Below are 72,089 nucleotides of genomic sequence, written 5' to 3' on the forward strand. Positions count from 1 at the left end.
AAAAAAATGGTGCTGGTTCAGATGGAGGTCAGCATGCAGAAGAATGTGAATCGATCCATTCTTATCTCCTGGTACTAAGCTCAACTCCAAATGGATCAAGGACCTCTACATAAAACCTGACACACTGAAACTAATAGAAAAGAAACTGGGGAAGGCCCTGGAGGACATGGGCACAGGAAAAAAGTTCTTGAATAGAAAACCAATAGCTTATGCTCTAAGATCAAGAACTGACAAATTGGACCTCATAAAACTACAAAGTTTCTGTAAGGCAAAGAACACTGTCAAAAGGACAAAACGTCAACCAACAGATTGGGAAAGGATCTTCACCAACCCTAAATCCAACAGAGGGCTAATATCTAATATATACAAAGAACTCAAGAAGGTAGAACCCAGAGAACCAAATAACCCCATTAAAAAGTGGGGTACGGAGCTAAACAAAGAATTTTCACATGGAGAATTTCAGAGAGCTGAGAAACACCTTAAGAAATGTTCAACATCATTAAACATTAGGGAAATGCAAATCAAAACAACCCTGAGATTTCACATCACACCAGTCAGAATGGCTAAAGTCAAAAACTCTGGAGACAGCAGGTGTTGGTGAGGATGTGGAGAAAGAGGAACACTCCTCCACTGCTGGAAGGATTGCAAGATGGTGCAACCACTTTGGAAATCAGTCTGGCGGTTCCTCAGAAAACTGGGCATGACACTTCCTCAGGACCCTGTTATAACACTCCTGGGCATTTATCCAGAGGATTCTTCAGCAAGCAATAAGGACACATGCTCTACTATGTTCATAGCAGCCCTATTTGTAGTAGCCAGAAGCTGGAAAGAACCCAGGTGTCCTTCAGCAGAGGAATGGATAAAAAAAATGTGGTATATTTACACAATGGAGTACTATTCAGCCATTAGAAACAATGAATTCATGAAATTCTTAGACAAATGGATGGAGCTGGTGAACATCATACTAAGTGAGGTAACCCAGTCTCAAAAGATCAATCATGGTATGCACTCACGGATAAGTGGATATTAGCCTAGAAACTTTGAATACCCAAGACATAATCCACAAATTAAATGATGTCCAAAAAGAATGGAGTGGCCCCTGGTTCTGGAAAGACTCAGTGCAAGAGTATAGGGGAATTCCAGAACTGGGAAGTGGAAAGGGGTAGATGGAGGAACAGGGGGAGGGAAGAGGGCTTATGGGACTTGAGGGGAGTGGGGACCCAGAAAAGGGGAAATCATTTGAAATGTAAATAAAAAATATATCAATAAAAAAAAAGAATTTTCACCTGAGGAATAGCGAATGGATGAGAAGAACCTAAAGAAATGTTCAACATCCTTAGTCCTTCTGCACAGTGTCCTTTCTTGGAGCCGTCATTCAAATGCCTAAAGTGATTTCAGGAGCTCGACAGGTGTGACCTGCACTCTTCTGCAACAGCAACAACCAGTTTTGTCAGTAATGACTTCTGGTTAGACAACGGTATTGAGGGAGCATTTGCACTTTATCAGGGGAACGGCAGCATGGTGGCTCAGGATTTAAAACACCTGCAATGTATTATACATATTGAAGTGGTAGGTGAGCAATAGGCATCACTGCAGTCTGGAACACTCTACCTGACATCTATGATGTTAATGTTCCTCTTTGAATTTTGTCTAGTTTTTTGGAAACTGTGATTCAATTTAGAGCTGGCCCTAGGCAGAGAACAACTGAGTTTCTTTGGAGAAATGTTTCTGCCTTGAACTGAACAGAACAGATGACTGTGGCCATTGGCAAGGAGAAATCAACCATGATTGTTTCCACATCAGAGAAGGAAAGACAAGGAAGAGTTTCTTTTTCCTTGGTCCAGTCTGTGTTCTGGAAGCACTGAGAAGCCTGTTTCATTGCTCCAACCTGGCAAGATTAGATAAGAGGAGATAGCCCATGATTTTAAAGCTTTATTATGAAAAAGTAGTGGCTTCTTCCTTTCCAATTTGTATCCCTTTGACTTCCTAATGTTGTCTAATTGCTCAAGCTAGAATTTCAAGTATTATATTGAAAAGATATGGAGAGAGATGGCAGCCTTGTCTAGTCCCTGATTTTAGTAGGATTGCTTCAATTTCTCTCCATTTAGTTTGATGTTGGCTACTGGTTTGCTCTATATTGCTTTGAGAATGTTTGGTGATGGGCCTTGAATTCCTGACCTTTCCAAGACTTTTAGCATGAAAGGATGCTCAATTTTGTCAAATGCTTTTGCAGCATCTAATGAAGTGATCTTTTGGGTTTTATTCTTTGAGTTTGTTTAGGGAGTGGATTGCATTGATGGATTTCCTTATATTGAACCATCCCTGCACCCCTGGGATGAATCATAGTGGATGATTGTTTTGATGTTTTCTTGATCTCAGTTAGCAAGACTTTTATTAAGTATTTTTTCATCGATATTCATAAGGAAAATTGGCCTTAAGTTCTCTTTCTTTGTTGGCTCTAGCTCTTAATTTTTCTTCCTGGAGATCCTTGATTAGGAGGTTGTTATTACTGAAGTTTTTATATCCTGGCAGGTGGGACAATGTGAGATTGCCTGATCGATCAAGAATCCTAACTGAAATATTTTGAATCTTACCCCTATTAGCAATTACTTAAGTTTTTGCTGACACAGGTGCAAAACTTGATGAATCTGATAGCTGAATTTCATACCAAACTTCTTAGATAGGACCTTAAAGCCCTCAGAGGTTAGAAACCATTTCTTCTGTAAAATGTTTTGATTTTCTTCTGATCATGTTAGTCTTCAGTAGTATACTCAGGAATGGTTGAGAGTTCAGGGGGTCACAAGGCTATCAGGATGCTGGTGGTGAAAGCTTGGGTGGCCTCTTTTTTGCTTTATTAGCTTGTCTGTTTCCTCAGGCTAATTCACATGATCCTTTTGGATGCCCAGGGTAATGAATTATGGCCACTTAGAATGGAAGTCATAACGCCTACAGCAAAGCAAATATTACTTCCTTATTTTGATGGTCTTTCCTTGAGCAGGCAACAATCAACAATCTTCAATCTTGATGTATGGATCTATGTGCATGAGCCTTGGCAAAGTCATATCTCCTGTCAATACAAATGTTGGCTATAGCCACATCTGCCAACTGCAAAGCCTGAATTAGACCTGTCAACTCAGCCTTTTGGGCTCATGTGCCTGGCAGAAGAGCGGATGCTCATAAAACACAGTCCAAGTCCACCACTCCTAACCCTGTGTACCTGATTCTGTTCTGGATGAAGCTGCTCCCATCTATGAAGTCAATGTGCTCTGCATCTGGCCGGAGTATGCCAATCAAGTCTGGTCTGATGCTCTGGACATGCCCCAAAGCTATAGAGCAATCATGCTGTACATTTGAGGATAGGTCAGGTAGCAGGGGGACTGGGTTAAGGGCAGATAATGGGTTTATCTAATGTGAGGGAATTCAAAAGTAACACCTGGAAGTACATCAATCTGGCATTGGACAGCCATTGGCTAAGTGGATTCTTGAGGGTCCACTCGATAGCATGGGGATTGGGGCATGAAAACAAGTGCCTGTCACATTGTTTTCTTGTCAGGGTCCTTATCTAGCAGGGCAGTAGTAGCTATGGTCCAGAGAAAGGCTGGCAATCTTTGGGTCACCAAGTCAGCTTCTTGTTTTGTTTTGTTTTGTTTTGTTTTGTTTTGTTTTGTTTTGTTTTGTTTTTTGAGTCAGGGTTTCTCTGTGTAGCCCTGGCTATCCTGGAACTCACTCTGTAGACCAGGCTGGCATCAAATTCAGAAATCTGCTTGCCTCTGCCTCACAAATGCTGGGATTAAAGGTGAGTGCCACCGCTGTCAAGCAAGCTCAGGTTCTTAGTTAAAAACAGACTGATTTTCTAGGGACCCAAAGTTTTGGTGAGCACCCCTTTGACTATTCCCTTTCTTTCATCTATATACAGGTGGGAGGACTTGGGCATGTCCATAATGACCAGAGCCTGTGCCTCCAATAAGACTTTTTTATAGGTCTTAAAAGCTACATCTATCTCAGGGGTCTATTCTATCTTCTTGCCCCTGGCAGCCTCATATGGTGGTTTGGCTATTCCAGTGAACCCTGAACCCTAGAGTTAAACCTGATAGACCCCAGAAATTCCCATACATGCCTCCTAGATGATAGAACTGGAATGCTAAGAATGGTTTACATCCAGGCAACTCACAGCATGTTTTGCCCAACTTTGTATATGTACCATAGTTAGGTGACCTCAAATTGACCAAGCTGGGTGTCCTTAGCAGACACTCAGTTGCCTGGCTGACTCATCTCCTGTAGCAGGTCTCATGTGGACAATTCAGGAGTGATATTTGGTAATCCCCATTCTGGCTTCTATGGACATTGGGTTTTGTCTGATTCAGAATGGAGCAGCTTCAGCCTTCAATTGGAGTAGAACTGAGGTCCTAAGATGGGCAAGTCCTATTGGGTCCCTTTTATGCCCAGACTTCAAAGACTTCTTCCAGGAACCTCTGCAGGTAAGGAGAAGCTTAGAGATACAGCTGGTTGAGGAAGCAATGCGTACTCTTCCTCCAGGACCAAGTGAAAACAAGGATTGATCCATTCTTACACAGCACTTCCATGCCCTCAGGGTCAAACTTTATTTGGGTTCCCATCTGATGAGTAAATGTCTTCCCATAAGGAAGTATGGGCTCTAGGGATGAATATGAATGAATGGGTTACCTGTTCCACTCCCAAGTCCATCTTTCTTTGGCTAGTCCATGGACAGGTCTTGCTGTCCATTTTCTCTGTACCAATGTTGTTTTATTTGAAAATGGCCTCAGTGCTTCTTCCAAATGAAATGTTGTACCCCTGTGCCCACAAAAAGTATATGGCTTTGCGCTCCTCCATTAAAGTTACCCACAGTTTTTGTAGGGGGGTTGAACGCCAGGGCTCTCAGTCATATAGTCTTCCTATATGAACTTAAAGGAAGTTGCTTACCAGAAAATCTATCCAGGCATGGAATTTCCTGAATGATGTCAGGGGCAGTTTGTTTAGCAAAAAAACGATGTTTACCACTGGCAATTTTCCCTTGTTTCTGGGTCAAAGAATGTGTAGGTCATACAGGCTTTTAAAAAGTCTTTATAGATATTTTCTACTCTCTCATTATTTCCCTGCATCATCTGGCTTACCTCAAATAAATTTATGGGCCAACTACCTGGAAACTTCTCCGAGAGACCCCCTATTAGAATCTGGTGGTAGCATACAAAATGGATTTCTCTCAATCCTCACACTCTTTATATGTTTTCATGCATTTACATCAGGGATTTCTTCTTTGTCTCCTTAATGAACTCTATCACATTTATACAGATAGTTATAAGGTCTTTCCTCATGCTTCAGACATGTAGGAATTTTCAGGCACTGCTGGGTTAGGATAGCTGGGCTCTAGTGTAGACATAATGCCCTAGGTGCTATTGATTGTGTTGTATATGCTAGCATCTAAGACTCTGGGATTGCAATGGTTAAAGATTTAGATCCTAATTTCTACATTTGTCTGTTTTGTATAGCAGTTCTATTCCTTTTCTTCTGTTCTTCTCTGGAGTTTTGAAGAGTATGATTACTGTATGTTGTATTAGTTAAATGTTTTTTTGGTTTTTTTTTTGCTTGTTTGTTTGTTTGTTTGTTTGTTTGTTTGTTTGTTTTGCTGTGAAGAGACACCATGACCAAAGTAACTCTTATAAAGGCAAACATTTAGTTGGGGCAGCCTGGGCATTTTGAGGTTCAGTCCATTATCCTTATAATGGAAAATATGTCATCATTCATGCAGTCTTGGTGCTAGAAGAGCCAACATCTCTACATCTTGGTAAAAGGCAAATCTAACATACATTCTAGTAGCCCGTTCTGCACACTGCTGCTGCTTGATGGGACTGGAACAGGCCCCCTTGGTTTTGTTACATCTTTCACTGCTTAGGCTTGGCTGGCTTAGAAACTGTTCTATAAACTGACCTTGACATCAAAGACCTGCATGCCTATATTTCCTGAAAGCTGGCATGAAAGCCCTGTATTGCTAGGCCTGGACCTGATCCTCTCTACATTTTTACAAGATATTTATAAACTCTGGATTATAGTTCATCCAAACATAGTCAAGTTGACAGATGAGAAGAGCCATCACTGCGGTCAGGCAGGAACTTTTCATTAAACCTAATAGTTTTGGCTACTGGTGGTTTGATGATCCTGTGTACTGGGAGCTGACACTTAGGAATGGGGGTACATTAGGGCTCTGAAGGGGTTCACAGGAGGGAGGAAATTACACCAGAATCTGATTTTATTGTCTCCTTGGAATTCAAGGAGACATGAAAAGTGGTCAGGATTGGTATAGACTTGTGGTTTAGAAAGGTAGGTGTAGTTCTACAAGAACTGAAGGATTACCAGGCAGTGGTAGTGCATGCCTTAAATTGCAATTCTTGGGAGGCAGGGGCAGGTGTATTTCTGAGTTTGAAGCCAGCTTGGTCTACAGAGTGAGTTCCAGGACAGCCAGGACTATACAGAGAAACCTTGTCTGGGGATTGGGGAGGAAGAACTGAAGGATTGAGGAATATCTGCAGGCATCTTTCATGTGTCCCTGTCAGGATTGGTCAGTGAGGTAACATGGATTTGATGCTGGAGTTAGGGGCTACCATACAGCCTGGAAGTAGTGAGAGGGAACTTAAAAAGGAATTGTCCCTGGGACCCAAAGGAGATGTAGGCAGGCAGAAAAGATAGCTGCAGCTGGTGTAATTATATAACTCTGTAGATCAGATTAGGGGATTGAATTTGGCAAGGAGGGGGAGCTCTGACTTCTTCAGTTTCCATAACTGTTTCCCTGCCCTGTTCTTTTGCTATGCTCTTAGTGAATGCCTGCAGACTGAGATGACGGATAGAGTTGTAGGTAGGAAGATGGGGGATAAGTTCTTTGTGATCCACTTGGTTTGGTGCTTTACAGGACAGAAAAAACACATCAAATTTCCCACTATAGGGCTTGGAATAGGATTGGGGAAATAGTAAGTGGACAGCAAAGGACAAGTTTTGATTCTGCCCTTACCCTTCTGTTACCATGGAAAGAGTGACACTTCTGTTAGCAGGGGTGCAAGCTGGACTTAAAGCCTGGGGCAGAGCATAGAGTTGGGTAGGGAGGCTAGAAGGGAAAGATCTGTGGCATCCACAAGATATAAAAAGAATGGGAAATGAAGACTCCCAAAGGTGGTGCGGTACAGAGGTTAATTGAGATTGTGGAATTAGCTGTGGTAGAACTTTAGTACAAGAAGTTCTGTAAGAAGTCTAGCTGGTATGAAGGCAGGCGTGGCCTGGAGCCATGCTTCTCAAACTGTGGCTCCCTCATCCTCTGTGGTGGAGTATTGACCATTTCATGGGGGTTGAATATAAGATATCCTCTATATCAGACCTTTTTATTGATATATTTATTTACATTTCAAATGATTTCCCCTTTTCTGGACCCCCACTCCCCGAAAGTCCCATCAGTCCCCTTCCCTCCCTCTGTTTTCCCCCCAACCCTTCCCACTTCCCTGTTCTGGTTTTGCCCTATACTGCTTCACTAAGTCTTTCCAGAACAAGGGGCCGCTCCTTCGTTCTTCGTGTACCTCATTTGATGTGTGGATTATGTTTTGGATATTCCAGTTCTAGGTTAATATCCACTTATTAGTGAGTGCATACCATGATTCATCTTTTGAGTCTGGGTTACCTCACTTAGTATGATGTTCTCCAGCTCCATCCATTTGCCTAAGAATTTCATGAATTCATTGTTTCTAATGGCTGAATAGTACTACATTGTGTAGATATACCACATTTTTTGCATCCACTCTTCTGTTGAGGGATACCTGGGTTCTTTCCAACTTCTGGCAATTATAAATAGGGCTGCTATGAACATACTAGAGCATGTATCCTTATTACATGGTGGGGAATCCTCTGGGTATATGCCCAGGAGTGGTATAGCAGGATCTTCTGGAAGTGAGGTGCCCAGTTTTCAGAGGAACCGCCAGTCTGATTTCCAGAGTGATTGTACCAATTTCTAACCCCACCAGCAGTGGAGGAGTGTTCCTCTTTCTCCACATCCTCGCCAACACCTGCTGTCTCCTGAATTTTTAATCTTAGCCATTCTGACTGGTGTAAGGTGAAATCTCAGGGTTGTTTTGATTTGCATTTCCCTAATGACTAATGAAGTTGAGCATTTTTTAAGATGTTTCTCTGCCATCCGAAATTCTTCAGGTGAGAATTCTTTGTTTACCTCTGTACCTCATTTTTTAATAGGGTTGTTTGGTTTTCTGGAGTCTAACTTCTAGAGTTCTTTATATATATTCGATATTAGCCCTCTATCTGATGTAGGATTGGTGAAGATCTTTTCCCAATTTGTTGGCTGCCGATCTGTCCTTTTGATGGTGTCCTTTGCCTTACAGAAACTTTGTAATTGTATGAGGTCCCATTTGTCAATTCTTGATCTTAGAGCATATGCTATTGGTGTTCTGTTCAGAAACTTTCTCCCTGTACCGATGTCCTCAAGGGTCTTCCCCAGTTTCTTTTCTATTAGCTTCAGGATATCTGGCTTTATGTGGAGGTCCTTGATCCATTTGGATTTGAGCTTAGTACAAGGAGACAAGGATAGATCAATTCGCATTCTTCTGCATGCTGACCACCAGTTGAACCAGCACCATTTGTTGAAAAGGCTATCTTTTTTCCATTGGATGTTTTCAGCCCCTTTGTCGAGGATCTAGTGGCCATAGGTGTGTGGGTTCATTTCTGGATATTCAATCTTGTTCCATTGATCCTCCTGCCTGTCACTATACCAATAACATGCAGTTTTTAACACTATTGCTCTGTAGTATTGCTTGAGGTCAGGGATACTGATTTCCCCAGACTTTCTTTTGTTGCTGAGAATAGTTTTATCTATACTGGGTTTTTTGTTATTCCAGATGAATTTGATAATTGCTCTTTCTAATTCTGTGAAGAATTTAGTTGGGATTTTGATGGGTATTGCATTGAATCTGTATATGGCTTTTGGCAAGATGGCCATTTTAACTATATTGATCCTGCTGATCCATTACCATGGGAGGTTTTCCCATTTTTTGAGTTCTTCTTCCATTTCCTTCTTCAGAGTCTTGAAGATCTTGTCATACAGATCTTTCACATGTTTGGTAAGAGTCACCCAAAGATACTTTATACTGTTTGTGGCTATTGTGAAGGGGGTCATTTCCCTAATTTCTTTCTCAGACTGCTTATCCTTTGAGTATAGGAAGGCCACTGATTTGCTTGAGTTGATTTTATAACCTGCCACTTTGCTGAAGTTGTTTATCAGCTGTAGGAGTTCTCTAGTGGAGTTTTTTGGGTCACTTAGGTAGACTATCATGTCATCTGCAAATAATGATAGTTTGACTTCTTCCTTTCTAATTTGTATCCCTTTGACCTCCTTATGTTGTAGAATTGTCCGAGCTAGTACCTCAAGTACAATATTGAAAAGATAAGGAGAAAGGGGGCAGCCCTATCTAGTCCCTGATTTTAGAGGGATTGCTTCAAGTTTCTCTCCATTTAGTTTGATGCTGGCTACTGGTTTGCTATATATTGCTTTAACGATGTTTGGGTATGGGCCTTGTATTCCTGTTCTTTCCAAGACTTTAAGCATGAAAGGAAGCTGAATTTTGTCAAATGCTTTTTCAGCATCCAATGAAATGACCATGTGGTTTTGTTCTTTGAGTTCGTTTATGTAGTGGATTGCATTGATGGATTTCCATATATTGAACCACCCCTGCCACCCTGGGATAAAGCCTACTTGATCATGGTGGATGACCGTTTTGATGGGTTCTTGGATTCGGCTGGCAAGAATTTTATTGAGTATTTTTGCATCGATGTTCATAAGGGAGATTGGTCTGAAGTTTTCTTTCTTTGTTGGATCTTTGTGTGGTTTTGGTATCAGCGTAATTGTAGCTTCGTAGAAGGAATTGGGTAGGGTTCCTTCTGTTTCTATTTTGTGGAATAGTTTGAAGAGTATTGGTGTTAGGTCTTCTTTGAAGGTCTGATAGAATTCTGCACTGAAACCATCTGGTCCTGTGCTTTTTTTTGGTTGGAAGACTTTCTATGACCCCTTCTATTTCTTTAGGGGTTATGGGACTGTTTAGATGATCTATTTGGTCCTGATTTAATTTTGGTATTTGGTATCTGTCTAGGAAATTGTCCATTTCCTCCAGATTCTCCAGTTGTGTTGAGTATAGGCTTTTGTAGTAGGATCTGATGATTTTTTTTGATTTCCTCATTTTCTGTTGTAATATCTCCCTTTTCATTTCGAATTTTGTTGATTTGGATACTTTCTCTGTGCCCTTTGGTCAATCTGGCTAAGGGTTTATCTATCTTGTTGATTTTCTCAAAGAACCAGCTCCTGGACTCGTTGATTCTTTGTATGGTTCTCTTTGTTTCCACGTGATTGATTTCAGCCCTGAGTTTGATGATTTCCTGTCTTCTACTCCTCCTGGGTGAAATCGCTTCTTTTTGTTCCAGGGCTTTCAGTGTCACTAAGCTGCTAGGATATGCTCTCTCCATTTTCTTTTTGGAGGCACTCAGGGCTATGAGTTTTCCTCTGAGCACGGCTTTCATTGTGTCCCAAGGATTTGGGTATGTTGTGCCTTCATTTTCATTAAATTCTAAAAAGTCTCTGATTTCTTTCTTTATTTCTTCTTTGGCCAAGGTGTCATTGAGTAGAGTATTGTTCAGCCTCCATGTGTATATGGGCTTTCTGTTGTTTTTGTTGCTATTGAAAACCACTCTTACACCATAGAGCTCTGATAGGAGGCATGGAATTAGTTCGATCTTCTTGTATTTGTTGAGGTCTTTCTTGCGACCAATTATATGGTCGATTTTGGAGAAGGTACCATGAGGTGCTGAGAAAAAGGTATATTCTTTTGCTTTAGGGTGAAATGTTCTATAAATATCCGTCAAATCCAACTGATCTAAAGCTTCAATTAGTTTTACTGTGTCCCTGTTTAGTTTCTGTTTTCCTGATCGGTCCATTGAGGAGAGTGGAGTGTTGAAGTCCCCCACAATTATTGTGTTAGGTGCAATGTGTGCTTTGAACTTTAGTAAAGTTTCTTTTACGAATGAGGGTGCCCTTGTATTTGGAGCATAGATGTTCAGAATTGAAAGTTCTTCTTGGTGGATTTTTCCTTTGACCAGCAAGAAGTGACCCTCAGTGTCTCTTTTGATGACTTTAGGTTGAAAGTCGATTTTATCTGATATTAGAATGGCTACTCCAGCTCGTTTCCCGAGACCATTGGCTTGTAAAATTGTCTTCCAGCCTTTTACTCTAAGGTAGTTTTTGTCTTTGACATTTAGGTGTGTTTCCTGTATGCAGCAAAATGTAGGGTCCTGTTTCCTTATCCAGTCTGTTAGTTTATGTCTTTTTATTGGCGAATTGAGTCCATTGATGTTAAGAGATATTAAGGAATAGAGATTATTACTTCCTGTCATTTTTTTTTTTTGGTTAAATTTTTTTTTATTTGATATAATTTATTTACATTTCAAATGATTTCCCCTTTTCTAGCCCCCCCCACTCCCCGAAAGTCCCGTAAGCCCCCTTCTCTTCCCCTGTCCTCCCTCCCGCCCCAATAAAAAGACACAGACTACCTGTCATTTTTGATGTTATTTTTATATTTGAGTGATTATCTTCTTTTGGGTTTGATGAAGGAAGGTTACTATCTTACTTTTTCCAGGGTGTAGTTTCCTTCCTTGTATTGGAAAGAGTGACACTTGTGTTAGCAGGGGTGCGAGCTGGACTTAAAGCCTGGGACAGAGCATAGAGTTGGGTAGGGAGGCTAGAAGGGAAAGATCTGTGGCATCCACAAAATATAAAAAAGAATGGTCAGTGAAGACTTCCACAGGTGGTGCGGTACAGAGGTTAATTGAGATTGTGGAATTAGGTGTGGTGGAACTTTAGTACAAGAACTTCTGTAAGAAGTCTAGCTGGTATGAAGGCGGGCATGGCCTGGAGCCATGCTTCTCAAACTGTGGCTCCCTCATCCTCTGTGGTGGAGTATTGACCATTTCATGGGGGATGGATATCAAATATCCTCTATATCAGATCTTTATAGTATACTTCATAACAGGAGCCACACTACAGTAATGAAGTAGCCAACAAGTAATTTAATGGTTCTGGTTGACCACAACAGGAAGAACTGTATTAAGGGGGCACAACATTGAGAAGATGAGAAACAACTGGCCTAGGGAGTATGAATACATAATGAATCAATCTCTTCGAATGTTTTCAAAATACATAAAAGATTTTTGCATGCTTTGACCAACAAACACTTCTCTCCCAGGAGGAATAGACTTCCTCCACATTAGTCTACACTTCTCAGTCACCATAAGAGCATGATGATGGAGCTTTTGGCTAATGCAGATGCCAAGAAAAAGGACAAAGTGTTTGTAATACTGGTAAGATAGTCTCCACAAATATCCACAGCTGAGCAGGGCTGATTGGACTATATGTGACTTCTCTGAACATAAACATCTCTGGAATCCACATACTGATTTCAAATATTTTATTCATATTATAATTTATTGGGTTACGATTTTGTCTACAGAGCTGTTTGTGGCCATGAAGAACAGAGATGGGCCTCAGATCCTCTGGATGACCAGTTACAGGTGGTTGAAAACTCTCCTGGGTATGCTGGGAACTGAACCACAGTTCTCTGACAGAGCAGTAATTCCTTTGGCAGCTGAGTTCCCACAAACTGAGCCTTAAAAAAGTCTTCATTGTCATTTAAGTCTTAGATAAATAAATATTCATGTTTGATTTCTCCCTTTCTTTGGGCCCTGGTCATTTGTTCTGTTTAGATCAGTACATACAGTTTTCCCCAATGAAATTCCTTTGGGCTGTGCTCATGGTCAGCACCTAACTTGAATCCCAGTTTCCATCATGTCAGACAAAAACAAACAGGAACATCAACAGGGCAGATATCATCTAGATTGTCTGAGACTCCTGTTCTGCCATCCACACCTGCAATTTTAACATAGTAGAGCTGTTTTAAATCCTGAGCCACCATGCTGCTTTCATGCAGATGCAGTGTAAATGCTCCAGCAATACTGTACTCTAACCAGAAGTCATTGGTAACTACATTGGGTGCTGCCATTGGAAGACAGGAGTTGGTCATATCTGACCAGCTCCTAAAATCTCTTTATGCCTTTGAGTGAGGGTTCGAAGAAAATACTCTGTGCAGAATCCAGGAAGTGGAAGGCTTCAGCTGCCAAGTAGGGATGAGACTCCAACATTGCCTTCTACCCCAAGGTCTCACAGACTTCATAGGAATGAAGTGCAATGAAATCCAGGGCCTGAGTCTTCAGTCACTGTGTGCTGTGGAGATCGGCCACGATGAGAGTGTCTACAGCTTTCTCCATAAACAGGATCCTGAAGAGGGCATCCTCACACATGACCTTCAAGTCCTCCAGGCCATACTTGTCAGCTGCTGCCAGCACACCAGTGGCCATGGAGTTGCTGTTGAGGTGTTAGGAAAATGAGAAGTTGCTAATGGTTAGCAAAATGAGAATTAGCAAAATGAGAAGTTGCTAATGGTCCACTCATAGCAGATTTTTTAATGCTGATCTGTGTGGAGCCCCGGCCCTTTGCCTCCATGTCCCCTGACGTTTCTGCTGGAGGTAGTTTGAAGGTTAATGTTTTTCCCCTGAGTAGATGAAGCAAATCATCTGGAAGAACTGAGGTTCCAGGTCATGGATCTCAATGAGGTTCTTTAGGCTCTCCTGCATTTCATGTTCAAACATGGCTCTGAAAACTGGAGAGCGAGCTGCTAGGATCACCTTGTGAGCCCTGAATACATGGCCACATACCAATAGGGAACAGTCTGTGAAGAGAGATTTCTCCCACAGCTTTGCTAGGTCATCTGTCAACATCTATCTTGAATCCTTGATTACAGGTGTCATCTTCTGTCCAGGCATGCTAAAGATGGCTTCTACTAGGCTCATGTTGCAGCAGAGGCTGAGCTGGTCTTCAGCGACAAGCCATTGCTGATGGGAGAGGAAGAAACCTCGAAGGATGTACTTTTTGAATCCCCGGTCTTCATATTGCTGAAAGCTTACGACATTGGGGTTTTTCATACTTTGACATTTCTCTCCTTGAGAATTTGTGATCCAGAATTTGAACTTTGCCCAAACTGGGCTCTCTGGACAGCTGAGCAACCCCAGGTAAACTGACAGGTAATCTTTGCTTTCTTCATCAACCCCATTTGTGTTCACTGTCAAACACCATGCCACTTCCTCATTGGCCTCTAATGAGAGCACTAGGCTTGAAATCCTTTTCTGAATTCCCCCCCCTCCCCGTGCAAAATGAGAAGTTGCTAATGGTCCACTCATAGCAGATTTTTTAATGCTGATCTGTGTGGAGGCCCGGCCCTTTGCCTCCATGTCCCCTGACGTTTCTGCTGGAGGTAGTTTGAAGGTTAATGTTGACCTGAAAAGAACACCAGAAGTTATTTACTCTTCATTCTTTTGAACACAATTATAGGTACACTTTACATTTTAGTTTCAATTTCTCTGTGGCGTCCACTTTCGCCAGCAAAGAGGACGCAACACCAAGGAGTTTCTTCCTTTAATGGTTTATTCGGAAAACCTTGAATTAAGCTTATTTCTTCTTTTGGCGGCCCCGGGCTCTCTCCCAGCCTGACCCTATGAAGCCTAGATAGCCTCATCTGCCCAGGGAGATAACCAGCCGTTTTCTCATAGGTGAACTCAGTGAGTTCTTCATTACCATGTAAGTGAGATACGGAATACAGCACACTGCACATGTATTCAAGTGATTTACTACCAGGGAGCTGCATGTGGCCAGCACCATCTTGTAACAGAGAAGAACAAAGGGTGGCTCACTACATATCACCCTTTTTTGTTTTAATAGAAGCCGTCCCAGGTCAGGGCTAATCGGGTCACTGGCATCCTACTGTCCAATGACCCCTGACTTATGTCATCTCTGCCATGACTTAGTCTTACCCATCAAAGGGTTACCCTATCGCCCACCGAGCCCCATGTCTCAGGTTGATCCAAGCGCTGAGAATTTGCCTGTCATTGAGTATCATTGGATTCCAGACAGTATAGTATGTACAGTGTACCCTGGAGAGTAGGCTTCTAAGATTTTAGAGAGGCCAGCCACACAAAGACGTCTTCCTGAGCGTCTATAGCTGCAAGAGCCTGATAAACTATGGCTCTATGAGCTACATGATCTCGTCTAATACGGCAGAAGCACCAAAGGCAGACAAAGGCTGCTAAGCACATAAGGGTGGCTATAGCTAACAATCCAGCCCACTCTTTGATCCAAGAAAAGACACTGGAGAGCCACGAGGTCAGGTCCTCCACGGTGATTGGCTTCAGTCTTGTGGCATTAAGCGAAGCTATCTGAAATACAAGCTGTTTGGTTAATAATTCTCCCTCAAGAGACCAATTTCCTTTAAGGAATTCACTCATATTGTACTGACTTTCTTTTAGAACTGTCATATTTACCTGAAGGGGAGTAATACACAATCCTGGGGTATGTTTAACGCAAGATACCTGCACCATTGTTACAAGTGCATCAATTTCTTCTTGTAGAATATCTACTCTCTGATTCAAAAGTCGTATTCCAGCTTCTAAATGGGAATTATATTGATTTGGGGTCTGTAAGGCTCGTGCAGACCACTCAACTATACTATTCACTACCTCTGCAGTCTGCACTTGAGACGCCATGGCTACTGCAGCAGTAGCAGCGGCTGCTGCAGATATAGTAATGGCTGTAATAATGGCAACAGTAATACCAAAATCTCTCTTGAAATGGAACAATTGTCCTATAGGAAAAGTGTCAGCATCTTCTATAACTGGAATGGGCACAAACATGGGTAGGTGAACTACCAAGGCAGTATCGTTGCCGCCATCCCAACATTCTGATAGATAGCATTGTGTATGGGTACTGTTACAATCTAGGCGATCACTAGACATATCGGTACTAATAAGGAAGAAAAAGGGTGGTTTGAGGCAAACCGGGGCAGAAGAATAATTCATGTTTTGCAAAAGTGAGTTTATGGTTATATTAAGAAGTCTGACTGCCCTTCTGTTAACGTTCCTAACAGCAAATATATTATAAAGAAAAAATTCTCCCTTAATGCGAGCAAGAGGAGTTAGTGGGGTAAAAGCATTTTGATAATTTGACAAGATCCCATCATACCATGGCCATGCATTCTGTGCTCCTGTTTGTTCCTCCTTTTTTATTATTATACACGCTATCAGGTAAGAGTATATAAGGCTGTCAGCCAGGCCTGGGGGAACTGTCCAGCTTTAATAGCTGTGAGTGCCTGTACTATCATTGTGGCCTGTCTCTGTTGGACAAACCTATCCTACAGATACACCACAGGCAAGCAAATGCTATTAAAATCATGAGAACAGCAAGGACTCTAAGTCCCGCCCACTCCTTCAGATGATACACCACTAAGCTGATCCATGATGACAGTCCTTCAGCCAAAGACACATCCACTGGAGTGGAATTCACGGTGATGATAGCCATATGGAGTTGGTCCATCAGGGTGTCAAATTCACCAATGCAATTTCCTAAAAGATACTTAGACATTTGTTTAAACAAATTCGCAGCTCTTTTAAAATTTTCATGCTAAATGTTGGTAATGCATAAACTAGAATATTTCCACTGACATCCCAATTGGGCTAGCTGCCACAAGGTCTCAATTTGTTCTTGTACTAAATCAATTCTTTGGTTTATTACCATTAAGCCTCCTTTCAGTTGACCATAAAGGCTCACTTGCACATCAATTGCATGAGCAACGCTAGATGACAGATTACTCAGAGCATGAGCCCTGTGGCAAATTGTAAAAGGATTAAAAGCATAATCCATAAGTTGATCATGGTCAGCTCTGCTAACTGAGCTGAGTCCATGTGTTTCCACAGCCACCTGTTGATTATAAACAAGATATCTAGCTCTTCCTTCAAAAAAGCCATTCATGAAAATGATGTCCCAAGATGAATCATAGTTATGTGCACATATATTGATTTTTTAAATTAGAAATATGAGTATCAACCATCCTCAGAAGCTAATTAAGTCCTTTAGAATCAACATCATAATGTGCTACATCAAGAACAAATCTTTATAATTTGATGTATACAAAAATGTAAAATTGTTTTTTAAGCCATTACCTTTTTGATGATACGAATAATAAGTGTGCTTATATATCTGAATGTTTCTATATACCCTCTTTGGGATACACACTTTATGTGTCCTGTCCCAAAGGGTCCTGTCTAGGCACCTTTTTAAAGATTAAATTATAGATAAGTATATTGTAGCTGTCTTCAGACACACCAGAAGAGGGCAAATGCTATGCCGTCCTTAGGGGTGTGACCATAGCCAATTCCCCTTTTTGTTTTATTAAGTGTTCTTTTAAGGTGTAGTGGGCATGCTCTATAATGCCCTGACCTTGGGGATTATGAGGAAGGCCATGATTTAACTGTATATTTATTTGTTTGTAGAAAGACTGGAACGACTGAGCAGTATAAGATGGACCATTATCTGTTTTAACTAACAAGGCTGCCCCCAGGCAGCCCATGCTTCAAGGCAATGTCCAATCATATTGCGAGCCTTCTCTCCACTCATGGCAGTAGCATGAATAATGCCAGAGCATATATCCACAGAGACATGAACATACTTTAAGGTTCTAAACTTAAGATATATGAGTCACATCTATCTGTCATAATTTTAGGGGCAATAGGCCCTTTGGATTAACTCCTAGACGCAGGGGATAGTGAAAAAATATACATTGTTGGCACTCCAGCACGATCTGTCGTGCATCTGCATGGGAAAGATGGAATTTTTGTTGTAATGTCCTAGCTGAAACATGAAATTGTTGATGAAATTTCCATGCAGCTTCCAGGGATGAGGCCAGGAGGGCATATTCCATTCTGGTGCATCGATCAACAAGGTCATTGCCCTTATTCAGCGGGCCTGGCAGACCAGAATGGGCTCTAATATGTTGTATAAAAATTTTTGAATCTCTGGACCAGATAATTTTCTGTAATTCCTTCATAAGATGACTTACTGTACTAGTAGGTTTTATGGAGCCAGCTACTTCTAATACCTTAACAGCATTTACCACATAAGATGAATCCGAAAGTAAATTAAATGGAAAGGAACATTTTTTGAAAACTTCTAACACAATTTGTAACTCAACCATCTGTGGGGAGCCAGGCTGATATTGGCACAAAACGGGCTTATTGTGCTCAATCATATAAGCTCCACAGCCTGTTTTAGATCCGTCTGTAAATATATTGGGGGCACCCGGCAAGGGTGCTTGTGCAGTTACTTTTGGAAACACCACAGGATGCTCCTTAAAAAATGAAAGCAAAGGATGTCTGGGAAAATGATTATCTATTAATCTATCAAAACAGCAGCGCAATATGGCCCAGTCATCAATTGTCCCACACAAAACCTGCACCTGAGAAGCAGTATAGGGAACGATCAGTGATGTAAGATTCTTCCCAAAAAATCTGTAGACATTGTTGTATCCCCAGAAGGACCAATTTAGCAATTGCAGTAGAGTAATGATCAATAGGTTTTGTTGGTGAGGCTATAGGATGTACCCACAACAGGGGACATTCCTGCCAAAGCAGGCCTGTAGGCTGCAAAAAGGTAGACAAAATATATAAAGCAATTTTTTCTCTTTGTAGTGAAACAATATTGCGTCTTGTAACCCTTGTTCTATTCTTTTGAGGGCTACTCTAGCCTCCTGTGTTAATATTTGGGGTGAATCCAAGGCCGAATTTTAATGCCTTTATAATTTCTATATAGCCTTATTAATGTTTTATGGATCTAAGTTTAAAACTTTATTTTGAACCACATCTGTATGAATCTGTTAAAAACGTTCTTTTGGCCATAACTCTCTAGGTGAAGATAAGGCCAGCCTTATACACATCAATCTTGCAAGGAGTAGCCTGTAACCAGACCCCACAGTATGAAGGTCAAATAACAAAAGTAACCTGTAATATCAAAGCATAGCTGCAATTTTTTGAAAGCAAAACCCAGTTTAAATAATCTTTTCTCCTTAAAATAATAGCAAACACATTATTTTCATATTGCAAAGTTTGTCTATCAGCTTGTGTGTTTGATTGTATGACAATGTAACTTATTGAAGAGACATTACTTTAAGTCTTATATTTTATAAGTCTGAGTTCTAGGATAAGAATCACATAAAACGTTATGTCAATTTAGAAATACCTTAGAGACCTGTATTTCTTGACTTCTGTCATGCCACATGTTGCTTAAGATAGCTTTAACCCTAAATTGTTAGTTTTAAACTTACCTTTTGTTACCATCATTATATTTTTTAAATCATGTCCAATAACTTATGAGTCAATACTCTATAGTCAAGGCATGTAAAACATTTATACCTTTAAGATCAATTAGAAATAAAATGAAGCAATTACACAAATCTCATTAATTTAAACCAAATACATATATATTTTTCTAGCTGTAATTTTAGGGGAATAAAACACCTTGAACCCAACCATCACCATGGTAGAAATTTTTCCAGGAGAATTAACCATTAAGTTTGAGGCTGTTGGCCTCTTAAAAGTAGCTTTTTTCTCCAGCTATGTTTAACTCATAGTTAAGAATGTGAAGCACCTTTAATCATCTTCTGTGTAAATTATAGACTGGCATGACTGCCAGTAGATAATACCGTTTTTTAACCATTTTATTTTTTTCTTTTTAACACATAACATAAACACAACAATCATTCAGCACTCAAACAATAGACAACATGAATTGACACACATATAGACAAGTTTGGTGCACCAAAGGTAGGCAACAGACAGAAATGGAACTTGATGTCCCAAAAAGATCCAAATACCTTAACCAGAACTACGAATATCTCCATTAGGATTCAGAGAGAAAATAGGACATCTCCCATTTTCTTCTGTTTCTTGGAGAGTTTTGAAATTAGCTTTTAACCATTATTATTATTATTACTATTATTATTAGTAGTAGTATAATTATTATTATACTATTTGATACCATGTCCTGTACATGGAAAAACTGCTTTTTTTGAAACCTGCTTTTTCTCTTGTTTAAGAGTTAACTCCTTGTCTTCTTTTTCTTCTGGGAGTTCTGCCAGGGAAGGAAGGAAAGAAATAGTGCCAACCATTGATAGTTATTGTATAGTGTCTTGCTTTTTTAATCCATATTAAGTTTATAAAAAGAGAAAAAGTTTTAAAAAATGTGAGACACGGTATATTGGCCATGACCATGTAGAGAGAGGTGGGGGGGGGGCGTAGAGGAGAGCCCAGGAATTTCTTTGTCTGGCTGTTTTAACTGTCTCTGACTTATAAAGAATAAATTTTCCTCCAGAAAATTTAGCTCGTGTAGGATTCAGCCTTCCGCGGAAGATTTAAAGTACCTTTTAAATTTTCCTTTTAAATCTCATAGATCCTGTAAGAAGGCTATTAAAGCAAGCTCTTTTTCCCTGCGGAACCCTGGAATGTTTTCACCCGGTGAGAGGTTTTGCTCGGGACTGCCCCTAGAGTTCTGGGCAAAAGGAACGCCCACAAATTGCGGGAGGGGAAGGGGGTAAGGGTGCATTGTAGAAATGCCTTTCTGGTAAGGAGGCAGGGCTGGCATAGGGGAGTGGCACTCTGCTGCCTTGGCCGGAATTTGCTTTTTGTCTTTGAATGTCTTTTTTTCTCTTTAGTACCTCGGCCTCTAACTTGCTCATGAGAGCCTGAATTTCATCTTCGCTGTGGGAATCTTCAGATTCTGTTTGTTCTAAGTCCCTGAGGCTAGGATACAGCGACCCTCTCCTATCTCCTTTTTCACTTTCAGCTTTTTCTGACCTTTCTTCCTTTATCATTTCCAAAGCATTTCGGCCGTTCTCAAGGGCCCTGTAACATCTGTGATCTTCTAGACAGCTCCTCACCAATTTCCAAACGGGCTTCACCCCCGGTTTCAGGGTGCCCTGTTCCCAAGAGAAATCCAAGTCCTTGCCTAATTTATCCCAGCAGGGTACCTTAAGGTTCCCTGAGACTGCAAACCAAGGAGCTACTGTATCACATTCATTCAGGAATCTCTCCAGGGTGGATTTCTTAAGTTTTAAGTTTTTAGAAAATAATAGCTCTTGCAGAGCCAGAAAAATTGGATGAGACTGGGAAGTCCCCATCCTAAATAAATTTCTATTATCACTGCTATCACGTAATTAGAGGCAGAATCTAAACTGCTTCTAATTGACCAGGCAGAGTAACAAGGTGCCTGTCCTTTAAAAACAGGCATGAGAACTTCTTACTTAAAATTCCCATGGTTCTTAACCATGGAGTTCACTGTTAGTTGATTACTATGCAAATCCTCTTTCCTTTTGTTCCACCTCAAACTCCCCACCCTCCCCCCCCCCCCCCGCCTTAATTTGTAGGGCGGAGCGAACTAACCACACTTTCCTCCGTTTGTCCACTTGTACTACAGACCTGAGACTCCCGTGGCCTCTATTACCGATTAATTTTTCTTTTATAATTTAAAACTTGCCCCAAATACTGTTTTTCTGCCTCAAGACTCAGATTAAATTTATCTGTTTTTCGACCAGAAGAATCTGTATTAGAACTGGATCTATATACTTCAACTTAAAAAATTTAGGTGGGGACTGGTGAATCATGCCTTTAATCCCAGCACTTGGGAGGCAGAGGCAGACAAATTTCTGAGTTCAAGGCCACCCTGGACTAAAAAGTGAGTTCCAGGACAGGCAGGTCTACACAGAGAAACCCTGTCTTGAAAAAAACCAAAAAAAAAAAAAAAAAAAAAAAAGGAAGAGGCATGCCTTCCACTTTAGTATGTCCACAATAAGTGCAGACTAGAAGAATAACCATCACCAATATACTTTGCTTACTAGGGACAATCATGCATAAATAAAGAGATCATGTAAATCTCTGCACAGATACTATTTACCCATGCACTGGTCTCACAAATGCCACCATAAACATGATCAGGGAAGGGGTGCTTTCCTTAACTGGTCAGGAGTTTGAGTGTTCACAAAATGTAAGGCATGTGGAAGAGCTCCTGTATGGTGGGCAGGATCAGAGCCCCAAACCTCTGAAGATGGCTCTATACTTTCCTGTGTGTTATTCCATTTAGACTTTGTACTTTCCCTCAGGGTCTTCAGGGCCCCCTTACCTCCTTCCTCTGAAACTATCTGTTTTAGGCATCTCCTACATTCTTCTGATTTTTCCTTGCCAACAGACTTTTTGACGGGTCTGGAGTCTGTTGCTTCTGTCCACTTATCTTTTTTCTCTTTTGTAGTCCTCTTTTATTAAATACTCTCTCTGCCACTATCACTAAATCTCTCAAACACCTTTCCCTAACCTCTAGACCCTCTGCAGGTTTTTTTTTAAATATGCTGCCTAATTAATAAAAGCTAGATCAAAAGCTGTCTTTGCTTCTGCTTTCTGTGGGGGTGTGTTTTAATTACAAAATCCACATTATTCATTGATACAATTTAGCTAACAAGAATAGTTATCCAGCATCAGAAACTTGAACACCAAAAACTAAGACTAGAGAATACAGATATTCCTGATGTATGGTCAGATTTTTGAAATTCAGACTCCATTTTTAAAAATCTGTTCAAATTAATATCCTGGCACCTAGCATTAGTTTCCAAGATGCCCCTCAACAAAACCTGAGCCTAGCTTCACTCTCTAAGCCAATCTCTAATAAGACCAGCATCTTCAATTGGCACCCTCAACAAGACCAGGTTATTCCAACAACACACCTGCAACCCCAGATTACAAAACCACCACCTGCCTAATGACCATCAATGCAGAGAGGAACAGAAGTTAAGTTTATGTTAGCCAGGTGGTGGTGGAGCACGCCTTTAACCACAGCACTTGTGAGAAGGAGGCAAGCAGATTTCTGAGTTCGAGGACAGCCTGGTCTACAAACTGAGTTCCAGGACATCCAGGACTACACAGAGAAACCCTGTCTGGAGGAACAGGGAGAGAGAAGAAGGCTTATGGGGCTTGCAGGGAGTGGGGACCCAGAAAAGGGGAAATCATTTGAAATGTAAATAAAGAATACATCGAATAAAAAAAAGAAAGAAAAAAATAAGTGCCCAAAAGATCAACTCTGAAGCTAAAATCAGAGGTGTCCTTCTGAAAATAATATTCAAGAGACAGAGGCAGAAGAACCTAAACTGAAGTGGTACCCTAGGATACACACTAGGGCTGTTCTGGGAAAATAAGTTTATTTTAATTGATGTCATTCTTCATAACTAAGTTAATATCTAAAACAAACACAAAAACATTAAATGAAAAAAAATGACACAGGTTGAGCTATTATTAAAAAAAAAAAAAAACAGTTGAGCTATCTGTACCATGGAGCTGGGGATGCTCCACAGCCATCTGTGCACAGGTCCCACCAGAAGAGAGCTGGGCTCCCGGGAGTGCTGGCACAGGCTTACAGGCACACAGGAAGTACAAGCTCCAGGTAGGAACACAGAAACAACAGAACCATGTAACACCAAAAATAACAAGATGGTGAAAGTCAAGCCCAAGAACCCTACCAACAAAAACCAAGGCTACTTAGCATCATCAGAAGCCAGTTCTCCCAGCACAGCAAGTTCTGGATAACCAAATATACCATAGATCAAGATTTGAATTTAAAATCACATTGCATGATGCTGATAGAGGACTTCAAGACCAACTCACTGATAAGTGTATATTAGCCTAGAAGCTCAGAATACCCAAAATACAATTCACAGACCACATGAAGCTCAAGAAGAAAGAAGACCAAAGTGTTGCTACATTGATTCTTCTTAGAAGGGGTACAAAATACCCATGGGAAGAAATACAAAGTGTGGAGCAGAGAGTAAAAGAATGGATATCCATAGACTTCCCCACCTGTGGCGGGGGCATCCCATATGCAGTTAACAAACCCAGACACTATTGTGGATGCCAATAAGTGCTTGCTGACAGGAGCCAGATATAACTCTCTCCTGAGAGGCTTTGCCAGTGCCTGACAAATACAGAGGGGGATGCACACACATCCCAACATTGAAATGAGCAAAGGGTTTCAATAGAGGAACTAGCTAAAGGACCCAAGGTGTTGAAAGTGTTTGCAACCCCATAGGATGAACAAAAATACGAACCAACCAGTAAGCCCAGAGTTCTCAGGGACTTAAGCACAAATGAGAGAGTACACATGGAAGAAACGATGACTCCAGACACATGGGCAACAGAGGACAGCCTGAACAGACATCAATGAGAGGAGAGACCCTTGGACACTTGAAGGCTCATTGCCTCAGGGTACCCCTACCAGGTCAGGAAGGCTGGAGTAGGTGGGTTAGTGAGCAGAGGGAGGGGATGGAATAGAAGTTTTCAGAGGGGCATTGAGCAAAGAGGACATTTGAAATGTAAATAAAGAAGATATTTAAGTAAAATTGAAAAAAAAATAAATAATGTCAAAAAAGCCAGAACACAAAACCTGGGCTCACTCACTCTGCTGCAATCCACGCTGGAAGCCAATGTTTTGAGAGGATTCACCTGACAATCTACTCCATCTACCAGCTTCTGGAGGTCATGGAGGAGCCACTCCTATGATGTTTCAGAAAGCAGAATCCTTGAACCAGAACATTGATTACTTGCAGTGAAAATTTGCATGTAATGCTGTTTGGGCAGAACACACACACACACACACACACACACACATGCTACTAATGCTATGTTTTCCATGCAGACAGGAGGCTAGCATGGCTGTCCTCTCAGAGGCTCTACCAACAGCTAACTGAAATGCAGTTACAGCTAAGCATTGGATTGTAGTAGGGAAACCCTATGGATGAGTTAGGCAAAGGATTAAAGGAACTAAAGGAGATGGCAACTCTAAAAAAAAATGACCAGTATCACGTAATCTGGACTTTCGGGGGCCACCAGAGACTAAGCCACCAACCAGTGAGCATACATGAACTTGTCTGATGCCCCAAGCACAAATGAAGGACAGGCATACCTTGTCTGGCCTCAGTGGAAGAGGATGTGCCTAATCCTATAGAGACTTAATGCCCCAGGGAGGGGGAATGCATGGGGAGCACCCTCTCAGAGGCAAAGGAGATGGGGGAGGGCTGAAAAACTGTGAGGGGAGCGCTGCAGTGAGGCAGAATTTCAGATGAAAATTAATAAAATAAAAATTGAAAAAAGGAGAATCCAGCCAGGCAGTGGTGCCACACACCTTTAATCCCAGCACTTGGGAGGCAGAGACAGGCAGATTTCAGAGTTTGAGGCCAGCCTGGTCTACAAAGTGAGTTCCAGGACAGCCAGGGCTACACAGAGAAACCCTGTCTCAAAAAACCAGATAAACACACACACACACACACACACAGAGAGAGAGAGAGAGAGAGAGAGAGAGAGAGAGAGAGAGAGAGAGAGAGACAGAGACAGAGAGACAGAGAGGCAGAGAGACAGACAGAGAGACAGAGAGACAGAGAGACAGAGAGAAACAGAAAGAAATGCATTTAGGATATTCCAGAACCATTGTTCTAATTGGCTCTGAAGAAGGATTTCCTCGGAGGGAAGTACAAGACTACCACCGACATAATTGGGAGGAGTGATCACAAGGTCTGTGCTTCTGATTGGAATAACACACAGGAAAGAAGAAAGCCATCTTCAGAGTTTTGGGGCTCTGATTCCTGACCACCATACAGGAGCTCTTCTACATGCCCTCCATTTGGTGAACACTCAGACTCTTGACCAGTTAAGGAAAACATCCCTTCCCTGATCAGGTTTATGGCAGAAATCAGTGTAAAAACCAGCACAGGAGTAAATAATAGCTTTGCAGATATTGACATGATACCTTCATTTATGGAAGTCTGAAGTCTCAGTAAGCAAAGTACCCTGGTGATGGCTCTTCTTGTCTAGACTACCTATGGACTCATGTAACATATAAAATGGAGGGATCATCTTAAAAGCTTGTTTTGCTTAAATTGAAATAGATAGATCCAGTTCAAACACAGATTCTTAGGGTTGAAAATCACACACCTTTTTTTTTTTTTGTCTTTTTTTTTTTATTCGATATAATTTATTTACATTTCAAATGATTTCCCCTTTTCTAGCCCCCCCCACTCCCCGAAAGTCCCGTAAGCCCCCTTCTCTTCCCCTGTCCTCCCTCCCACCCCTTCCCAGTTCCCCGTTCTGGTTTTGCCAAATACTGTTTCACTGAGTCTTTCCAGAACCAGGGACCACTCCTGCTTTCTTCTTGTATCTCATTTGATGAAATCACACACCTTTAATCTGAGTCTTCAGGCAGTAAAACAAACACCTTTAATCCAGAAGCTTAGACTTGAAGACACATCCTTAATAGGGCCACGCCTTCTACTGGAGGCCTATATAAGCATATGAAGAAGGAGACTTTGTGTCTTTGCCTGCCTGCTCTCATCTTACTAGCAAGCCCATTTCTTCACTGGCATTAGACTCTACTTCAGAACACCAGCATATACTGAAGAAAACCTGAGACTTCAAACCTCGTGGACTAAGTAAGTACTGACTGTAGTCATTGTTATATTAGTTGAATTTATGTTATTCTCATATATCCTCTTTCTATTTATATAAAGGAATTAATTCTGTATGTTCAATAAACACACACAGATATACACTCAGAGAGAGAGAGAGAAAGAGAGAGAGAAGACAGAGAGGGGGGAAGAGAGACACAGAGAACCAGAGACAGTTACACAGAGACAGAGAGAGGAAAACAGCAGAGAGAAAGAATTTAGGAGAAATCTAAAATAAAATCTAAAGGGGATATATAATTGTATGTATCAGGATGAAGAATCAATAAATGCTAGTTCTTCTTTTCAGATCTATGTTAACCTCCAAACTACTGCCAACAGAAATGTCAGGGGACATGGAAGCCAAGAGCTGGGGCTCCACACAGATCAGTGTAAAAAACATCTGCTATGAGTGGACCATTAGCAACTTCTCATTTTGCATGGATGGAATTCAGAAAGAGATTAGAAGCCTAGAGTTCTCATTAGACGACAATGAGGAAGTGGCATGGTGTTTGAGAGTATACCCAAATGGAGTTGATAAAGAAAGCAAAGATTACCTGTCAGTTGACCTGGGATTGCTCAGCTGTCCCGTGTGCCCAGTTTGGGCAAAGATTGAGTTCTGGATCATAAATTCCCAAGGAGAGAAATGTCAAAGTAGGAAGAACCCCAGTGTTGTAAGCTTTTGGCAATACCAACACAGGGGATTCAAAGAGTTCATCCTTCGAGATTTCCTCCTCTCCCATCAGCATTTACTTCTCCCTGAAGACCAGCTCACCATCTGCTGCAAGGTGAGCATAGCGGGAGCCATCTTCAGCATGCCTGGACAGAACATGACACCTGCAATCAAGGATCCAAGGCATGTGTTGGCAGATGACCTAGGGAAGCTTTGGGAGAATTCCACCTTCACAGACTGCTCCCTATTGGTAGGTGGCCATGAATTCAGGGCTCACAAGGCCATCCTAGCAGCTCGCTCTCCAGTTTTCAGAGCCATGTTTGAACATGAAATGCAGGAGAGACTAAAAAACCTCGTTGAGATTCATGACTTGGATCCCCAAGTCTTCCAGGAGATGATGGGCTTCATCTACACATGGAAGGCACCAAACCTCAAGAGCTACTCCATGGCCTCTGGTCTGCTGGCAGCTGCTGACAGGTATGGCCTGGAGGGTTTAAAGGCCATGTGTGAGGATGCCCTCTGCAGGATCCTCTCTGTGGAGAATGCTGAAAACACTCTCATCCTGGCTGACCTCCACAGCACACAGTGGCTGAAGACTCAGGCCCTGGATTTCATCACAGATTTTGCCTATGAGGTCTCTAAGACCTCAGGGTGGAAGTCATTGGTGGAGTCACATCCCCCCTTGGTGGCTGAAGCCTTCTGCTCCCTGGCTTCTGCACAGTGTCCTTCTTTGGAGCCATGATTTAAATGCCTAAAGTGATCTCAGAAGATAGACAGCTGTGACCTGCACCTCTTCTGCAACAGCAACAACCAGCTTTTTTACCAATGACTTCTGCTTAGACAATGGTATTGAGGGAGCATTTGCACTTTATCAGAGGAATGGCAGCATGGTGGCTCAGGATTTAAAACACCTGCAATATATTATACATACTGAAATGGTAGGTGTGCAATAGGCAGCACTGCAGTCTGGGACACTCTACATGACATCTATGATGTTAATGTTCCTGTTTGAATTTGTCTGATTTTTGGAAACTGAGATTCAATTTAGAGCTGGCCCTAGGCAGAGAACAACTGTGTTTCTTTGGAGAAACACCTCTGCCTTGGACTGAACAGAAGAGATGACTGTGGCCATTGGCAAGGAGAAATCAATCATGATTGCTTCCTCATCAGAGAAGGAAAGACAATGAAGAGTTTCTGTTTAAACATTCAAGGTTCAGGGAACTCAGCTGCAAAAGCAATTACTGCTCTCTCAGAGAACTCTAGCTAAGTTCGCAGCACACATACGAGAGTTTTCCACCACCTGAAACTGGTGAATCAGAGGATCTGAGGCCCTCCTCTTGTCTCCATGGCCACAAAGAACTCTGTAGACAAAACCTTAACCAAATAAAATACAAGATGAATAAAACTTTTGAAATCAGTCTGTGTTTTCCAGAGATGTTTATTTCAGAGAAGTGACATGTAATCCAAGCAGCCTAGCTCAGCTGTGGATGTTTGAACAGAGCCCTCACTCTCCTACCAATATTAGAAACCCTTGGTCTTTTTCCTTGGAATTTAATGTTGGAAAATGAGAACTCCACCCTCATGCTCTTTTTTTGTTTTTCATGTACTTCTTCAATTTTACCAGAAAATATAACTCCACTTTCAATCAACATAGAAATATTTTTTATTCGAAATATTTTTTATTTACATTTCAAATGATTTCCTCTTTTCTAGCCCCCCACTCCCTGAAAGTCCCATAAGCCCCCTTCTCTCCCCCTGTCCTCCCACCCACCCCTTCCCACTTCCCCGGTCTGGTTTTGCCAAATAGTGCTTCAATGAGTCTTTCCAGACCAAGGGGCCACTCCTCCTTTATTCTTGTACCTCATTTGATGTGTGGATTATGTTTTGGGTATTCCAATTTTCTAGGTTAATATCCACTTATTACTGAGTGCATACCATGATTCACCTTTTGAGTCTGGGTTACCTCACTTAGTATGATGTTCTCTAGCTCCATCCAGGAATGGGCATGATATTGAGATGTGAGCAGGAAGCTAAAGAAAAAACCTTTCTTCTTCTTAATGCTTATTGTCGGGCTCCAGTAGAAGGTGTGGCCTAGTTAAGGGAGTGTCTTCTAGTCTGAAGATCTGGATTAAGGGTATGTGTTTTTCTGCCTCAAGACTCAGACTAAAGGTATATGTTTTTCTCAGATTAAATGTATATGTTTTTCGACCAGAAGAATCTGTATTAGAACTGGATCTATATACTTCAACTTAAGAAAAAAATTTAGCTGGGCACTGCTGGCACATGCCTTTAATCCCAGCACTTAGGAGGCAGAGGCAGGCAGATTTCTGAGTTCGAGGCCAGCCTGGACTACAAAGTGAGTTCCAGGACAGCCAGGGCTACACAGAGAAAACCTGTCTTGAAAAAAACCAAAAAAAAAAAAAAAAAAAAAGGAAAAGGCATGCCTTCTACTTTTGGATGTCCACAATAAGTGCAGACTAGAAGAATAACCATCACCAAATAATATACTTTGCTTATTTGGGACAATCTTGCATAAATAAAGAGATGATGTAAATCTCTGCATAGATACGATTTACACATGCACTGGTCTTACAAATGCTACCATAAACATGATCAGGGAAGGGGTGCTTTCCTTAACTGCTCAGGAGTCTGAGTGTTCACAAAATGTAAGGCATGTGGAAGAGCTCCTGTATGGTGGGTAGGATCAGAGCCCCAAACCTCTGAAGATGGCTCTATACTTTCCTGTGTTTTATTCAATTTAGACTTTGTACTTCTCCTCGGGGTCTTCAGGGCCCCCTTACCTCCTTCCTCTGAAGCTATCTGTTTTAGGCACCTCCTGCAGTCTTCTGGTTTTTCCTTGACTGCCAACAGAATTTTTGATGGGTCTGGAGTCTGTTGCTTCTGGCCACTTAACTTTTTTTTCTGTTTTGTAGTCCTCCTTTATTAAATACTCTCTCTGCCACTATCACTAAATCTCTCAAACACCTTTCCCTAACCTCTAAACCCTCTGCAGGTTTTTTTTAAATATGCTGCCTAATTAATAAAAGCTAGATCAACAACTGTCTTTGCTTCTGCTTTCTGTGGGGTGTGTATTAATTACAAAATCCACATTATTCATTGATACAATTTAGCTAACAAGAATAGTTATCCAGGATCAGAAACTTGAACACCAAAAAGTAAGACTAGAGAATGCAGATAATCCTGGTGTATGGTCAAATCTTTGAAGTTCAGACTCCATTTTTAAAAATCTGTTCAAATTAACATCCTGGCACCTAGCATTAGTTTGCAAGTTGCCCCTCAACAAAACCTGAGCCTAGCTTCACTCTCTAAGCCAATCTCCAATAAGACCAGCATCTTCAATTTACACCTTTAACAAGACCAGGTTATTCCACCAACACACCTGTACCCCCCAGATTACAAAACCACCCCCTGCCTAATGACCACCAATGCAGAGGGGAACAGAAGTTAAGTTTATGTTAGCCAGGTGGTGGTGGAGCACGCCTTTAATCCCAGCACTTGTGAGGAGGAGGCAAGCAGATTTCTGAGTTCGAGGCCAGCCTGGTCTACAAAGTGAGTTCCAGGACATCCAGGAATACACATAGAAACCCTGTCTTGGAGGAACAGGGAGAGGGAATATGGCTTATAAGACTTGCGGGGAGTGGGAACCCTGAAAACGGGAAATAATTTGAAATGTAAATAAAGAATACATCAAATAAAAAAAGAAAGAAAAAAATAACTCCCCAAAAGATCAACTCTGAAGCTAAAGAGGTGGCCTGAAAATGATATTCAAGAGACAGAGGCAGAAGAACCTAAACTGAAGTGGTACCCTAGGATACACAGTAGGGCTGTTCTGGGAAAATAAGTTTATTTGAATTAATGTCATTCTTCATAAATAAATTAATATCTAAAACAACCACACAAGCATTAAATGAAAGAAAAAAAAAACAATGACAGAGGTTGAGCAATTATTAAAAAAAAAAAAACATTGAGCTATCTGTACCATGGAGCTGGGGCTGCTCCACAGCCCTCTGTGCACAGGTCCCACCAGAAGAGAGCTGGGCTCCCGGGAGTTCTGGCACAGGCTTATAGGACCACAGGAGGTACAAGCTCCAGGCAGAAACACAGAAACAACAGAAATATGAAACACCAAAAGTAACAAGATGGCAAAAGGCAAGCACAAGAAACCTACCAACAAAAACCAAGGCTACTTGGCATCATCAGAAGCCAGTTCTCCAAGCACAGCAAGTTCTGGATAACCGAATATATCACAGAGCAAGATTTGAATTTAAAATCACATTGCATGGTGCTGATAGAGGACTTCCAGACCAACTCACTGATAAGTGGATATTAGCCTAGAAGTTCAGAATACCCAAGATACAATTCACAGACCACATGAAGCTCAAGAAGAAAGAAGACGAAAGTGTGGATACTTTGATGCTTCTTACAAGGGGTACAAAATACCCATGGGAAGAAATACAAAGTGTGGAGCAGAGAGTAAAAGAATGGATATCCATAGACTGCCCCACCTGTGGATCCATCCCACATGCAGTTAACAAACCCAGGCACTATTGTGGATGCCAATAAGTGCTTGCTGACAGGAGCCAGATATAACTCTCTCTTGAGAGGCTTTGCCAGTGCCTGACAAATACAGAGGGGGATGCACACAGCCAACCATTGAACTGAGCAAAGGGTTTCAATGGAGGAACTAGAGAAAGGACCCAAGGAGCTGAAGGTGTTTGCAACCCCATAGGATGAGCAACAATATGAACCAAACAGCAAGCCCAGAGTTCTCAGGGATTTAAGCACAAATGAGAGAGTACACATGGAAGAAACAATGACTCCAGCCACATGGGTAACAGAGGACAGCCTGAACAGACATCAATGAGAGGAGAGACCCTTGGACCCTTGAAGGCTCATTTCCTCAGGGTACCCCTACCAGGTCAGGGAAGCTGGAGTGGGTGGGTTAGTGAGCAGAGGGAGGGGATGGGATAGAGCTTTGCAGAGGGGAAATGAGCAAAGGGGACCTTTCAAACGAAAATCAAGAAAATATTTAATTAAAATTGAAAAATAAATAAATAATGGCAAAAAAGCCAGAAAACAAAACCTGGGCTTACTCACTATGTTGCAATCCACACTGGAAGCCAATGTTTTGAGATGGTTCACCTGACAATCTACTCCATCTACCAGCTTCTGGAAGTAATGGAGGAGCCACTCCTATAATGTTTCAGAAAGCAGAATCCTTGAACCAGAACATTGACTACTTGCAGTAAATATTTACATGTAATGCAGTTTGGGCAGAACACACACACACACACACACACACATGCTACTAATGCACTACTTTCCATGCAGACAGGAGGCTAGCATGGCTGTCCTCTCAGAGGCTCTACCTACCAACAGCTAACTGAAATGCAGTTACAGCTAAGCATTGGATTGTAGTAGGGGAACCGTATGGACAAGTAAGGCGAAGGATTAAAGGAACTAAAGGAGATGGCAACTCTAAAAAGATGACCAGTATCACATAATCTGGACCTTGGGAGGCCACCAAAGACTAAGCCACCAACCAGAGAGCATACATGAACTTGTCTGATGCCCCAAGCACAAATGAAGGACAGGCATATCTTGTCTGGCCTCAGTGGAAGAGGATGTGCCTAATCCTATATAGACTTATTGTCCCAGGGAGGGGGAATGCATGGGGAGCACCCTCTCAGAGGCAAAGGAGATGGGGGACGGCTGAAAAACTGTGAGGGGAGCACTGCAGTGAGGCAGAATTTCAGATGAAAATTAATAATATAAAAATTGAAAAAAGGAGAATCCAGCCAGGCAGTGGTGCCACACACCTTTAATCCCAGCACTTGGGAGGCAGAGACAGGCAGATTTCAGAGTTTGAGGCCAGCCTGGTCTACAAAGTGAGTTCCAGGACAGCCAGGGCTACACAGAGAAACCCTGTCTCAAAAAACCAGAAAGACACACACACACACACACACACACACACACACACACACGCACACAAACAGAGAGAGAGAGAGAGAGAGAGAGAGAGAGAGAGAGAGAGAGAGAGAGAGAGAGAGAGAGAGAAGCATTTATGATATTCCAGAACCATTGGTCTAATTGGTTCTGAAGAAGGATTTCCTTGGAGGGAAGTACAAGACTACCACCAAACAAATTGGGAGGAGTGATCACAAGGTCTGTGCTTCTGATTGGAATAACACACAGGAAAGAAGAAAGCCATCTTCAGAGTTTTGGGGCTCTGATTCCTGACCACCATACAGGAGCTATTCCACATGCCCTCCATTTGGTGAATACTCAGACTCCTGACCAGTTAAGGAAAACATCCCTTCCCTGATCAGGTTTATGGCAGAAATCAGTGTAAAACCAGCACAGGAGTAAATAATAGCTTTGCAGAGATTGACATGATACCTTCATTTATGGAAGTCTCAAGTCTCAGTAAGCAAAGTACCCTGGTGATGGCTCTTCTTGTCTAGACTACCTGTGGACTCATGTAACATATAAAATGGAGGGCTCGTCTTTTAAAAGCTTGTTTTGATTAAATTGAAATAGATAAATCCAGTTCAAACGCAGATTCTTAGGGTAGAAAATCACACACGTTTAATCTGAGTCTTCAGGCAGGAAAACAAACACCTTTAATCCAGAAGTTGAGACTTGAAGACACACCCTTAATAGGGCCATGCCTTCTACTGGAGGCCTATATAAGCATATGAAGAAGGAGACTGTGTCTTTGCCTGCCTGCTCTCATCTTACTAGCAAGCCCATTTCTTCACTGGCATTAGACTCTACTTCAGAATACCAGCATATACTGAAGAAAACCTGAGACTTCAAACCTCGTGGACTAAGTAAGTACTGACTGTAGTCATTGTTATATTAGTTGAATTTATGTTATTCTCATATATCCTCTTTCTATTTATATAAAGGAATTAATTCTGTATGTTCAATAAACACACGCACATATACACTCAGAGAGAGAGAGAAAGAGAGAGAGAAGACAGAGAGTGGGCAAGAGAGACACAGAGAAACAGAGACAGTTACACAGAGACAGAGAGAGAAAAACAGCACAGAGTAAGAATTTAGGAGAAATCTAAAATAAAATCTAAAGAGTATATATAATTGTATGCATCAGGATGAAGAGTCAATAAATGCTAGTTCTTCTTTTCAGATCAACGTTAACCTCCAAACAACCTCCAACAGAAATGTCAGGGGACATGGAAGCCAAGAGCTGGGGCTCCACACAGATCAGTGTAAAAAACATCTGCTATGAGTGGACCATTAGCAACTTCTCATTTTGCATGGATGGAATTCAGAAAGAGATTAGAAGCCCAGAGTTCTCATTAGAGGCCAATGAGGAAGCGACATGGTGTTTGACAGTATACCCAAATGGAGTTGATAAAGAAAGCCAAGATTACCTGTCAGTTGGCCTGGGATTGCTCAGCTGTCCCGTGTGCCCAGTTTGGGCAAAGTTTGAGTTCTGGGTCATAAATTCCCAAGGAGAGAAATGTCAAAGTAGGAAGAACCCCAGTGTTGTAAGCTTTTGGCAATACCAACACAAGGGATTCAAAGACTTCATCCTTCGAGATTTCCTCCTCTCCCATCAGCATTTACTTCTCCCTGAAGACCAGCTCACCATCTGCTGCAAGGTGAGCATAGCGGGAGCCATCTTTAGCGTGCCTGGACAGAACATGACACCTGCAATCAAGGATCCAAGACATGTTTTGGCAGATGACCTAGGGAAGCTTTGGGAGAATTCCGTCTTCACAGACTGCTCCCTATTGGTAGGTGGCCATGAATTCCGGGCTCACAAGTCCATCCTAGCAGCTCGCTCTCCAGTTTTCAGAGCCATGTTTGAACATGAAATGCAGGAGAGACTAAAAAACCTCGTTGAGATTCATGACTTGGATCCCCAAGTCTTCCAGGAGATGATGGGTTTCATCTACACAGGGAAGGCACCAAACCTCAAAAGCTACTCCATGGCCGCTGGTGTGCTGGCAGCTGCTGACAGGTATGGCCTGGAGGGCTTGAAGGCCATGTGTGAGGATGCCCTCTGCAGGATCCTCTCTGTGGAGAATGCTGCATACACTCTCATCCTGGCTGACCTCCACAGCACACAGTGGCTGAAGACTCAGGCCCTGGATTTCATTACAGATTTTGCCTATGAGGTCTCTAAGACCTCAGGTTGGAAGTCATTGGTGGAGTCACATCCCCCCTTGGTGGCTGAAGCCTTCTGCTCCCTGGCTTCTGCACAGTGTCCTTCTTTGGAGCCATGACTTAAATGCCTAAAGTGATCTCAGAAGATGGACAGCTGTGACCTGTACCTCTTCTGCAACAGCAACAACCAGCTTTTTTACCAATGACTTCTGCTTAGACAATGGTATTGAGGGAGCATTTGCACTTTATCAGGGGAATGGCAGCATGGTGGCTCAGGATTTAAAACACCTGCAATATATTATACATACTGAAATGGTAGGTGTGCAATAGGCAGCACTGCAGTCTGGGACACTCTACATGACATCTATGATGTTAATGTTCCTGTTTGAATTTGTCTGATTTTTGGAAACTGAGATTCAATTTAGAGTGGGTCCTAGGCAGAGAACAACTGTGTTTCTTTGGAGAAACACTTCTGCCTTGGACTAAACAGAAGAGATGACTGTGGCCATTGGCAAGGAGAAATCAATCATGATTGCTTCCTCATCAGAGAAGGAAAGACAATGAAGAGTTTCTGTTTAAACATTCAAGGTTCAGGGAACTCGGCTTCAAAAGCAATTACTGCTCTCTCAGAGAACTCTAGCTAAGTTCGCAGCACACATAGGAGAGTTTTCCACAACCTGAAACTGGTGAATCAGAGGATCTGAGGCCCTCCTCTTGTCTCCATGGCCACAAAGAACTCTGTAGACAAAACTTTAACCAAATAAAATACAAGATGAAAAAAACTTTTGAAATCAGTCTGTGGTTTCCAGAGATGTTTATTTCAGAGAAGTAACATGTAGTCCAAGCAACCTAGCTCAGCTGTGGATGTTTGAACAGAGCCCTCACTCTCCTACCAATATTAGAAACCCTTGGTCTTTTTCCTTGGAATTTAATGTTGGAAAATGAGAACTCCACCCTCATGCTCTTTTTTTTGTTTTTCATGTACTTCTTCAATTTTACCAGAAAATATAACTCCACTTTCAATCAACATAGAAATATTTTTTATTCGAAATATTTTTTATTTACATTTCAAATGATTTCCTCTTTTCTATCCCCCCACTCCTTGAAAGTCCCATAAGCCCCCTTCTCTTCCCCCTGTCCTCCCACCCACCCCTTCCCACTTCCCCGGTCTGGTTTTGCCAAATAGTGCTTCATTGAGTCTTTCCAAACCAAGGGGCCACTCCTCCTTTATTCTTGTACCTCATTTGATGTGTGGATTATGTTTTGGGTATTCCAATTTTCTAGGTTAATATCCACTTATTAGTGAGTGCATACCATGATTCACCTTTTGAGTCTGGGTTACCTCACTTAGTATGATGTTCTCTAGCTCCATCCAGGAATGGGCATGCTATTGAGATGTGAGCAGGAAGCTAAAGAAAAAAAGCTTCCTTCTTCTTAATGCTTATTGTGGGGCTCCAGTAGAAGGTGTGGCCTAGTTAAGGGAGTGTCTTCTAGTCTGAAGATCTGGATTAAGGGTATGTGTTTTTCTGCCTCAAGACTCAGACTAAAGGTATATGTTTTTCTCAGATTAAATGTATATGTTTTTCGACCAGAAGAATCTGTATTAGAACTGGATCTATATATTTCAACTTAAGAAAAAAAATTAGCTGGGCACTGCTGGCACATGCCTTTAATCCCAGCACTTAGGAGGCAGAGGCAGGCAGATTTCTGAGTTCGAGGCCAGCCTGGTTTACAAAGTGAGTTCCAGGACAGCCAGGGCTACACAGAGAAACCCTGTCTTGAAAAAAGCCAAAAAAAAAAAAAAAAAAAAAGGAAAAGGCATGCCTTCTACTTTTGGATGTCCACAATAAGTGCAGACTAGAAGAATAACCATCACCAAATAATATACTTTGCTTATTTGGGACAATCTTGCATAAATAAAGAGATCATGTAAATCTCTGCACAGATACTATTTACACATGCACTGGTCTTACAGATTGCTACCATAAACATGATCAGGGAAGGGGTGCTTTCCTTAACTGCTCAGGAGTCTGAGTGTTCACAAAATGTAAGGCATTTGGAAGAGCTCCTGTATGGTGGGCAGGATCAGAGCCCCAAACCTCTGAAGATGGCTCTATACTTTCCTGTGTTTTATTCCATTTAGACTTTGTACTTCCCCTCAGGGTCTTCAGGGCCCCCTTACCTCCTTCCTCTGAAACTATCTGTTTTAGGCACCTCCTGCAGTCTTCTGGTTTTTCCTTGACTGCCAACAGACTTTTTGATGAGTCTGGAGTCTGTTGCTTCTGGCCACTTAACTTTTTTCTCTTTTGTAGTCTTCTTTTATTAAATACTCTCTCTGCCACTATCACTAAATCTCTCAAACACATTTCCCTAACCTCTAAACCCTCTGCAGGTTTGTTTTTAATATGCTGCCTAATTAATAAAAGCTAGATCAACAGCTGTCTTTGCTTCTGCTTTCTGTGGGGTGTGTATTAATTACAAAATCCACATTATTCATTGATACAATTTAGCTAACAAGAATAGTTATCCAGGATCAGAAACTTGAACACCAAAAAGTAAGACTAGAGAATGCAGATAATCCTGGTGTATGGTCAAATCTTTGAAGTTCAGACTCCATTTTTAAAAATCTGTTCAAATTAACATCCTGGCATCTAGCATTAGTTTCCAAGTTGCCCCTCAACAAAACCTAAGCCTAGCTTCACTCTCTAAGCCAATCTCCAATAAGACCAGCATCTTCAATTTACACCCTCAACAAGACCAGGTTATTCCACCAACACACCTGTACCCCCAGATTACAAAACCACCCCCTGCCTAATGACCACCAATGCAGAGGGGAACAGAAGTTAAGTTTATGTTAGCCAGGTGGTGGTGGAGCACGCCTTTAATCCCAGCACTTGTGAGGAGGAGGCAAGCGGATTTCTGAGTTTGAGGCCAGCCTGGTCTACAAAGTGAGTTCCAGGACATCCAGGACTACGCAGAGAAACCCTGTCTTGGAGGAACAGGGAGAGGGAATAGGGCTTATAAGACTTGCGGGGAGTGTGGACCCAGAAAAGGGGAAATAATTTGAAATGTAAATAAAGAATACATCAAATAAAAAAAGAAAGAAAAAATAACTCCCCAAAAGATCAACTCTGAAGCTAAAGAGGTGCCCTGAAAATGATATTCAAGAGACAGAGGCAGAAGAACCTAAACTGAAGTGGTACCCTAGGATACACAGTGGGGCTGTTCTGGGAAAATAAGTTTATTTGAATTGATGTCATTCTTCATAAATAAATTAATATCTAAAACAAACAAACAAACACACAAACATTAAATGAAAGAAAAAACAATGACAGAGGTTGAGCAATTATTTAAAAAAAAAAAACAGTTGAGCTATCTGTACCATGGAGCTGGGGCTGCTCCACAGCCCTCTGTGCACAGGTCCCACCAGAAGAGAGCTGGGCTCCCGGAGTTCTGACACAGGCTTACAGGACCACAGGAGGTACAAGCTCCAGTCAGAAACACAGAAACAACAGAACTATGTAACACCAAAAGTAACAAGATGGTGAAAGGCAAGCACAAGAACCCTACCAACAAAAACCAAGGCTACTTAGCATCATCAGAAGCCAGTTCTCCCACCACAGCAAGTTCTGGATAACTGAATATACCACAGAGCAAGATTTGAATTTAAAATCACATTGCGTGAGGCTGATAGAGGACTTCAAGACCAACTCACTGATAAGTGGATATTAGCCTAGAAGCTCAGAATACCCAAGATACAATTCACAGACCACATGAAGCTCAAGAAGAAAGAAGACCAAAGTGTAGATACTTTGATTCTTCTTAGAAGGGGTACAAAATACCCATGGGAAGAAATACAAAGTGTGGAGCAGAGAGTAAAAGAATAGATATCCATAGACTGCCCCACCTGTGGATCCATCCCATATGCAGTTAACAAACCCAGGCACTATTGTGGATGCCAATAAGTGCTTGCTGACAGGAGCCAGATATAACTCTCTTCTGAGAGGCTTTGCCAGTGCCTGACAAATACAGAGGGGGATGCACACAGCTAACCATTGAACTGAGCAAAGGGTTTCAATGGAGGAACTAGAGAAAGGACCCAAGGAGCTGAAGGTGTTTGCAACCCCATAGGATGAGCAACAATATGAACCAACCAGTAAGCCCAGAGTTCTCAGGGACTTAAGCACAAATGAGAGAGTACACATGGAAGAAACGATGACTCCAGACACATGGGTAACAGAGGACAGCCTGAACAGACATCAATGAGAGGAGAGACCCTTGGACCCTTGAAGGCTCATTGCCTCAGGGTACACCTACCAGGTCAGGAAGGCTGGAGTGGGTGGGTTAGTGAGCAGAGGGAGGTGATGGAATAGAGGTTTTCAGAGGGGCATTGAGCAAAGAGGACATTTGAAATGTAAATAAAGAAGATATTTAAGTAAAATTGAAAAAAAAATAAATAATGGCAAAAAGCCAGAACACAAAACCTGGCTCACTCACTCTGTTGCAATCCACGCTGGAAGCCAATGTTTTGAGAGGGTTCACCTGACAATCTACTCCATCTACCAGCTTCTGGAGGTCATGGAGGAGCCACTCCTATGATGTTTCAGAAAGCAGAATCCTTGAACCAGAACATTGATTACTTGCAGTGAAAATTTGCATGTAATGCTGTTTGGGCCGAACACACACACACACACACACACACACACACATACGCTACTAATGCTATGTTTTCCATGCAGACAGGAGACTAGCATGGCTGTCCTCTCAGAGGCTCTACCTACCAACAGCTAACTGAAATGCAGTTACAGCTAAGCATTGGATTGTAGTAGGGGAACCCTATGGATGAGTTAGGCGAAGGATTAAAGGAACTAAAGGAGATGGCAACTCTAAAAAAAATGACCAGTATCACCTAATCTGGACTTTCAGGGGCCACCAGAGACTAAGCCACTAACCAGTGAGCATACATGAACTTGTCTGATGCCCCAAGCACAAATGAAGTACAGGCATACCTTGTCTGGCCTCAGTGGAAGAGGATGTGCCTAATCCTATAGAGACTTAATGCCCCAGGGAGGGGGAATGCATGGGGAGCACCCTCTCAGAGGCAAAGGAGATGGGGGACGGCTGAAAAACTGTGAGGGGAGCACTGCAGTGAGGCAGAATTTCAGATGAAAATTAATAAAATAAAAATTGAAAAAAGGATAATCCAGCCAGGCAGTGGTGCCACACACCTTTAATCCCAGCATTTGGGAGGCAGAGACAGGCAGATTTCAGAGTTTGAGGCCAGCCTGGTCTACAAAGTGAGTTCCAGGACAGCCAGGGCTACACAGAGAAACCCTGTCTCAAAAAACCAGAAAGACACACACACACACAGAGAGAGAGAGAGAGAGAGAGAGAGAGAGAGAGAGAGAGAGAGAGACAGAGAGAGAGACAGAGAGACAGGGAGACAGAGAGACAGAGAGACAGAGAGACAGAGAGACAGAGAGAAACAGAAAGAGAAGCATTTATGATATTCCAGAACCATTGTTCTAATTGGCTCTGAAGAAGGATTTCCTAGGAGGGAAGTACAAGACTACCACCGACCAAATTGGGAGGAGTGATCACAAGGTCTGTGCTTCTGATTGGAATAACACACAGGAAAGAAGAAAGCCATCTTCAGAGTTTTGGGGCTCTGATTCCTGACCACCATACAGGAGCTCTTCTACATGCCCTCCATTTGGTGAACACTCAGACTCTTGACCAGTTAAGGAAAACATCCCTTCCCTGATCAGGTTTATGGCAGAAATCAGTGTAAAAGCCAGCACAGGAGTAAATAATAGCTTTGCAGATATTGACATTATACCTTCATTTATGGAAGTCTGAAGTATCAGTAAGCAAAGTACACTGGTGATGGCTCTTCTTGTCTAGACTACCTGTGGACTCATGTAACATATAAAATGGAGGGATCATCATGGTGGCTCAGGATTTTAAACACCTGCAATATTATACATATTGAAATGGTAGGTGTGCAATAGGCAGCACTGCAGTCTGGGACACTCTACATGACATCTATGATGTTAATGTTCCTGTTTGAATTTGTCTGATTTTTGGAAACTGAGATTCAATTTAGAGCTGGCCCTAGGCAGAGAGCAACTGTGTTTCTTTGGAGAAACACTTCTGCCTTGGACTGAACAGAAGAGATGACTGTGGCCATTGGCAAGGAGAAATCAACCATGATTGCTTCCTCATCAGTGAAGGAAAGACAATGAAGTTTCTTTTTAAACATTCAAGGTTCAGGGAACTCGGCTTCAAAAGCAATTACTGCTCTCTCAGAGATCTCTTGCTAAGTTCGCTACACACATAGGAGAGTTTTTCACCACCTGAAACTGTTGAATCAGAGATCTGAGGCCCTCCTCTTGTCTCCATGGCCACAAAGAACTCTGTAGACAAAACCTTAACCAAATAATATACAAGATGAATACAACTTTTGAAATCAGTCTGTGCTTTCCAGAGATGTTTATTTCAGAGAAGTAACATGTAGTCCAAGCAGCCTAGCTCAGCTGTGGATGTTTGAACAGAGCCGTCACTCTCCTACCAATATTAGAAACCCTTGGTCTTTTTCCTTGGAATTTAATGTTGGAAAATGAGAACTCCACCCTCATGCTCTTATGACGACGGAGAAGTCTATGCCATAGTAGAGGGAGTCTAATCCTTCTGGGAGAGATGTGTTTGTGGATCAAGGCATGCAAAATCTATTAAATGTTTTGAAAACATCCAAAGGGATTTATTCATTACAGATTTGCAGGCCTGTATACCTGTTGAGGGAGAACCGGCTGGGGAGGGAGCAGAGGTACGAGTCCTTGGTCCAGTCTGTGGTCTGGAAGCACTGAGAGGCCTGTTACATTGCTCCAACATAGCAGGATTAGATAAGAGGAGATAGCCCATGATTGTAAAGCATTATTACAGAAAAGGAGGTGCCAAGAAAAGAGATCAAAAGGTAAAAAGAGAAAGAGATAGAGAGGTGAGATCCACCCGTGGCCACTTAGAAAAAGAATGGGGGGGGGGTAAGGGGGATAAGAGCGTAAGAGAAAAAAGAGGACAAGAGAGCATGGGCAAGAGAGGAAGGAGGAGCCAAGCAGCCCTCTCTATAGTGGGTCAGGGTACCTGGCTGTTGCCAGGTAACTGCGGGGTGGGGCAAACCTGGCTGTACCTAGGTGACTGTGGGTGGGGAATCTAGGCCGTGGTGTGGCCCAGATATAAAATTAATTCAAACAAATCAGTAGCCTTCCTATACTCAAAGGATAAACAGGCAGAGAAAGAACTTAGGGAAGAAGAAATAGAAGAAGACCTCAGAAGATGGAAATATCTCCCATGCTTGTGGATTACCAGGATTAATATAGTAAAAATGGCCATCTTGTCAAAAGCAATCTACAGATTCAATGCAATCCCCATTAAATTCCAACTCAAGTCTTCAAAGAGTGAGAAAGTGCAATTCTCAATCTTATCTGGAATTACAAAAAACCCATGGTGCTTTTTCACAGCTAAAGAACACCAACTAAAACAAACCAGATGATAGATGACCCAGTGACTTGGAGTAAAACACCAGTAAAATACTACTGGTCTTCTTTAAAAGGGGTAAAATATCTTCTAATAATCCTTTAATCTTAATAATCTCCTTAATTAATAGCTTATTCACTCATCAGAGAAGCTTCCTCCTGCAGCAGATTGGAACAAATACAGAGATTAACACCCAGACATTATGCAGAGAGAGGCAGAGACATTGGAGAGACAGAGACAGAGAAAGATCTTCATACACACAACTGTAAATGAGATGTTTCCCTTAAATCCATGCCCTCATAGTTCAGAGAGCCCTAAGGAAGACGATCAGAAGCAGGGAGGGAGACACAGGGAATGGAGGTTCTCAGGAAGACAACGCCCTTTGAATCCCCTTTAACTCAAAGACACTGAGGCAGCAGTCCCATGGCCTCCATGGATCTGTACCAGCTGTCGTTTTCTGATGACAGACAGAAATGTAGAGGATCCATGTGGGAAAGGACGTGGGAAAGAACAAGAAGAATTGAGGGAAACACTACTCACTCAGATTATACAGTATTAATAAAGAATTCATGCTTAATTAAAGAAGGAGGAGGAGGAGCAGATGCCTGGGGAGAAAATATAGTAGTTTTCCAAAACTTTCAGAATGAGGTAAGAAGTGTTTCTAATTAGAGCTCCTCTGGTTATGTTTTAGTGCAATGCCATTAGGGACATTAAATTCAGTGGTAACCAAATATCAGGAAGAGAGAATAAAATAAAATACATAAATGCACCCTTTTTGCTCATATTCTTGGTGTCTTAGTCAGGGTTTCTATTCCTGCACAAACATTATGACCAAGAAGCAAGTTTGGAAGGAAAGGGTTTATTCAGCTTACGCTGCTGCATTGCTGTTCATCACAAAAGGAAGTCAGGACTGGAACTCAAACAGGTCAGGAAGCAGGAGCTGATGCAGAGGCCATGAATAGATGTTCCTTACTGGCTTGCTCCCCCTGGCTTGCTCAGCCTGCTCTCTTATTGAACCCAAGAATACCAGCCCAGTGGTGGTACCACCCACAAGGGGCCCTCCCCACTTGATCACTAATTGAGAAAATGCCCCACAGCTGGATCTCATGGAGGCACTTCCCCAACTGAAGCTCCTTTCTCTGTGATAACTCCAGTCTGTGTCAAGTTGACACACAAAACCAGCCAGTACACTTGGCTGGTTCTTCCAATTCTGAGAAAAACCTTATCTACCTCCTGTGGATCTCTATTGCCTCAATCAATGTTTTAGAAAAATGGCTTACTTCATGTTTAGAGTGTTGTTTCTGCATGCCTATCTGCATGTGTGCTACCCACAGAATCCAGAGGAGGGCACTAGATCCCATGAAACTGACAGCTAGACTTTTGTGAGTTGCCCATTGCTACTAGGAATGAAACCTGGTTCTATTGACTGGCAGCCAGAGCACCAAGTGCTCAGTCATCTCCTCAGGCCCTGTCCCATTTGATTCTGATTACACACCTGTGGTTGTCCTCAGCATGAGGTCGAGTTGAAGGGAAACTTGACAAGTGAATTCTGAGGAATCTGGGATACAGAGCTAACAGAGCACAATCTCTTCTTTCAGGTTCATCCTCTCAGCATCAGTCTTTGGAATGAGGAATTCAGCCTCTGTCCCTATAGTTTCTCCATCTTCCCACACAATTGTGTCCACGCCATTCCCTGACTATTACTAATATTGAGAAGTTTGGGAGTCCATGAAAATATTTTATTGTCTCCTCTATTGGAAATTTTTGCAGGTTTTTGTATCTGCTGACTAGCTCTATCTTGTGTTATTGGAATTAAGAAAAAATACCATTCTGGCATAATAAATTACATTATACTGTGTAATTTATAAACCATGGAATTTATTCCCACAGTGTGAAGGTCAGGAAGGATCAACACACGCATTTCTTCATAAATGATACCTGCTCTAGGGATATAATGGTAGAAGAGCCAATTGGCAAGGACCTACTCACTTCCTTTATACTCTTTTACTCTTATTATGGTAGAAGCTCAACAGTCAAGGCAGGCCTCAAAGCCATGGTTAAGCAGGACTTTCTCAATCTCCAAATCCTTGCTCGATCAGAAACATGTAGGGATTCCTGGATTGAATTTTTGTATGAGAGTACTTTCCTATTCCTAAGGATTAGCATATGACCAAATCACCTTACAGAGGCCCTGCTTTTCTTTCCTTTTTATTGAAAATGATTTTTCCACACAAAATATTCAGATTACAATTTGCCTTTCCCCATCTCCTTCCAGTCCCTCCCCATCTCGCTACTCACTGTACTGCTCAGGTCTCACTCCTTCCAGTTAGATGACAAGCAGAAAAACAAAACCAGGATGAAAAACAAAGAAAACACACATGAAACATACATGCACTTACACACAAATGCATAAAGTCAATAAAACACAAAATCATGAACCAAAACATAAAAGCAAAAGTGTAGAAAAATGACTAAACAAAGCATATGAGAGAAATTAAAAAGTACAATTCAGCATTTGTGTAGGCCATCAACTCCTTGAGAGTTGGCCTACTCTTAAATATTCTTTGTATAACCAGGGTAAATCTGCTGGAAAAATAATTTTTCATTTCCAGGCAGTTATGAGTTAGAGAGAACATCTCAGTCAGGGATAGGAGATAGTGTAAAATTCCCCGATTCAGCTCTGGCACCTCCTCTAGACCCATGCAGAGACATATATCTACCCTAATGTTAATACAAATAACAATATTTGACTTCTTCCTTTCTAATTTGTATACCCTTGATCTGCTTCAGTGGTCTTATTGATCAAAGACATCAAGTGCCCTATTTAATAGGTATATATACAGAGGAGATCACCTTACCTTGTCTGGATTTTAGTGGACTTTTTCAAGTTTCTCTCCATTTAAGTTGATGTTGGTTGGCTATGGGCTTGCTCTAAACTGCCTTTTTTATATTCAGTTACATCCATGTCTCTTGGGACTTTTGTCAAGAAGGATGTTGGATTTTGTCAAAGGCTTTTTCTGCATCTAATGTGATGATTGTGAGGCTGCTGTCTCTCAGTTTGTTCACCTGGTAGATTGAAGATCTAGTGCAGAAGTTCCTGTGCCAGCTGTGCCAGCTACTCCTATACAAAGCAGAGTGGAGAACACCACAACAGGTGCAGCAACCCTTTTCACCTGGTGATCTACAGAGTCTAATTCATTGGGAATGCTTTCCCTGTGTGGGAGGTTATTGGGGTAACTACTGTGCCAGGATACAAATATCAGATGATGCATTTACAACTAGGGAATGTCTGCAAGAGGTAAGTCCTGATGCACAAGCCCACCTATCATCCGCTGGAAGCAAGAGGCACTCATATTCTTAATTGGTAGGAGTTACAATGGAATTGCAGAGATGTGAACGTTCTGAGGGTATCTGATTCCCATTACAATGGCTTTCTTCTGTTACTCAAGGGTCAGCTTACCTCACTCTGGATACTGCCATGTGCACTGAGTACTCTCGGTAGTCTGTGAATAGTTTCCAGGAAGAGCTGTTCTATCATAGTAGGTGGGTTAGTCATTTAAGCATAACCAACAGTCCTATGTCAAATCAGGACAGGAGGAGTCAATTATCTGGAACAAGCTTTCATAAATGTTTGTGGAGTGGGTTGTTGAGACAGGAAGCCAGTAAACTTAGTGACACTTATGTTAGGGTAGGTGTGGTCATAGGCAGAGGCTAGGGCCTGAAGTCCAGCCTTGCAAGGACTTAATTGGGCCCAATAGCCAGCCCAGAACCTGTCTAACAACTTGTTGGATAGAGAAGAGAGTATTTCTATTGATTACCCCTGGAATCTGTATGCATACGTAACTCCTTTTTTTGTACATGCTCTGCATCCCCAAATATAGCCTGAATCCCATCCAGTGGCCTGTTTTCTTCTTTCGGTGAAGCTGAGTGTCAGGTGGCTATAAGGTGAATATGCATGAGAGAAGCATGGAGGTTTTTCTTCTTTTTTTCTTTTCTTTCGTTGGATATTTTCTTTACTTACATTTCAAATGTTATCCACTTTCCAGTCTCCCCTCCAAAAACCCCCTATTCCATTCCCCTCCCCCTACCTCTATGAGAGTGCTCCCCTACCCATGCACCTACTCCTGCCTTCCTGACCAGGCATTCCCCTCTACTGGAGCATAAAACCCCCACAAGACCAAGAGCCACTTCTCCCAATGATTTCCAACAAGGCCATTCTAAGCTACATATGCAGCCAGAGCCATGGGTCCCTCCATTTGTATTCTTTTGTTGGTAGCCCAACTAGCTTGATGAAATCAGATTTTAGTGAGAGTCCCAGTAGAACCTGTGCTTTCATAACCCCACTGTGCACAGTAGTAGTCCGAAGCTCCTTCACAGACTCTCTGATGGACCTGATGCTCTGGGTGCATGTAAAAATATTGTTTTGACAGGTATTTTCTCACAGAGGGGTCTAACTGGTGATACAACAAATCTTCCAGGTCAAACTATAAAAATGGGAAGCAAGTTTCAGGTGGGGGCCATGTGGCTGGCCTGATGGATGAGATTGTTTGGTCAATGTTAACAATTATCCAAGTGAACATAAGAGCCTGATGAAGACGGTCTGTGATGGTTGTAAGATGTCAGCATAAAGGGAGCAGAATTAGGAATATTGAAGTAACAACTTCAGCAGATCAGCTGAGCGTGGCATGACTTTCCATTGTTCTAGTGCTAATTCCTTGGGAACTTCCTCTCACTCCAGGCAGGCTGAACATGGGAACAGTGTATCCATGCCTGGATTCTATTCACTTTAACAGCTGAACAGCTATAGGAAGATGGGTGAGAAGGTCTTGTGATCCACTTGTTTGGTGCTTTACAGGACAGAAAAAAAAAACACATCAAATTTCCCACTATAAATCTTGGAATAGGATTGGGGAAATAGTAAGTGGGAAAGCAAAGGACAAGTTTTAATTCTGCCCTTACCCTTCTGTTACCATGGAAAGAGTGACACTTGTGTTAGCAGGGGTGCAAGCTGTACTTAAAGCCTGGGGCAGAGCATAGAGTTGCGTAGGGAGGCTAGAAGGGAAAGATCTGTGGCATCCACAAGATATAAAAAGAATGGTCAGTGAAGACTCCCACAGGTGGTGCAGTACAGAGGTTAATTGAGATTGTGGAATTAGGTGTGGTAGAACTTTAGTACAAGAAGTTCTGTAAGAAGTCTAGCTGGTATGAAGGCAGGCATGGCCTGGAGCCATGCTTCTCAAACTGTGGCTCCCTCATCCTCTGTGGTGGAGTATTGACCATTTCATGGGGGTTGGATATCAGATATCCTCTATATCAGATCTTTATAGTATAATTCATACGGGAGCCACACTACAGTAATGAAGTAGCCAACAAGTTATTTAATGGTTCTGGTTGACCACAACAGGAAGAACGGTATTAAGGGGGCACAACACTGAGAAGATGAGAAACTACTGGCCTAGGGAATATGAATACATAATGAATAAATCTCTTTGAATGTTTTCAAAATTAATAAAAGATTTTTGCATGCTTTGACCAACAAACACTTCTCTCCCAGGAGGAGGAGACTTCCTCCACACTGGTCTACACTTCTTAGTCATCATAAGAGCATGATGATGGAGCTTTTAGCTAATGTAGATGCCAAGAAAAGACAATGGGTTTGTAATTCTGGTAATATAGTCTCCACGAATATCCACACCTGATCAGGGCTGATTGGACTATATGTGACTTCTCTGAACCTAAACATCTCTGGAATCCACAGACTGATTTCAAATGTTTTATTCATATTATATTTTATTGGGTTACGATTTTGTTTACAGAGTTGTTTGTGGCCATGAAGACCAGAGAAGGGCCTCAGATCCTCTGAATGACCAGTTACAGTTGGTTGAAAACTCTCCTGGGTGTGCTGGAAACTGAACCACAGTTCTCTGACAGAGCAGTAATTCCTTTTGCAGCTGAGTTCCCACAAACTGAACCTTTAAAAAGTCTTCATTGTCATTTAAGTCTCAGATAAATAAATATTCATGTTTGATATCTCCCTTTCTTTGGGCCCTGGTCATTTGTTCTGTTTGGATCAGTCCATACAGTTTCCCCCAATGAAATTCCTTTGGGCTGTGCTTATTTATGGTCAGCACCTACCTTGAATCCCAGTTTCCATCATGTCAGACAAAAACAAACAAGAACTTCAACAGGGCAGATATCATCTAGATTGTGTGAGACTCCTGTTCTGCCATTCACACCTGCAATTTTAACATAGTAGAGCTGTTTTAAATTCTGAGCCACCATGCTGCTTTCTTGAAGATGCAGTGTAAATGCTCCAGCAATACTGTACTCTAACCAGAAGTAATTGGTAACTATATTGGGTGCTGCCATTGGAAGACAGGTGATGGTCATATCTGACTAGCTCCTAAAATCTCTTTATGCCTTTGAGTGAGGGCTCAAAGAAAACATTCTGTGCAGAATCCAGGGAGTGGAAGGCTTCAGCCGCCAAATAGGGATGTGACTCCAACATTGCCTTCCACTCTGAGTTCTCAGAGACTTCAGAGAAATGAAGTGCAATGAAATCCAGGGCCTGAGTCTTCAGCCACTGTGTGCTGTGGAGGTCAGCCAGGATGAGAGTGTCTGCAGCTTTCTCCACAGAGAGTATCCTGAAGAGGGCATCCTCACACATGACCTTCAAGTCCTCCAGGCCATACTTGTCAGCAGCTGCCAGCACACCAGTGGCCATGGAGTTGCTGTTGAGGTGTGGTGTTTTTCCCCTGAGTAGATGAAGTACATCATCTGGAAGACCTGAGGGTCCAGTCATGGATCTCAACAATGTTCTTTAGGCTCTCCTGCATTTCATGTTCAAACATGGCTCTGAAAACTGGAGAACAAGCTGCTAGGATGGCGTGGTGAGCCCTGAATACATGGCCACCTACCAATAGGGTTCAGTCTTTGAAGAGAGATTTCTCCCACAGCTTTGCTAGGTCATCTCTCAACATCTGTCTTGGCTCCTTGATTGCAGGTGTCATGATCTGTCCAGGCATGCAAAGATGGCTCCTATTATGCTCACCTTGCAGCAGAGGCTGAGCTGGTCTTCAGGGACAAGCCATTGCTGATGGGAGAGGAGGAAACCTAGAAGGATGAACTTTTTGAATCCCCACTTTTTGTATTGCTGAAAGCTTACGACATTGGGGTTCTTCATACTTTGGCATTTCTCTCCTTGGGAATTTATGATCCAGAATTTGAACTTTGCCCAAACTGGGCTCTCTGGACAGCTGAGCAACCCCAGGTAAACTGACAGGTAATCTTTGCTTTCTTCATCAACCCCGTTTGGGTGTACTCTCAAACACCATGCTATTTCTTCATTGGCCTCTAATGAGAACACTGGGCTTGAAATCCTTTTCTGAATTCCCCGCATGCAAAATGAGAAGTTGCTTATAGTCCACTCATAGCAGATTTTTTTTTTACACTGATCTGTGTGGAGCCCCAGCTCTTTGTCTCCATGTCCCCTGACATTTCTGCGGGAGGTAGTTTGAAGGTTAATCTTGACCTGAGAGAACACCAGAGGTTATTTACTCTTCATCCTATTGAACACGATTATAGGTATACTTTGGATTTTAGTTTCAATTTCCCTAAGTTCTCTCTCTCTCTCTCTCTCTCTCTCTCTCTCTCTCTCTCTCTCTCTCTCTCTCTCCCTCTCTCTGTCTATCTCTCTGTCTCTCTCTGTCTCTCTCTCCCTCTCCGTCTCCCTCTCCGTCTCCCTTTTCCTCTCTCTCCCTCTCTCTCTCCGTCTCTCCCTCTCTTTTCCTCTCTCTCTCCCTTTCCCTTTACCTCCCTCTCTCTCCCTCTCTCTCCCTCTCTTTGCCTATCTCCCTCCTCCTCTCCCTCTCCCTCCATCTCTCCCTCTTTCCCTCTTCCCCCCCTCTCTCTTTCCCCCAAACACTGGAATTTCTATGTGTGTGTATGTGTTTGAGTTTCGTGACTCTTAGGTCAGTGGCCACTAGTTGGGCTATTCTATCCACCTCTGGATAGGAAAGTCTGTAAAACTTTATATATCCTCATCTCAAGTGTGTTGTATTTTCAGGGTCCTATAGAGAATGTACAGAATGAATTCCTTTATGTAAATAGACAGAGAATATAGAAGAATAACATACAGGCTGAGGTCTAGCTAATATAACAATGACTACAGTCAGTATTTACTTATTCCACAAGGTGTGAAGTCTCAGGTGTTCTTCAGTATATACTGGAATTCTTAAGAAGAAGGGTCTAATGCCAGTGAAGGAATGGGCTTGCTATTTAGATGAGAGCAGGAAGCCAAAGAAAAAAGCTTCCTTCTTCTTTATGCTTATTGTGGGCCTCCAGTAGAAGGTGTGGCCTAGTTAAGGGAGTGTCTTCTAGTCTGAAGATCTGGATTAAAGGTGTGTGTTTTTCTGCCTCAAGACTCAGATTAAAGGTGTATGTTTTTCTCAGATTAAATGTGTATGTTTTTTCTGACAAGAAGAATCTGCATTTGAACTGAATCTACCTACTTCAACTTAAGAAAAAAAAATTCGCAGGGCACTGGGGGCACACGCCTTTAATCCCAATATTTGGGAGGCAGAGGCAGGCAGATTTCTGAGTTCAAGGCCAGGCTTGTCTACAAAGTGAGTTCCAGGACAGCCATGGCTACACAGAGAAACACTGTCTTGAAAAAAAGCAAAAGAAAAAAAATTTAAAAGGCATGCCTTCCACTTTAGTATGTCCACAAGTAGTGCAGACTAGAACAATAACCATCAACAATATACTTTGCTTACTAGGGACAATCTTGCATAAATAAAGAGATGATGTAAATCTCTGCACAGATACGATTTACCCATGCACTGGTCTTACAAATGCTATCATAAACATGATCAGGGAAGGGGTGCTTTCCTTAACTGCTCAGGAGTCTGAGTGTTCACAAAATGTAAAGCATGTGGAAGAGCTCCTGTATGGTGGGCAGGATCAGAGCCCCAAACCTCTGAAGATGGCTCTATTCTTTCCTGTGTTTTATTCCATTTACACTTTGTACTTCCCCTCAGGGTCTTCAGGGCCCCCTTACCTCCTTCCTCTGAAACTATCTGTTTTAGGCATCTCCTACATTCTTCTGATTTTTCCTTGACTGCCAACAGACTTTTTGATGGGTCTGGAGTCTGTTGCTTCTGGCCACTTAACTTTTTTCTCTTTTGTAGTCCTCTTTTATTAAATACTCTCTCTGCCACTATCACTAAATCTCTCAAACACCTTTCCCTAACCTCTAGACCCTCTGCAGGTTTTTTTAAATATGCTGCCTAATTAATAAAAGCTAGATCAAAAGCTGTCTTTGCTTCTGCTTTCTGTGGGGGTGTGTTTTAATTACAAATTCCACATTATTCATTGATACAATTTAGCTAACAAGAATAGTTATCCAGCATCAGAAACTTGAACACCAAAAACTAAGACTAGAGAACACAGATATTCCTGATGTATGGTCAGATTTTTGAAATTCAGACTCCATTTTTAAAAAATCTGTTCAAATTAATATCCTGGCACCTAGCATTAGTTTCCAAGATGCCCCTCAACAAAACCTGAGCCTAGCTTCACTCTCTAAGCCAATCTCTAATAAGACCAGCATCTTCAATTGGCACCCTCAACAAGACCAGGTTATTCCAACAACACACCTGCAACCCCAGATTACAAAACCACCACCTGCCTAATGACCATCAATGCAGAGGGGAACAGAAGTTAAGTTTATGTTAGCCAGGTGGTGGTGGAGCATGCCTTTAACCACAGCATTTGTGAGAAGGAGACAAGCAGATTTCTGAGTTCGAGGCCAGCCTGGTCTACAAACTGAGTTCCAGGACATCCAGGACTACACAGAGAAACCCTGTCTGGAGGAACAGGGAGAGAGAAGAAGGCTTATGGGGCTTGCAGGGAGTGGGGACCCAGAAAAGGGGAAATCATTTGAAATGTAAATAAAGAATACATCGAATAAAAAAAAGAAAGAAAAAAATAAGTGCCCAAAAGATCAACTCTGAAGCTAAAGTCAGAGGTGTCCTTCTGAAAATGATATTCAAGAGACAGAAGCAGAAGAACCTAAACTGAAGTGGTACCCTAGGATACACACTAGGGCTGTTCTGGGAAAATAAGTTTATTTTAATTGATGTCATTCTTCATAACTAAGTTAATATCTAAAACAAACACAAAAACATTAAATGAAAAAAATGACACAGGTTGAGCTATTATTAAAAAAAAAAAAAAAAAAAAAAAAAAAACAGTTGAGCTATCTGTACCATGGAGCTGGGGATGCTCCACAGCCATCTGTGCACAGGTCCCACCAGAAGAGAGCTGGGCTCCCGGGAGTGCTGGCACAGGCTTACAGGCCCACAGGAAGTACAAGCTCCAGGTAGGAACACAGAAACAACAGAACCATGTAACACCAAAAATAACAAGATGGTGAAAGTCAAGCCCAAGAACCCTACCAACAAAAACCAAGGCTACTTAGCATCATCAGAAGCCAGTTCTCCCAGCACAGCAAGTTCTGGATAACCAAATATACCACAGATCAAGATTTGAATTTAAAATCACATTGCATGATGCTGATAGAGGACTTCAAGACCAACTCACTGATAAGTGGATATTAGCCTAGAAGCTCAGAATACCCAAAATACAATTCAAAGACCACATGAAGCTCAAGAAGAAAGAAGACCAAAGTGTTGCTACATTGATTCTTCTTAGAAGGGGTACAAAATACCCATGGGAAGAAATACAAAGTGTGGAGCAGAGAGTAAAAGAATGGATATCCATAGACTTCCCCACCTGTGGCAGGGGCATCCCATATGCAGTTAACAAACCCAGACACTATTGTGGATGCCAATAAGTGCTTGCTGACAGGAGCCAGATATAACTCTCTTCTGAGAGGCTTTGCCAGTGCCTGACAAATACAGAGGGGGATGCACACACATCCCAACATTGAAATGAGCAAAGGGTTTCAATGGAGGAACTAGCTAAAGGACCCAAGGTGTTGAAAGTGTTTGCAACCCCATAGGATGAACAAAAATACGAACCAACCAGTAATCCCAGAGTTCTCAGGGACTTAAGCACAAATGAGAGAGTACACATGGAAGAAACGATGACTCCAGACACATGGGTAACAGAGGATAGCCTGAACAGACATCAATGAGAGGAGAGACCCTTGGACCCTTGAAGGCTCATTGCCTCAGAGTACCCCTACCAGGTCAGGGAAGCTGGAGTGGGTGGGTTAGTGAGCAGAGGGAGGGGATGGGATAGAGGTTTTCAGAGGGGCATTGAGCAAAGAGGACATTTGAAATGTAAATAAAGAAGATATTTAAGTAAAATTGAAGAAAAAATAATGGCAAAAAAGCCAGAACACAAAACCTGGGCTCACTCACTCTGCTGCAATCCACGCTGGAAGCCAATGTTTTGACATGGTTCACCTGACAATCTACTCCATCTACCAGCTTCTGGAGGTCATGGAGGAGCCACTCCTATGATGTTTCAGAAAGCAGAATCCTTGAACCAGAACATTGATTACTTGCAGTGAAAATTTGCATGTAATGCTGTTTGGGCAGAACACACACACACAGACACACATACGCTACTAATGCTATGTTTTCCATGCAGACAGGAGGCTAGCATGGCTGTCCTCTCAGAGGCTCTACCAACAGCTAACTGAAATGCAGTTACAGCTAAGCATTGGATTGTAGTAGGGGAACCCTATGGATGAGTTAGGCGAAGGATTAAAGGAACTAAAGGAGATGGCAACTCTAAAAAAAATGACCAGTATCACCTAATCTGGACTTTCAGGGGCCACCAGAGACTAAGCCACCAACCAGTGAGCATACATGAACTTGTCTGATGCCCCAAGAACAAATGAAGTACAGGCATACATTGTCTGGCCTCAGTGGAAGAGGATGTGCCTAATCCTATAGAGACTTAATGCCCCAGGGAGGGGGAATGCATGGGGAGCACCCTCTCAGAGGCCAAGGAGATGGGGGAGGGCTGAAAAACTGTGAGGGGAGCACTGCAGTGAGGTAGAATTTCAGATGAAAATTAATAAAATAAAAATTGAAAAAAGGATAATCCAGCCAGGCAGTGGTGCCACACACCTTTAATCCCAGCATTTGGGAGGCAGAGACAGGCAGATTTCAGAGTTTGAGGCCAGCCTGGTCTACAAAGTGAGTTCCAGGACAGCCAGGGCTACACAGAGAAACCCTGTCTCAAAAAACCAGATAAACACACACACACACACACACACAGAGAGAGAGAGAGAGAGAGAGAGAGAGAGAGAGAGAGAGAGAGAGAGAGAGAGAGACAGAGACAGAGACAGAGAGACAGAGACAGAGAGACAGAGAGACAGAGAGAAACAGAAAGAGAAGCATTTAGGATATTCCAGAACCATTGTTCTAATTGGCTCTGAAGAAGGATTTCCTCGGAGGGAAGTACAAGACTACCACCGACATAATTGGGAGGAGTGATCACAAGGTCTGTGCTTCTGATTGGAATAACACACAGGAAAGAAGAAAGCCATCTTCAGAGTTTTGGGGCTCTGATTCCTGACCACCATACAGGAGCTCTTCTACATGCCCTCCATTTGGTGAACACTCAGACTCTTGACCAGTTAAGGAAAACATCCCTTCCCTGATCAGGTTTATGGCAGAAATCAGTGTAAAAACCAGCACAGGAGTAAATAATAGCTTTGCAGATATTGACATGATACCTTCATTTATGGAAGTCTGAAGTATCAGTAAGCAAAGTACCCTGGTGATGGCTCTTCTTGTCTAGACTACCTGTGGACTCATGTAACATATAAAATGGAGGGATCATCTTTTAAAAGCTTGTTTTGCTTAAATTGAAATAGATAGATCCAGTTCAAACACAGATTCTTAGGGTTGAAAATCACACACCTTTAATCTGAGTCTTCAGGCAGTAAAACAAACACCTTTAATCCAGAAGCTGAGACGTGAAGACACATCCTTAATAGGGCCACGCCTTCTACTGGAGGCCTATATAAGCATATGAAGAAGTAGACTGTGTCTTTGCCTGCCTGCTCTCATCTTACTAGCAAGCCCATTTCTTCACTGGCATTAGACTCTACTTCAGAATACCAGCATATACTGAAGAAAACCTGAGACTTCAAACCTCGTGGACTAAGTAAGTACTGACTGTAGTCATTGTTATATTAGTTGAATTTATGTTGTTCTCATATATCCTCTTTCTATTTATATAAAGGAATTAATTCTGTATGTTCAATAAACACACACAGATATATACTCAGAGAGAGAGAGAAAGAGAGAGAGAAGACAGAGAGGGGGGAAGAGAGACACAGAGAACCAGAGACAGTTACACAGAGACAGAGAGAAAAACAGCAGAGAGAAAGAATTTAGGAGAAATCTAAAATAAAATCTAAAGAGTATATATAATTGTATGTATCAGGATGAAGAATCAATAAATGCTAGTTCTTCTTTTCAGATCAATGTTAACCTCCAAACTACCGCCAACAGAAATGTCAGGGGACATGGAAGCCAAGGGCTCCACACAGATCAGTGTAAAAAACATCTGCTATGAGTGGACCATTAGCAACTTCTCATTTTGCATGGATGGAATTCAGAAAGAGATTAGAAGCCCAGAGTTCTCATTAGAGGACAATGAGGAAGTGGCATGGTGTTTGAGAGTATACCCAAATGGAGTTGATAAAGAAAGCAAAGATTACCTGTCAGTTGACCCGGGATTGCTCAGCTGTCCCGTGTGCCCAGTTTGGGCAAAGTTTGAGTTCTGGATCATAAATTCCCAAGGAGAGAAATGTCAAAGTAGGAAGAACCCCAGTGTTGTAAGCTTTTGGCAATACCAACACAGGGGATTCAAAGAGTTCATCCTTCGAGATTTCCTCCTCTCCCATCAGCATTTACTTCTCCCTGAAGACCAGCTCACCATCTGCTGCAAGGTGAGCATAGCGGGAGCCATCTTCAGCATGCCTGGACAGAACATGACACCTGCAATCAAGGATCCAAGGCATGTGTTGGCAGATGACCTAGGGAAGCTTTGGGAGACTTCCATCTTCACAGACTGCTCCCTATTGGTGGGTGGCCATGAATTCAGGGCTCACAAGGCCATCCTAGCAGCTCGCTCTCCAGTTTTCAGAGCCATGTTTGAACATGAAATGCAGGAGAGACTAAAAAACCTCGTTGAGATTCATGACTTGGATCCCCAAGTCTTCCAGGAGATGATGGGCTTCATCTACACATGGAAGGCACCAAACCTCAAGAGCTACTCCATGGCCTCTGGTCTGCTGGCAGCTGCTGACAGGTATGGCCTGGACGGCTTGAAGGCCATGTGTGAGGATGCCCTCTGCAGGATCCTCTCTGTGGAGAATGCTGCAAACACTCTCATCCTGGCTGACCTCCACAGCACACAGTGGCTGAAGACTCAGGCCCTGGATTTCATTACAGATTTTGCCTATGAGGTCTCTAAGACCTCAGGGTGGAAGTCATTGGTGGAGTCACATCCCCCCTTGGTGGCTGAAGCCTTCTGCTCCCTGGCTTCTGCACAGTGTCCTTCTTTGGAGCCATGATTTAAATGCCTAAAGTGATCTCAGAAGATGGACAGCTGTGACCTGCACCTCTTCTGCAACAGCAGCAACCAGCTTTTTTACCAATGACTTCTGCTTAGACAATGGTATTGAGGGAGCATTTTCACTTTATCAGAGGAATGGCAGCATGGTGGCTCAGGATTTAAAACACCTGCAATATATTATACATACTGAAATGGTAGGTGAGCAATAGGCAGCACTGCAGTCTGGGACACTCTACATGACATCTATGATGTTAATGTTCCTGTTTGAATTTGTCTGATTGTTTGAAAACTGATTCAATTTAGAGCTGGCCCTAGGCAGAGAACAACTGTGTTTCTTTGGAGAAACACTTCTGCCTTGGACTGAACAGAAGAGATGACTGTGGCCATTGGCAAGGAGAAATCAACCATGATTGCTTCCTCATCAGTGAAGGAAAGACAATGAAGAGTTTCTTTTTAAACATTCAAGGTTCAGGGAACTCGGCTTCAAAAGCAATTACTGCTCTCTCAGAGATCTCTTGCTAAGTTCGCTACACACACAGGAGAGTTTTTCACCACCTGAAACTGGTGAATCAGAGATCTGAGGCCCTCCTCTTGTCTCCATGGCCACAAAGAACTCTGTAGACAAAACCTTAACCAAATAAAATACAAGATGAATAAAACTTTTGAAATCAGTCTGTTGTTTCCAGAGATGTTTATTTCAGAGAAGTAACATGTAGACCAAGCAGCCTAGCTCAGCTGTGGATGTTTGAACAGAGCCCTCACTCTCCTACCAATATTAGAAACCCTTGGTCTTTTTCCTTGGAATTTAATGTTGGAAAATGAGAACTCCACCCTCATGCTCTTATGACGACTGAGAAGACTATGCCATAGTAGAGGGAGTCTAATCCTTCTGGGAGAGATGTGTTTGTGGATTAAGGCATGCAAAATCTATTAAATGTTTTGAAAACATCCAAAGGGATTTATTCATTACAGATTTGCAGGCCTGTATACCTGTTGAGGGAGAACCGGCTGGGGAAGGAGCAGAGGTACAAGTCCTTGGTCCAGAACACCAACTAAAACAAACCAGATGATAGATAACCCAGTGAACTGGAGTAAAACACCTGTAAAATACTACTGGTCTTCTTTAAAAAGGGCAAAATATCTTCCAATAATCCTTTAATCTTAATAATCTCCTTAATTAATACCTTATTCACTCATCAGAGAAGCTTCCTCCTGCAGCAGACTGGAACAAATACAGAGATTAACACCCAGACATTATGCAGAGAGAGACAGAGACAGAGACATTGGAGAGACAGAGACAAAGAAAGATCTTCATACACACAACTGTAAATGAGATGTTTCCCTTAAATCCATGCCCTCATAGTTCAGAGAGCCCTAAGGAAGATGATCAGAAGCAGGGAGGGAGACAGGGAATGGAGATTCTCGGGAAGACAATGCCCTTTGAATCCCCTTTAACTCACAGACACTGAGGCAGCAGTCCCATGGCCTCCATGGATCTGTACCAGCTGTCCTTTTCTGATGACAGACAGAAATGTAGACGATCCATATGGGAAAGGACGTGGGAAAGAACTAGAAGAATTGAGGGAAACACTGCTCACTCAGATTATACAGTATTAATAAAGAATTCATGCTTAATTAAAGAAGGAGGAGGAGGAGCAGATGCCTGGGGAGAAAAAATAGTAGTTTTCCAAAACTTTCAGAATGAGATAAGAAGTGTTTCTAAGTAGATCCCCTCTGGTTATGTTTTAGTGCAATGCCATTAGGGACATTAAATTAAGTGGTAACCAAATATCAGGAAGAGAGAATAAAATAAAATACATAAACGTACCCTTTTTGCTCATATTCTTGGTGTCTTAGTCAGGGTTTCTATTCCTGCACAAACATTATGACCAAGAAGCAAGCTTGGAAGGAAAGGGTTTATTCAGCTTACACTGCTGCATTGCTGTTCATCACAAAAGGAAGTCAGGACTGGAACTCAAACAGGTTAGGAAGCAGGAGCTGATGCAGAGGCCCTGAATAGATGTTCCTTACTGGCTTGCTCCCCCTGGCTTGCGCAGCCTGCTCTCTTATTGAACCCAAGAATACCAGCCCAGTGGTGGTACCACCCAAAAGGGGCCCTCCCCACTTGATCACTAATTGAGAAAATGCCCCACAGCTGGATCTCATGGAGGCACTTCCCCAACTGAAGCTCCTTTCTCTGTGATAACTCCAGTCTGTGTCAAGTTGACACACAAAACCAGCCAGTACACTTGGCTGGTTCTCCCAATTCTGAGCAAAACCTTATCTCCCTCCTGTGGATCTCTATTGCCTCAATCAATGTTTTAGAAAAATGGTTTACTTCATGTTTAGAGTGTTGTTTCTGCATGCCTATCTGCATGTGTGCTACCCACAGAATCCAGAGGAAGGCACTAGATCCCATGAGACTGACAGCTAGACTTTTGTGAGTTGCCCATTGCTACTAGGAATGAAACCTGGTTCTATTGACTGGCAGCCAGAGCACCAAGTGCTCAGTCATCTCCTCAGGCCCTGTCCCATTTGATTCTGATTACACACCTGTGGTTGTCCTCAGCATGAGGTCGAGTTGAAGGGAAACTTGACAAGTGAATTCTGAGGAATCTGGGATACAGAGCTAACAGACCACAATCTCTTCTTTCAGGTTCATCCTCTCAGCATCAGTCTTTGGAATGAGGAATTCAGCCTCTGTCCCTATAGTTTCTCCATCTTCCCACACAGTTGTGTCCACACCATTCCCTGACTATTACTAATATTGAGAAGTTTGGGAGTCCATGAAAATATTTTATTGTCTCCTCTATTGGAAATTTTTGCAGGTTTTTGTATCTGCTGACTAGCTCTATCTTGTGTTATTGGAATTAAGAAAAAATACCATTCTGGCATAATAAATTACATTATACTGTGTAATTTGAAACCATGGAATTTATTCCTACAGTGTGAAGGTCAGGAAGGATCAACACATGCATTTCTTCATAAATGATACCTGCTCTAGGGATATAATGGTAGAAGAGCCAATTGGCAAGGACCTCCTCACTTCCTTTATACTCTTTTACTCTTTATATGGTAGAAGCTCGACAGTCAAGGCAGGCCTCAAAGCCATGGTTAAGCAGGACTTTCTCAATCTCCAAATCCTTGCTCGATCAGAAACATGTTGGGATTCCTGGATTGAATTTTTGTATGAGAGTACTTTCCTATACCTAAGGATTAGCATATGACAAAATCACCTTACAGAGGCCCTGCTTTTCTTTCTTTTTTATTGAAAATGAGTTTTCCACACAAAATATTCAGATTACAATTTGCCTTTCCCCATCTCCTTCCAGTCCCTCCCCATCTCACTACTCACTGTACTGCTCAGGTCTCACTGCTTTCAGTTAGATGACAAGCAGAAAAACAAAACCAGGATGAAAAACAAAGAAAACACACATGAAACTTACATGCACTTACACACAAATGCATAAAGTCAATAAAACACAAAATCATGAACCAAAACATAAAAGCAAAAGTGTAGAAAAATGACTAAACAAAGCATATGAGAGAAATTAAAAAGTACAATTCAGCATTTGTGTAGGCCATCAACTCCTTGAGAGTTGGCCTACTCTTAAATATTCTTTGTATAACCAGGGTAAATCTGCTGGAAAAATAATTTTTCATTTCCAGGCAGTTATGAGTTAGAGAGAACATCTCAGTCAGGGATAGGAGATAGTATAAAATTCCCCGATTCAGCTCCGGCACCTCCTCTAGACCCATGCAGAGACATATGTCTACCCTCATGTTAATACAAATAACAATATTTGACTTCTTCCTTTCTAATTTGTATACCCTTGATCTGCTTCAGTGGTCTTATTGCTCAAAGACATCAAGTGCCCTGTTTAATAGGTATATATACAGAGGAGACCACCTTACCTTGTCTGGATTTTAGTGGAATTTTTCAAGTTTCTCTCCATTTAAGTTGATGTTGGTTGGCTATGGGCTTGCTCTAAACTGCCTTTTTTATATTCAGTTACATCCCTGTCTCTTGGGACTTTTGTCAAGAAGGATGTTGGATTTTGTCAAAGGCTTTTTCTGCATCTAATGTGATGATTGTGAGGCTGCTGTCTCTCAGTTTGTTCACCTGGTAGATTGAAGATCTAGTGCAGAAGTTCCTGTGCCAGCTGTACCAGCTACTCCTATACCAAGCAAGGTGGAGAACACCACAACAGGTGCAGCAACCCTTTTCACCTGGTGACCTACAGAGTCTAATTCATTGGGAATGCTTTCCCCTGTGTGGGAGGTTATTGGGGTAACTACTGTGCCAGGATACAAATATCAGATGATACATTTACAACTAGGGAATGTCTGCAAGGGGTAAGTCCTGATGCACAAGCCCACCTATCATCCTCTGGAAGCAAGAGGCACTCATATTCTTAATTGGTAGGAGTTACAATGAAATTGCAGAGATGTGAACGTTCTGAGGATAACTGATTCCCAATACAGAGGCTTTCTTCTGTTACTGAAGGGTGAGCTTACCTCTCTCTGAATGCTGCCATGTACACTGAGTACTTTCTGTAGTCTGTGAATAGTTTCCAGGGAGAGCTGTTCTATCATAGTAGGTGGGCTAGGCATTTAAGCATAACCAACAGTCCTATGTCAAATCAGGACAGGAGGAGTCAATTATCTGGAACAAGCTTTCATAAATGCAGGGGTCATGATTGTGGAGTGGGTTGTTGAGACAGGAAGCGAGTAAACTTAGTGACACTTATGTTAGGGTAGGTGTGGTCATAGGCAGAGGCTAGGGCCTGAAGTCCAGCCTTGCAAGGACTTTATTGGGCCCAATAGCCAGCCAGAACCTGTCTAACAACTTGTTGGATAGAGAAGAGAGTATTTCTATTGCTTACCCTGGAATCTGTATGCATACGTAACTCCTTTTTTTGTACATGCTCTACATCCCCAAATATAGCCTGAATCCCATCCAGTGGCCTGTTTTCTTCTTTCAGTGAAGCTGAGTGTCAGGTGGCTATAAGGTGAATATGCATGAGAGAAGCGTGAAGGTTTTTCTTCTTTTTTTCTTTTCTTTCATTGGATATTTTCTTTACTTACATTTCAAATGTTATCCACTTTCCAGTCTCCCCTCCGAAAAACCCCTATTCCATTCCCCTCCCCCTACCTCTATGAGAGTGCTCCCCTACCCATGCACCTACTCCTGCCTTCCTGACCAGGCATTCCCCTCTACTGGAGCATAAAACCCCCACAAGACCAAGAGCCACTTCTCCCAATGATTTCCAACAAGGCCATTCTAAGCTACATATGCAGCCAGAGCCATGGGTCCCTCCATTTGTATTCTTTTGTTGGTAGCCCAACTAGCTTGATGAAATCAGATTTTAGTGAGAGTCCCAGTAGAACCTGTGCTTTCATAACCCCACTGTGCACAGTAGTAGTCCGAAGCTCCTTCACAGACTCTCTGATGGACCTGATGCTCTGGGTGCATGTAAAAATATTGTTTTGACAGGTATTTTCTCACAGAGGGGTCTAACTGGTGATACAACAAATCTTCCAGGTCAAACTATAAAAATGGGAAGCAAGTTTCAGGTGGGGGCCATGTGGCTGGCCTGATGGATGAGATTGTTTGGTCAATGTTAACAATTATCCAAGTGAACATAAGAGCCTGATGAAGACGGTCTGTGATGGTTGTAAGATGTCAGCATAAAGGGAGCAGAATTAGGAATATTGAAGTAACAACTTCAGCAGATCAGCTGAGCGTGGCATGACTTTCCATTGTTCTAGTGCTAATTCCTTGGGAACTTCCTCTCACTCCAGGCAGGCTGAACAGGGGAACAGTGTATCCATGCCTGGATTCTATTCACTTTAACAGCTGAACAGCTATAGGAAGATGGGTGAGAAGGTCTTGTGATCCACTTGTTTGGTGCTTTACAGGACAGAAAAAAAAAACACATCAAATTTCCCACTATAAATCTTGGAATAGGATTGGGGAAATAGTAAGTGGGAAAGCAAAGGACAAGTTTTAATTCTGCCCTTACCCTTCTGTTACCATGGAAAGAGTGACACTTGTGTTAGCAGGGGTGCAAGCTGTACTTAAAGCCTGGGGCAGAGCATAGAGTTGGGTAGGGAGGCTAGAAGGGAAAGATCTGTGGCATCCACAAGATATAAAAAGAATGGTCAGTGAAGACTCCCACAGGTGGTGCAGTACAGAGGTTAATTGAGATTGTGGAATTAGGTGTGGTAGAACTTTAGTACAAGAAGTTCTGTAAGAAGTCTAGCTGGTATGAAGGCAGGCATGGCCTGGAGCCATGCTTCTCAAACTGTGGCTCCCTCATCCTCTGTGGTGGAGTATTGACCATTTCATGGGGGTTGGATATCAGATATCCTCTATATCAGATCTTTATAGTATAATTCATACGGGAGCCACACTACAGTAATGAAGTAGCCAACAAGTTATTTAATGGTTCTGGTTGACCACAACAGGAAGAACGGTATTAAGGGGGCACAACACTGAGAAGATGAGAAACTACTGGCCTAGGGAATATGAATACATAATGAATAAATCTCTTTGAATGTTTTCAAAATTAATAAAAGATTTTTGCATGCTTTGACCAACAAACACTTCTCTCCCAGGAGGAGGAGACTTCCTCCACACTGGTCTACACTTCTTAGTCATCATAAGAGCATGATGATGGAGCTTTTAGCTAATGTAGATGCCAAGAAAAGACAATGGGTTTGTAATTCTGGTAATATAGTCTCCACGAATATCCACACCTGATCAGGGCTGATTGGACTATATGTGACTTCTCTGAACCTAAACATCTCTGGAATCCACAGACTGATTTCAAATGTTTTATTCATATTATATTTTATTGGGTTACGATTTTGTTTACAGAGTTGTTTGTGGCCATGAAGACCAGAGAAGGGCCTCAGATCCTCTGAATGACCAGTTACAGTTGGTTGAAAACTCTCCTGGGTGTGCTGGGAACTGAACCACAGTTCTCTGACAGAGCAGAAATTCCTTTTGCAGCTGAGTTCCCACAAACTGAACCTTTAAAAAGTCTTCATTGTCATTTAAGTCTCAGATAAATAAATATTCATGTTTGATATCTCCCTTTCTTTGGGCCCTGGTCATTTGTTCTGTTTGGATCAGTCCATACAGTTTCCCCCAATGAAATTCCTTTGGGCTGTGCTTATTTATGGTCAGCACCTACCTTGAATCCCAGTTTCCATCATGTCAGACAAAAACAAACAAGAACTTCAACAGGGCAGATATCATCTAGATTGTGTGAGACTCCTGTTCTGCCATTCACACCTGCAATTTTAACATAGTAGAGCTGTTTTAAATCCTGAGCCACCATGCTGCTTTCTTGAAGATGCAGTGTAAATGCTCCAGCAATACTGTACTCTAACCAGAAGTAATTGGTAACTATATTGGGTGCTGCCATTGGAAGACAGGTGATGGTCATATCTGACTAGCTCCTAAAATCTCTTTATGCCTTTGAGTGAGGGCTCAAAGAAAACATTCTGTGCAGAATCCAGGGAGTGGAAGGCTTCAGCCGCCAAATAGGGATGTGACTCCAACATTGCCTTCCACTCTGAGTTCTCAGAGACTTCAGAGAAATGAAGTGCAATGAAATCCAGGGCCTGAGTCTTCAGCCACTGTGTGCTGTGGAGGTCAGCCAGGATGAGAGTGTCTGCAGCTTTCTCCACAGAGAGTATCCTGAAGAGGGCATCCTCACACATGACCTTCAAGTCCTCCAGGCCATACTTGTCAGCAGCTGCCAGCACACCAGTGGCCATGGAGTTGCTGTTGAGGTGTGGTGTTTTTCCCCTGAGTAGATGAAGTACATCATCTGGAAGACCTGAGGGTCCAGTCATGGATCTCAACAATGTTCTTTAGGCTCTCCTGCATTTCATGTTCAAACATGGCTCTGAAAACTGGAGAATAAGCTGCTAGGATGGCGTGGTGAGCCCTGAATACATGGCCACCTACCAATAGGGTTCAGTCTTTGAAGAGAGATTTCTCCCACAGCTTTGCTAGGTCATCTCTCAACATCTGTCTTGGCTCCTTGATTGCAGGTGTCATGATCTGTCCAGGCATGCAAAGATGGCTCCTATTATGCTCACCTTGCAGCAGAGGCTGAGCTGGTCTTCAGGGACAAGCCATTGCTGATGGGAGAGGAGGAAACCTAGAAGGATGAACTTTTTGAATCCCCACTTTTTGTATTGCTGAAAGCTTACGACATTGGGGTTCTTCATACTTTGGCATTTCTCTCCTTGGGAATTTATGATCCAGAATTTGAACTTTGCCCAAACTGGGCTCTCTGGACAGCTGAGCAACCCCAGGTAAACTGACAGGTAATCTTTGCTTTCTTCATCAACCCCGTTTGGGTGTACTCTCAAACACCATGCTATTTCTTCATTGGCCTCTAATGAGAACACTGGGCTTGAAATCCTTTTCTGAATTCCCCGCATGCAAAATGAGAAGTTGCTTATAGTCCACTCATAGCAGATTTTTTTTTTACACTGATCTGTGTGGAGCCCCAGCTCTTTGTCTCCATGTCCCCTGACATTTCTGCTGGAGGTAGTTTGAACGTTAATCTTGACCTGAGAGAACACCAGAGGTTATTTACTCTTCATCCTATTGAACACGATTATAGGTATACTTTGGATTTTAGTTTCAATTTCCCTAAGTTCTCTCTCTCTCTCTCTCTCTCTCTCTCTCTCTCTCTCTCTCTCTCTCTCCCTCTCTCTGTCTATCTCTCTGTCTCTCTCTCTCTCTCTCTCTCCCTCTCCGTCTCCCTCTCCGTCTCCCTTTTCCTCTCTCTCCCTCTCTCTCCGTCTCTCCCTCTCTTTTCCTCTCTCTCTCCCTTTCCCTTTACCTCCCTCTCTCTCCCTCTCTCTCCCTCTCTTTGCCTATCTCCCTCCCCCTCTCCCTCTCCCTCCATCTCTCCCTCTTTCCCTCTTCCCCCCCTCTCTCTTTCCCCCAAACACTGGAATTTCTATGTGTGTGTATGTGTTTGAGTTTCGTGACTCTTAGGTCAGTGGCCACTAGTTGGGCTATTCTATCCACCTCTGGATAGGAAAGTCTGTAAAACTTTATATATTCTCATCTCAAGTGTGTTGTATTTTCAGGGTCCTATAGAGAATGTACAGAATGAATTCCTTTATGTAAATAGACAGAGAATATAGAAGAATAACATACAGGCTGAGGTCTAGCTAATATAACAATGACTACAGTCAGTATTTACTTATTCCACAAGGTGTGAAGTCTCAGGTGTTCTTCAGTATATACTGGAATTCTTAAGAAGAAGGGTCTAATGCCAGTGAAGGAATGGGCTTGCTATTTAGATGAGAGCAGGAAGCCAAAGAAAAAAGCTTCCTTCTTCTTTATGCTTATTGTGGGCCTCCAGTAGAAGGTGTGGCCTAGTTAAGGGAGTGTCTTCTAGTCTGAAGATCTGGATTAAAGGTGTGTGTTTTTCTGCCTCAAGACTCAGATTAAAGGTGTATGTTTTTCTCAGATTAAATGTGTATGTTTTTTCTGACAAGAAGAATCTGCATTTGAACTGAATCTACCTACTTCAACTTAAGAAAAAAAATTCGCAGGGCACTGGGGGCACACGCCTTTAATCCCAATATTTGGGAGGCAGAGGCAGGCAGATTTCTGAGTTCAAGGCCAGCCTTGTCTACAAAGTGAGTTCCAGGACAGCCATGGCTACACAGAGAAACACTGTCTTGAAAAAAAGCAAAAGAAAAAAATTTAAAAGGCATGCCTTCCACTTTAGTATGTCCACAAGTAGTGCAGACTAGAACAATAACCATCAACAATATACTTTGCTTACTAGGGACAATCTTGCATAAATAAAGAGATGATGTAAATCTCTGTACAGATACGATTTACCCATGCACTGGTCTTACAAATGCTATCATAAACATGATCAGGGAAGGGGTGCTTTCCTTAACTGCTCAGGAGTCTGAGTGTTCACAAAATGTAAAGCATGTGGAAGAGCTCCTGTATGGTGGGCAGGATCAGAGCCCCAAACCTCTGAAGATGGCTCTATTCTTTCCTGTGTTTTATTCCATTTACACTTTGTACTTCCCCTCAGGGTCTTCAGGGCCCCCTTACCTCCTTCCTCTGAAACTATCTGTTTTAGGCATCTCCTACATTCTTCTGATTTTTCCTTGACTGCCAACAGACTTTTTGATGGGTCTGGAGTCTGTTGCTTCTGGCCACTTAACTTTTTTCTCTTTTGTAGTCCTCTTTTATTAAATACTCTCTCTGCCACTATCACTAAATCTCTCAAACACCTTTCCCTAACCTCTAGACCCTCTGCAGGTTTTTTTAAATATGCTGCCTAATTAATAAAAGCTAGATCAAAAGCTGTCTTTGCTTCTGCTTTCTGTGGGGGTGTGTTTTAATTACAAATTCCACATTATTCATTGATACAATTTAGCTAACAAGAATAGTTATCCAGCATCAGAAACTTGAACACCAAAAACTAAGACTAGAGAACACAGATATTCCTGATGTATGGTCAGATTTTTGAAATTCAGACTCCATTTTTAAAAAATCTGTTCAAATTAATATCCTGGCACCTAGCATTAGTTTCCAAGATGCCCCTCAACAAAACCTGAGCCTAGCTTCACTCTCTAAGCCAATCTCTAATAAGACCAGCATCTTCAATTGGCACCCTCAACAAGACCAGGTTATTCCAACAACACACCTGCAACCCCAGATTACAAAACCACCACCTGCCTAATGACCATCAATGCAGAGGGGAACAGAAGTTAAGTTTATGTTAGCCAGGTGGTGGTGGAGCATGCCTTTAACCACAGCATTTGTGAGAAGGAGACAAGCAGATTTCTGAGTTCGAGGCCAGCCTGGTCTACAAACTGAGTTCCAGGACATCCAGGACTACACAGAGAAACCCTGTCTGGAGGAACAGGGAGAGAGAAGAAGGCTTATGGGGCTTGCAGGGAGTGGGGACCCAGAAAAGGGGAAATCATTTGAAATGTAAATAAAGAATACATCGAATAAAAAAAAGAAAGAAAAAAATAAGTGCCCAAAAGATCAACTCTGAAGCTAAAGTCAGAGGTGTCCTTCTGAAAATGATATTCAAGAGACAGAAGCAGAAGAACCTAAACTGAAGTGGTACCCTAGGATACACACTAGGGCTGTTCTGGGAAAATAAGTTTATTTTAATTGATGTCATTCTTCATAACTAAGTTAATATCTAAAACAAACACAAAAACATTAAATGAAAAAAAATGACACAGGTTGAGCTATTATTAAAAAAAAAAAAAAAACAGTTGAGCTATCTGTACCATGGAGCTGGGGATGCTCCACAGCCATCTGTGCACAGGTCCCACCAGAAGAGAGCTGGGCTCCCGGGAGTGCTGGCACAGGCTTACAGGCCCACAGGAAGTACAAGCTCCAGGTAGGAACACAGAAACAACAGAACCATGTAACACCAAAAATAACAAGATGGTGAAAGTCAAGCCCAAGAACCCTACCAACAAAAACCAAGGCTACTTAGCATCATCAGAAGCCAGTTCTCCCAGCACAGCAAGTTCTGGATAACCAAATATACCACAGATCAAGATTTGAATTTAAAATCACATTGCATGATGCTGATAGAGGACTTCAAGACCAACTCACTGATAAGTGGATATTAGCCTAGAAGCTCAGAATACCCAAAATACAATTCAAAGACCACATGAAGCTCAAGAAGAAAGAAGACCAAAGTGTTGCTACATTGATTCTTCTTAGAAGGGGTACAAAATACCCATGGGAAGAAATACAAAGTGTGGAGCAGAGAGTAAAAGAATGGATATCCATAGACTTCCCCACCTGTGGCAGGGGCATCCCATATGCAGTTAACAAACCCAGACACTATTGTGGATGCCAATAAGTGCTTGCTGACAGGAGCCAGATATAACTCTCTTCTGAGAGGCTTTGCCAGTGCCTGACAAATACAGAGGGGGATGCACACACATCCCAACATTGAAATGAGCAAAGGGTTTCAATGGAGGAACTAGCTAAAGGACCCAAGGTGTTGAAAGTGTTTGCAACCCCATAGGATGAACAAAAATACGAACCAACCAGTAATCCCAGAGTTCTCAGGGACTTAAGCACAAATGAGAGAGTACACATGGAAGAAACGATGACTCCAGACACATGGGTAACAGAGGATAGCCTGAACAGACATCAATGAGAGGAGAGACCCTTGGACCCTTGAAGGCTCATTGCCTCAGAGTACCCCTACCAGGTCAGGAAGGCTGGAGTGGGTGGGTTAGTGAGCAGAGGGAGGGGATGGGATAGAGGTTTTCAGAGGGGCATTGAGCAAAGAGGACATTTGAAATGTAAATAAAGAAGATATTTAAGTAAAATTGAAAAAAAAATAATGGCAAAAAAGCCAGAACACAAAACCTGGGCTCACTCACTCTGCTGCAATCCACGCTGGAAGCCAATGTTTTGACATGGTTCACCTGACAATCTACTCCATCTACCAGCTTCTGGAGGTCATGGAGGAGCCACTCCTATGATGTTTCAGAAAGCAGAATCCTTGAACCAGAACATTGATTACTTGCAGTGAAAATTTGCATGTAATGCTGTTTGGGCAGAACACACACACACAGACACACATACGCTACTAATGCTATGTTTTCCATGCAGACAGGAGGCTAGCATGGCTGTCCTCTCAGAGGCTCTACCAACAGCTAACTGAAATGCAGTTACAGCTAAGCATTGGATTGTAGTAGGGGAACCCTATGGATGAGTTAGGCGAAGGATTAAAGGAACTAAAGGAGATGGCAACTCTAAAAAAAATGACCAGTATCACCTAATCTGGACTTTCAGGGGCCACCAGAGACTAAGCCACCAACCAGTGAGCATACATGAACTTGTCTGATGCCCCAAGAACAAATGAAGTACAGGCATACCTTGTCTGGCCTCAGTGGAAGAGGATGTGCCTAATCCTATAGAGACTTAATGCCCCAGGGAGGGGGAATGCATGGGGAGCACCCTCTCAGAGGCCAAGGAGATGGGGGAGGGCTGAAAAACTGTGAAAGGGAGCACTGCAGTGAGGCAGAATTTCAGATGAAAATTAATAAAATAAAAATTGAAAAAAGGAGAATCCAGCCAGGCAGTGGTGCCACACACCTTTAATCCCAGCATTTGGGAGGCAGAGACAGGCAGATTTCAGAGTTTGAGGCCAGCCTGGTCTACAAAGTGAGTTCCAGGACAGCCAGGGCTACACAGAGAAACCCTGTCTCAAAAAACCAGATAAACACACACACACATACACACACACACACACACACACACAGAGAGAGAGAGAGAGAGAGAGAGAGAGAGAGAGAGAGAGAGAGAGACAGAGACAGAGACAGAGACAGAGAGACACAGAGAGAGACAGAGAGACAGAGAGAAACAGAAAGAGAAGCATTTAGGATATTCCAGAACCATTGTTCTAATTGGCTCTGAAGAAGGATTTCCTAGGAGGGAAGTACAAGACTACCACCGACCAAATTGGGAGGAGTGATCACAAGGTCTGTGCTTCTGATTGGAATAACACACAGGAAAGAAGAAAGCCATCTTCAGAGTTTTGGGGCTCTGATTCCTGACCACCATACAGGAGCTCTTCTACATGCCCTCCATTTGGTGAACACTCAGACTCTTGACCAGTTAAGGAAAACATCCCTTCCCTGACCAGGTTTATGGCAGAAATCAGTGTAAAAACCAGCACAGGAGTAAATAATAGCTTTGCAGATATTGACATGATACCTTCATTTATGGAAGTCTGAAGTATCAGTAAGCAAAGTACCCTGGTGATGGCTCTTCTTGTCTAGACTACCTGTGGACTCATGTAACATATAAAATGGAGGGATCATCTTTTAAAAGCTTGTTTTGCTTAAATTGAAATAGATAGATCCAGTTCAAACACAGATTCTTAGGGTTGAAAATCACACACCTTTAATCTGAGTCTTCAGGCAGTAAAACAAACACCTTTAATCCAGAAGCTGAGACGTGAAGACACATCCTTAATAGGGCCACGCCTTCTACTGGAGGCCTATATAAGCATATGAAGAAGTAGACTTTGTGTCTTTGCCTGCCTGCTCTCATCTTACTAGCGAGCCCATTTCTTCACTGGCATTAGACTCTACTTCAGAATACCAGCATATACTGAAGAAAACCTGAGACTTCAAACCTCGTGGACTAAGTAAGTACTGACTGTAGTCATTGTTATATTAGTTGAATTTATGTTTTTCTCATATATCCTCTTTCTATTTATATAAAGGAATTAATTCTGTATGTTCAATAAACACACACAGATATATACTCAGAGAGAGAGAGAAAGAGAGAGAGAAGACAGAGAGGGGGGAAGAGAGACACAGAGAACCAGAGACAGTTACACAGAGACAGAGAGAGAAAAACAGCAGAGAGAAAGAATTTAGGAGAAATCTAAAATAAAATCTAAAGAGTATATATAATTGTATGTATCAGGATGAAGAATCAATAAATGCTAGTTCTTCTTTTCAGATCAATGTTAACCTCCAAACTACCGCCAACAGAAATGTCAGGGGACATGGAAGCCAAGGGCTCCACACAGATCAGTGTAAAAAACATCTGCTATGAGTGGACCATTAGCAACTTC

General features: G+C 42.2%; 4 protein-coding genes across 4 annotated transcripts in view; all 4 read left to right on the forward strand.

Moving 5' to 3' along the window:
- The first annotated feature begins 26,854 nt into the window (after window positions 1-26,854).
- On the forward strand, window positions 26,855-27,925 carry LOC127682227 (TD and POZ domain-containing protein 1-like). The gene has a single exon (XM_052178612.1). It carries the CDS (start codon window positions 26,855-26,857, stop codon window positions 27,923-27,925), a length of 1,071 nt encoding a protein of 356 aa, XP_052034572.1.
- A 6,466-nt stretch (window positions 27,926-34,391) lies between these two features.
- On the forward strand, window positions 34,392-35,462 carry LOC127682226 (TD and POZ domain-containing protein 1-like). The gene has a single exon (XM_052178611.1). The coding sequence runs from the start codon at window positions 34,392-34,394 to the stop codon at window positions 35,460-35,462; it is 1,071 nt and encodes a 356-aa protein (XP_052034571.1).
- Window positions 35,463-56,377: 20,915 nt separating this feature from the next.
- On the forward strand, window positions 56,378-57,421 carry LOC127682517 (TD and POZ domain-containing protein 2-like; the record flags this gene model as incomplete). Its single annotated transcript, XM_052178835.1, has 1 exon — window positions 56,378-57,421. A coding segment is annotated over exon 1 (1,044 nt), but the record flags the coding sequence as incomplete, so codon positions are not given.
- Window positions 57,422-72,008: 14,587 nt separating this feature from the next.
- The window catches only part of LOC127682228 (TD and POZ domain-containing protein 1-like), a 1,065-nt gene continuing 984 nt past the window's right edge, over window positions 72,009-72,089 (forward strand). The window contains exon 1 of the mRNA XM_052178613.1: window positions 72,009-72,089. This exon is cut by the window's right edge and continues 984 nt beyond it. Within this exon, the coding sequence (XP_052034573.1) occupies window positions 72,009-72,089 (81 nt within the window).

The sequence above is a fragment of the Apodemus sylvaticus genome, chromosome 4 (assembly GCF_947179515.1).
Source record: "Apodemus sylvaticus chromosome 4, mApoSyl1.1, whole genome shotgun sequence".
Taxonomy (NCBI): Eukaryota; Metazoa; Chordata; class Mammalia; order Rodentia; family Muridae; genus Apodemus; species Apodemus sylvaticus.

Coding starts and splice junctions, on each gene's coding strand:
- LOC127682226 (XM_052178611.1), top strand. CDS start 34,392: ATGTCAGGGGACATGGAAGCCAAGAGCTGGGGCTCCACACAGATCAGT.
- LOC127682227 (XM_052178612.1), top strand. CDS start 26,855: ATGTCAGGGGACATGGAAGCCAAGAGCTGGGGCTCCACACAGATCAGT.